The 72,089-nt window shown below is 38.2% G+C and overlaps 2 protein-coding genes across 2 annotated transcripts; one reads left to right on the forward strand and one right to left on the reverse strand.

Annotated features, from left to right (window-relative positions):
• Nucleotides 1-943: 943 nt before the first annotated feature.
• Nucleotides 944-24,850, reverse strand: LACTB2 (lactamase beta 2; the record flags this gene model as incomplete). Its single annotated transcript, XM_079722633.1, has 7 exons — nt 944-987; nt 1,654-1,735; nt 5,446-5,594; nt 7,523-7,701; nt 13,321-13,447; nt 18,454-18,617; nt 24,729-24,850. The coding sequence occupies 7 exons, from the start codon at nt 24,848-24,850 to the stop codon at nt 944-946; spliced, it is 867 nt and encodes a 288-aa protein (XP_079578759.1).
• Nucleotides 24,851-34,025: 9,175 nt separating this feature from the next.
• On the forward strand, nt 34,026-52,671 carry XKR9 (XK related 9; the record flags this gene model as incomplete). Its single annotated transcript, XM_079722334.1, has 3 exons — nt 34,026-34,297; nt 45,616-45,836; nt 52,043-52,671. The coding sequence occupies 3 exons, from the start codon at nt 34,026-34,028 to the stop codon at nt 52,669-52,671; spliced, it is 1,122 nt and encodes a 373-aa protein (XP_079578460.1).
• Nucleotides 52,672-72,089: the final 19,418 nt, after the last annotated feature.

Below are 72,089 nucleotides of genomic sequence, written 5' to 3' on the forward strand. Positions count from 1 at the left end.
GCTTTAGGCACGCGGGCTTCAGTAGTTGTGGCACATGGGCTCAGCAGTTGTGGCTCATGGGCTCTAAGAGTGCAGGCTCAGTAGTCATGGCGCACAGGCTTAGCTGCTCCGTGGCACGTAGGATCTTCCTGGACCAGAGCTCGAACTCATGTGCCCTGCACTGGCAGGTGGATTCTTAACCACTGAGCCACCAGGGAAGTCCCCTAACCACTATTTAAAAACACTTCTTATAAAAAATTGTCTTATAATATTCTAATTTTAAAAACTTTGGTATATAATTCATATATGTGTTGATGACTATATATGAAAACCTAAATTTGGAAAGTAAGTTGGTTGTACTAATGGATTACAGAAATAATTATTTATATACAATGACTTTAATTGGGAATTTAATATTTTTCTATTACCAGAAGTTGATTTACATGAATCATTTGTGGGATGCCACTATGAGAAAATATACATGATACAGAGGTATAGAACTGATATATAAACATGATATAATTGATAGAAACATGAAAACAAGCCTGTAATCTACAGATATAGACAAAGGTTGCAGAAAAGGAAGGATTACACTGAAATCTGTGCTGTTAATTGAAGCAGCTAGAAAAAACAGTATTACTGACCACTGGTAATAGATAAATAACCTCTAAGAATAATATCCAGTTTAAATGACATAAATTATTTTAAAAGAAACATTTTATGTATTGAAAATGGATAAACTGTTGGATTTTGAATTTTTGGTAAAATGTTATAAGACCTAGGTGAGACAAATAGCTAATATTATAGGTGTAAAATGTAATTTACATATTTTAGAATAAGTATGATGTTATTTTAAAGTATATTTTCAATGTTCCACATGCTATATTCTCTGTAAATAATTAATAGTTAACAAAACATACCATTCTCTAAAAACAGAACAACAAAATCTTTCTTTAAGCTGAAACTAAAGATGAGCTTTCCATTTCTTCTCAGGATCCATGTTGCTAACTGTGGAAAGAAAATTACAGAGTAAAAATTTAACAAAAGATGAGCAAATCACTGGATTTTAAGTTATCTTGTAACTAGAAAAAGCATTAACTCCTAAAATAATTTTGTTGCTCAATATAAGGTTGGGGTTTTTCTTGGGGGGGTACATATAAAGATGTTGCTGAAGCTTCTACACAAAGTCCAACTTCGCACCTCTTGCTTTTTAAGGCTCAAACTTCTAAGATTATTAACTTGACAAATTAACTTAACACTAGGGAACAATTATAGAGTTACTGCTTTAATATCTTCGAGTTTGCCACCTTTACTGCTGCTAGACCTTTGGATGTTCCAAAATCTTCTAATCGATACATGTAAAATTCTTCGTGGTCGTGTGGTCTGCGAGAGGAGAAGCTCTCTTCCTGCTACATGCCCGTGACTGTCATTCTGGTGGGTGAGGACTGGAACCCCCCATGCGAGATTCTCATTCCTGTGGAACCTTTTGTTCTAACTTGTGATCCCCTGGCCTTTTGCTACTGACCCTTCCTAGTGACTGTCTCTCCAACTTACAGTGACCTTCAAGGGAGAACTCTGGTGGGTGGTGTTTTTCCTCAAAGGAAACTAGTTCATTTGTTAACAAATATTTTAAGTGCTGGTAATAAAAGAACTCAAATTTGGAAGAATACTTACATATCTTTCCTTCCTTTTCTAATTTTTTCAAATGAACTACGATGTTATGTTCGGCCATTTTATGTAAATGCTCAGGAGTATCCTAAAAGAAAAATGAGAGTGAAAGTAAAGCATTTCTTTTTTAAAAAAGAACAGAGTTAATCTTTTTGAAACTTTTAAAGAAAAAAGGCAAAATAATACAGTCTTAATTCAAATACAGTTTTATAGAGTAATAACACTGTTTCATCTTATATATGTCTTGCTTTGAGTCACTATATTATTAGAAATATACTTATAGGCAAAACCGACTGTAAGCTCCATAAAGACAGTACAGTAGTAGCATCTGTTCACTACTGAATACCCAGTGCTTAGCAAAATGGCACATAGTGGGAACTCAGTATTTTATAAATGAATGAATAAATAAACATAAAAATCATTCTAGGTGGTTTTGATGATTCTACAGACAGTTGGCCCTATGGTCTATTTATTAGGTTACATGATAATGTCTTTGCACATTTTTATTAAAAGTATGTATGTTTCCACCTTAAAACTTACAATTTTACCTTTATTTTTGCCAAGCTAGTAATGTAATACTGACAACTATTATCTGAATGGTAAACAAAATAAATATTCCTTTTATTCTTTTTCTAAGTATATATTTTTAATTTTATTGGAGTTTACTTGATATACAATATTAATGTTAAGTACAATATGGTGCTTCACAGTTCTTAAAGGTTATATTCCATGTAGTTATTATAAAATATTGGCTTTATTCCCTGTGTTGTACAATATATTTATCTTCGTAGCTTATTTTATATGTAACAGTTTATACTCCCCTACCCTTTTATTGCTCCTCCCCCTTCCCTCTCCCCACCGGTAACCACTAATTTGTTCTCTATAGCTGTGAGTCTGTTTCTTTTTTTGTTATATTCACTAGTTTGTTGTATTTTTTAGATTCCACATTACAAATGGTAACATACAGTATTTGTCTCCTTATATTCTTTAAATAAGAATTTTCCTGAAGTCAAGCTTCTTTTTTCTCTCACTGTTGCGGCCTCTCCCGTTGCGGAGCACAGGCTCCAGACGCGCAGGCTCAGCGGCCATGGCTCACGGGCCCAGCCGCTCCGCGGCATGTGGGATCTTCCCGGACCGGGGCATGAACCCGCGTCCCCTGCATCGGCAGGCGGACTCTCAACCACTGCGCCACCAGGGAAGCCCCAAGCTTCTTGACTAAGTTTACTATCTCCATTTCTCAGCTCCCTGAAAATGTTTTGCAAAGATCATTGAATTATATTTTAATCAAAATTGAAGGAATTCTTTTCAGTCCTCATTTTACCTGAAATCAACTGGCTAGTCTCTCTGTTTGGAAGAACTCTTCTCTTTTCCCTTGGTTATTCTACCTCTTATGATTTCATCTTCATCCTGGATATTCTTCCCTGACTTCTCTTCAATACTGATGTTCATGATGAATTGTATCATTGACTCTCTTCTCTTTTTACTTGATCAACTTGTCACCGCAACATCATGTGTTAATGATTCCCAAGCAGAAACCTCCCACCCCAAACTCCCTGAAGCTCCAGTACCATATATTATATCCACCAGTGTGATTTTCTAGGTCTAATTATGTGACTCCCTGCCTAAGATCCTTGGGTGGTCATTCCCAGCTTATTGGCTGAAGCCCAAATTTTTTTAGCATGGCAACCAAGGGCTTCCCCTGACCTGCCATGCCTGCCTTTCTTGCCTCATTTCCTGGGACCCCCTCCCTGCCCATCTACAATATACATTCTGGGCTCCAGTCAGATGCGTTTCCTTTGTGGGTTTTCAAACACACACGATGCTTTTGTGACTCCCAGTGTTTGAACACATCTTTCCTTCTGTCTAGAATGACTTCTCTTCTCCTGTACTCTGGCCTTACTCCTTCTTCAAGATCCGATTCAATAATTAAGTTTCTGAAGCTTTTCTGGACAAGCCTCATCACCCTGCATCTTCACCAGGCAGAAACGACTCCTCTTTCCTTTATGCCCTGACGTACTATGCATGGGCCTTGCAGGAAGCTTGGTGTGATAGAAAAACACAAGATTTGAGTATCTGACTTCTGACATCTGAGTGTGTGACATCTGCTAGTTTTGTGCCCTTGGAGAACTTACTTAACTCACACTTTTTGAGTCTATTTTTAATCTGTTAAGTTGGAATAACAATATCTTTATGCAGTGAAAATTCAAGGTACTTGAAATTAAGTACTTCAAATTACAATTGTAAATGTGAAGCATTTAGAACACTGTCTAACACATAGTAATGTGCTCAAAAATGGGAGCTATTATGATACAGCCAGAATTACAAGAATCTGTTTAACATGTCTGTCTTTGCTAAACCACGAGTCCTTTGAGGGCAGGGATCTGTCGTCATCTCTGTGTCTCTGCACCTAGTCCAGTGTGTGGCACATGAAGGCATTCAGTAAACATGTGTGGAATGAATAAATGTCTCTGCAACACCTAATGCTGTTCTATATGTGACAGGTGCTTCACACATGTGTGCAGTGAACACATCTCTGAACACGTCTCTGAAAGCAGAACCAGCATTTCTGAGGCCTGCATAGTCACTGGATGACCCATCTGTGAGGGTTATCAGAGAGTTCTGCTGTCTGCACTTGGGTTAGAAAAAACCACCCATGTTTCAATGTATAGTCTGGAGCAGCTAAACTTTAGTATTATGAGGAAATGAACTCTTTTGCAGAATTTAAACATTTACATTATTACCCTTTTGCTCCTGGCACTTATTACTGTCAGCCCTTTTAATCATTCATTCCTCCCTTTTTTTTTTTTTTTTGTTTTTTTGCGGTACGCGGGCCTCTCACTGTTGCGGCCTCTCCCGTTGCGGAGCACAGGCTCCGGACGCGCAGGCCCAGCGGCCATGGCTCACGGGCCCAGCCCGCGGCATGTGGGATCTTCCCGGACCGGGGCACGAACCCGTGTCCCCTGCATCGGCAGGCGGACTCTCAACCACTGCGCCACCAGGGAAGCCCATTCCTCCCTTTTAAAACAAAGCACATTGAGATACCTGGTTTTTGATAAATTAGGCCCATGGGACATTATGGTCCTTTGTTAATTGAAACCAGGTTCCTTTTCAAGCTCATCTTTAGTTATACTCTCAGGTATCTTATGGCCATACAGGTTATGGTAGTGGGAGTTTTAAAACCCAGATAATCTTATTCCATTCTTAACCCCGAAGCAGGTTATCTAATAAACACTTGCTGAAAAACTGAATTATACTGACGGATTGCCACACAGCGCTGTCATACAGTGACGTGCTCAGAGGCCACTGAGTGAGGGGCCCTTTCTCTCTGTACTAAGTGACTCTACTCGTGCTCTTCTTCATGGCCTTTCTCCTTTTAATCTATTGTTAGCATTGCTGCTACTTCTCACTGCTATTATCCCAGCAGCTGTCTCTAGTAGGTCGCCCCTTACTTGCTGCCGGTCAGGACACCGGATCATCAAGATGGCTAGAATAATACACAAATCATAACCAAGATTAACCGCCAGGCTGTTGGCAATGGTCTCCCCAACAGAGTGGAGTATAAAAGGCTTAATAATGGCTCAGGATGGTTATTTCTGTTCTGTGGGCCAGTGTTTGTCTAACTTCTGTGTTCTAGAAAGTTGAGATTGATGGTCTCAAATCCATACAAGTGACATTACTTAAAAAATTAACAGACTCATTCTGCTCTGGGATGTGATGAGTTTACCACATCTATAGTCAACTGAATAGATTATTCTATTAAAATTGTGGCTTTGAACAAATAAGACAAATGAAAATTACCTTGTAAATAACTTTTACAAGATCCCTTGCTGTGAATGACTTTTCAAAGTTCTCATGAAATAATGTAAGAATTTGCTGTTCTCGGATATTCCTGTGAGAGATGTATTGTAGAATTTTAGCTTCGGCATTATGGATTACTGGGCCATGTCCTGCATCAGAATAATTACAAAAATTATTTTGTAAAAAATAAGATAAAAAATTTTAAGTACAACTGAAGTTAATTTACTCTATTTAAAAATATTTCATATAGTATATTGAAAAGGCATACTAAATACACGACAAATAAGAATTATCTGGAAAACTATACAGGTAATAAGAGATTTAAAAGTTACATATAATGCCAAAAAACATTAGAGAATTATATCAAAATCTATATATTATTGTGTTCATTAAAAGTTAGAAAATAAAAATTTAACAATAAAAATACAGCAATAAAAACAGTAACCACAACAGTATCAATAGGTAATATTTACAGAGTGTTCATTATTTGCCAGACATTGCTCTAAATGCTTAATATACATTATTCTTACAAGAATCCCATGAAGTAGGGACTGATACTTTAATTATCCTCTTTGTACAGCAGAAACTGAGGCATAGGGAGGGTAAATAATCTGCCTACAGTTACACAGCTAAGAAGGGGTGGAGATGGGATTCTGATTCAGGAGCTTTTAACCACTCTGTGCTCTTAACCACTATGCTATCAAAGACTGAAAAGGGGAATGTAAAAGGTAGCTTCATGTAAGTGACCAAGAGCTATTAAAAATTCACAAGAACCACAGGAGAACTTTAAGAATCTTATGTATAGGCCAGCAATTCAGAAAAGTTGATAACCTGGAAAAGTTATATTGGAATTTACTCACTCTTTAAGGCAGTGAAAATGAATATATTACACAAATCTGCAAGAGGGTTGAGAACAAAATACCAGAAGCAGACAAACCTGTTAGGTAAAGAGCATGGGCTTTAGGATACCAACTATCATTTACTAGCTGTGTGGCTGGGATAGTCTATGAATCTCCGAGTTTATTTCTTCAGCTACCTGCTTCTCTGGGTTTTTGTGAGGACAGCTCTGTGAAGGTCTGTGCACAGTACCTGGAGGGTAGGGTAGCAGGCTTTAATATATGGTAGCTATGGCTATAGGCCGTCATTGACATATGAGCTCCTGCTGTGCCAATAAGCCAGTTCACTGGATTTACTGAAGCCAACACTCCAAGAACCTGCACCGGGCAGGCTCTCATTAGCTTTGCTCCAATGTGGGTGCATCAAATGTCTACTGTCTTCTCTTTCAAAATAGCTGTCATCCTCCACTCCTTTTATGTCACAATATTAATCCAAATGCCCAGCCTCACTGTATGTTTCCTATCCCCTCAGCAGTGGGAACTCATGAGAGAATATGAAGGTACTGAAGACACTGTATTTACAGATCTTTCCATGGTTCTTTGGTTAGGAACAAGTTGGAAAGACTTAAAAAATTAAGTAATTGAGTCTCTTTTTCCTTCTGGGGGCCTCTTGTTAGGTACTGTATCTTTCTTAGCTTTCAGGATGGAGGAGAGATTCGTATTGTAAAGCAGGGCAGTGATAGCTAATATACTAACAACACGTTTCTTTTTCTGGAGAACGGAAATAAATACACAATTTTACAGTTGATATAGAAGCTATTGATATTTCCATACAGTGAGTTAAAAAACTAAAGCTCAGACATCAAATGTTACCCAAGGTTGGTTACATGGCTAAAATGTAGTCCACAACAGAAATCAAGTTAACAAAACTAAAGATAGCTTACGGAATGAAAAAAATGTTCTTGTTCCAGTAAGTTTATTTCATTTGTTTAATAGTTCTATTAATAGCTGTGCAGATGTTAAAAAATAACCCTCATATCTTTTAAAAAAGTTATTAATACAACTCTCAGTCTTCTTTTTAATTGTATTTCTAGACAAGACTTAGGGGTGTAATTTAGAAAGAAGCAATTTATATGTATCTCTTCAAGGCTGAAACCACAAAGAACACACACAGACAAACCAAAATGAATCTTCCTCATCATTTGACACAAATGGTTTGCTAGATTAATAATATTACCCACCTGGATATATAACTTTAGCTTTGATTTTTAATAACTCTTTTAGGGAGCTCATATAATCATAGAGGTCTTCAAATATGGTTGTTCCTTCCCCTAGGATGCAATCTCCAGAAAAGAGAGCATTTTCCTCTTCTAGAAGTAGGGCCATATGATCATCAGTGTGGCCAGGTGTGTATATAACTCTGGTTGAAAGGAGAAAGAATAGTAACAATTATGAACTCTTAGGCTTAGAAGAAATTTTGAGAAGTAAATTGTTTTCTGTCTTTATCTCTAGACAAGACACGAATAAATGATGTCAGTAAGTTTTTTAAATGGCTCCTTTTTCTCTTGTGGTCCACTGCAAATTATCATCAGAAAATTCTCTTTTAGCTAAATCAAATTTCTCACTCTGAAGTGCAAATTTAATACTTTTGCCACATCTTCTTTCTTATTTTCTAAGTAATAAGTACTGATTATTATTATTACTGATTACAACAAATTTGGAAAACAGAAAAGGAAAGTACTTGAAGGAGATAAAAATCACCAATCATTCTACTACTCAGATAGTGCTCTTATTATTTAAGAACACATTTTTTTTCAAATTGATATATGTATGTATATATGTGTATATACATACACACACACTTTATGGTAAGACTATGAGAAGAAAGTGCTTTCATATGTTGCTGGTGGGAGTGAAAAAATGGTATAGCCCATATGGAGGGCAATCTGGCATTTTCTAGCAAAATTACATATGCATTAATCCTTTGACCGATCAATCCCACTGCTAAAAGTTACCCTGAAAAATACACCTTTACAAATACAAAAAAATGCATACAACTTATTCATTACATTATTTGTAATGACAAAATATTAGGAACAACACAGATGTCCACGCATAGGGCACTATGGATAAAGTATGGTACATCCACACAATGGAATACTATGCAGCCATCAAAGAGAATGAAAAGATCTCTATGCATTGAGAAGAAGTAATTTGCAGGATATACTGCACCAGACATTGCACCTTCAGATCTCCATTAATTTCAGTCTTTATAAAATTCTCTTAATGGAAAAAAATTTCAATTCCCTGGAAGACTATAAACGGCACCTGGTACAGTTCTTTGCTCAAAAAAATAAAAAGTTTTGGGAAGATGGAATTATGAAGTTGCCTGAAAAGTGGCAGAAGGTAGTAGAACAAAATGGTGAATACGTTGGTCAATAAAGTTCTTGGTGAGGGGAGAAGGAACTGGAGGAAAGTAGTCAAAAGGTGCAAATTTCCGATTATAATGTAAGTACCAGGCATATAATGCACAACAAGATGACTATAATGAACACTGCTGTATGATATGTAAAAAAGTTAAGAGATTAAATCCTAAGAGTTCTCATCACAAGGAGAAAATTTTTCTTTTCTTCTTCTTTCTTTTTATTGTATCTATATGAGATGACAGATATTAGCTGAATCATATTACATGTAAATCAAACCATCATGGAAAAAAATATGTAGGTGTGGGTGTGTATCCTATCTTATAGCCAATCCTATGAACAATCATACATAGAATGCATTTATGGGCGGAACCCAATCTTTTTCAGGGTCTGCAAATTGCCTTATCCGTCAGTGTGCCCGCAACGCCTCCTTTATTATTCCCCTCCCACTCTCCACGCCGGAGCTCAGTTATGGCTTTCTTTGATATTTTCCAGGCTGAAGGCAATTAAGATTTCTTAAATCAGGGGATCAGAAATTCCAGTTCTTCAGTCACCTGCGTGGCTAATGCTTTAACTTGCATAAAAAAACTGTGTTAAAATTCTCTTCACATAGGCAGGAGGGGAAAAGGAACTGACATCAGAGGTGCTTTAGGAAAGATCCGAGGAACTGCAGCGGTGACCTTCCCATGCATCAGGTAGAGCACGGATCTAGCTCTGCCACTTCTGTGACAGACAGACTTTGTAACGATGGCTGCCTTAGAAGATTTAGAACAGTCAACAAAAGCTGTTGGACTGATTGTTCTCTGAGAAATTAAACTTAGTTCACTAGAAAATTCCTGAAAGTTACATCCAGAATCAAATCCTTACTGAAAAACCTTGCTAACTTTCTACTAGTTACTAAAGGGTTCTTGGTGGATATTATCTCTCTGTTGTATTTTTTTTTTTTTCAAAATTGGCAAGCAGAAAAGATCAACTGGTCATCGACTACTTGGAGACTTAGTAAATTTTAACCTTCTTCTTATAGAACTTTTGCTTAACAATGAGTCTTCTTGTTAATATTTAAAATAATTGGGTTTTACTGACTTGATAAAAATGGAAATTGGAAGCCACGGTCATCAGTAAATTAAATGTTTTATTCAGATTTTAGCGTAATTAGAATTCATATTTTGGGGCCTCCCTGGTAGCGCAGTGGTTGAGAGTCCGCCTGCCGATGCAGGGGACACGGGTTCGTGCCCCGCTCCGGGAAGATCCCACATGCCGTGGAGCGGCTGGGCCCGTGAGCCATGGCCGCTGGGCCTGCGCATCCGGAGCCTGTGCTCCACAACGGGAGAGGCCACAACAGTGAGAGGCCCGCATACCACCCCCCCAAAAAAAAAGAATTCGTATTTTGGGAAAATATTATTTACAAAGTCTTCTTAAAAAAGTGAGTTTACTTTTTTTATTCTCTGTATTAGTTTTCCTCTCAAATCTTAAAATAGATAGGTTCTCATACTTTATCTTCATCACAATGCAGTAAAACAAAACTTAAATAGAATTCAGATAATATGGAGCTCCTTGGCATCAATTCACTCCATGAATGTGAGACAGTATTCCACTGAGAGGGGGTGGTGACAGGAAGCAAGATGTGGGAGGCTTTGGGGCACTGATACTGTTTCCTACTTTTTTTTAGGTTAAGAAAAATCTTTTTTTTCTTTAATTGAGGTAACACTGATTTATAACATTACATATGTTTCATGTGTACAACATTATATTTCTACTTCAATATACCCTACAATACGCTCACCACCGACAATTTGTTTTCCATCGTCACGGTACAGTTGATCCCCTTTACCCAGTTCACCCCCCCACTTCCCCTCTGGTAACCACTACTCTGTTCTCTGTATCTACACCATATTGTTGTTTCTTGATCTGCGTGCTGCTCATACGGTTTGTTCAGTTTGTAGCAACTCACCGTTGCACACGGATGATAGGTACGCTTTTCTGTTTGAATACTCTAATAAAAAGCTTAAAGTATGTGGTCTGTTCATGGCAGATGGGTGGCAGTAACTTCCAAGGACTGAATATTCTCTTTTTTTTTCTTTTTGCGGTACGCAGGCCTCTCACTGTTGTGGCCTCTCCCGTGGCGGAGCACAGGCTCCGGACGCGCAGGCCCAGCTGCTCTGCGGCATGTGGGATCTTCCCGGACCAGGGCATGAACCCGTGTTCCCTGCATCGGCAGGTGGACTCTCAACCGCTGCGCCATCAGGGAAGCCCAGGACTGAATATTCTCAATCTGCAATTAGGTATAGATCTAATATCCATAATTCTGTGATAACCGATAAACCAGTACTGTGATACCCACGCCTGTGAGACAGAAGACTCAAGGAACCACCTACTGTCTCGACCCCTTTCATTTTCACTAGGGCTGGTGTGTGATGGGAGAAATTCTGTATTGTCCGAGAATACCAAATACTTTTTGAAGTAGCAGCTATATGATGTTTGTTTTCCTTTGGTACCATGAGCAAATTATACGAGATACTATCATATTTTCAACAAGAGCATTTAAAGAACATTCCCAGAAATTAGTTGGTTTATAAATTAAATTCTGTTAAAATCACTGCATACTGAGAAAAAGGGAACGCTGGTTTGAAAGGTGGCATGGATACCCATGACTTCATTTTCTCTTTCTCATTCTTCTGTTCATTTACTCCCCTCTTTGGAGCTAGTAAATTTACTATGTGTAGGATAAATACCCATTACCTCCTAAGTGTCAGGGACTGAGGATCTTAAGATGAATCTGGGACCTGCCTGTGTCAGAGTGGCTAGCTTGTCATCAAACCTATTCCCTCTTTTTCCTGGGCACGAAGTTAAGCTCTATTTCCCTGTCTCTGCACAGTCAGGAGTGGCGTGTGACTGAACTTATAGCCAATGCAAGAGATGGCCGGGTCTGTGAAAACCTTCCAGGTAAGATCCCTTTCATGCTCTTTCTCCACCCGCTGGGTTGATGGAGGTGAGCACGGCGACCTCAGAAGCCAAGGAGTGATGTTAATGGAATCACAAGATGCACGGAGCCTGAAACCTCACTTACAGGAGGGTCACTCACTAGTCAGCACCCCGTTTTGGTCTTTATGTGACTGAGAAGTAAACTTCTTTCACGTTTGAGCCATTATGCATTTCTGGGTTGGTTGACCGTAGCGACTAGAATTAACTAATATTGTGAAGCTAAGGAGTTGATTACCTTTGCAGGTACTTACATACAAAAAAACTTACAATACAGTTTAATACAAAGTAATAAAGGTTATAGGAAAGTTAGTGGAGGGAATAGTGAGTTATGCCTGGAAAGGGTTCTTGAAGTAAGTAACATGTGGGTTAGGTCTGAAGCATGAACAGATAAGAGTCTGTCAGGGAGACGAGTTGCAGGGAAGGGGCAATGCCTAGTACAGGGGAAGGCACGAGCAAAGGCACGGCCGCACAGAGTGTCCTTGCTAACTGTGCCTGTGAGGGGAGTGATGAGAGTGAAGACCAGAGAAGTCTGGGGCCAGATTGTGACACGGTGAGGAGAACAAACATTACCTTGTGTGCAGGGAGGGTTGTTCCAGGTTTCAACTGACACGGGGAACGAAGGTCAGATTGGAAAGCGGGGAGCCTGCAGACAGGAAGACTGAGCAAGAAGTAGTGGTCGTGGACGTGGAGAAAGAGAGGCGACATTGCCAAATATTTCTGAGGTGAAGAACTAACCTGATTAGACGGGGAGGGCCGCGGGGAGGGACGCAGGGGAGTACGTGGGTGAAGAGGAGTCAGCTTCTATCTTAGAAGGAAAAAAACATCTTAAGTACTGAGAGAGTAGATGTTCTGAAGTCAAAAAACAAGTACAGATTGTGGGGGAGAGAGAACCAGAATTAGTTCAGCTTCAAAGCTGATGAGTTTGAAACATCCTTTTGAATCCCTCAGATAGGTCACGGGGCCTTATGGGTCTGGCCGGCAACGTGCTGACTTTAGGGATGGGTCACCTCCTCGAAGTGAGAGCACGAGAGAACCCTGAACTTGACTGATGGGCAGAAACCTCTAAATCACCCGAGCAGGAAATGCTCATCTATATTTTTTAATTTGAATTTTATTTATTAAAAGAAGGTAATCAACTAATTCAAACAATTTTAAAAAGGCAGATAGGGCTTCCCTGGTGGCGCAGTGGTTGAGAGTCCGCCTGCTGATGCAGGGGACACGGGTTCCTGCCCCGGTCCGGGAAGATCCCACGTGCCGTGGAGCGGCTGGGCCCGTGAGCCATGGCCGCTGAGCCTGCAAGTCCGGAGCCTGTGCTCCGCAACGGGAGAGGCCACAACAGTGAGAGGCCCTCGTAACGCAAAAAAAAAAAAAAATAAAATAAAATAAAATAAATAATAAAAAAAATAATAAAAAGGCAGATAGAGTGAAAACTCCTTCTCTTTTCCCCTGTTTCTCAAGCAACCCAATTTCTCTTCCCAGAGAAACCAATGTTAGCAGACCTTCTGGATCTGCTGAGGTATTTCCCTGAGGTATTTTCACTCAGACAAGCAAGTATGTCTTGTCTTTTTACAACACGTATACACAGACCCCGCCCCCCCAGCCCCGCCTTCCCTGTCTCAAGCACGTTCACATACCTTAGCGTGGCACCTTCAGTCTTAATCACATCTCCGTCTTTCACATAAACATACTGTTGCTCTCCATCTCCTACAGTTTCTTTTCTCTCGGGATTCCGTGGGAGTTTTTTAATGCAGTATGTACTGTCTAGTCACAAAACATGTAAAATATATTAAGTCACACTTTAAATGATAATTTAGCCTTTTACGAGATCAACTTCCAGAGAGCGAACACTTGAGATTGGCTGCAAAAAATCTTAACGGTAAGAGGCAACAAAAAATGGGATGAATTGTAGCAGCATATCTCTGGGACGGTAACTATTTCCTCCACCTTAACAAAAGAGTTTTTTATTCTCTCATGTCCTTCCAGGTCTACATAAAAGCCTTTGTTTTTTTCTAGTCACTCCTCTTTTATATAAAAATTTGGAAGTAGCACTTCACAGTCTCAGCTAGGTTTGAGATCAAGATGGGTGTTGAATACTGTATAGCACTGGGAACTTTACTCAATACTCTATAATAACCTATATAGGAAAAGAATCTGAAAAAGAATAGATACACGTGCATCTATAAGTGAATTACTTTGCTGTACACCTGAAACTAATACAACATTGTAAATCAACTAGACTCCAATAAAAAATAAAGATTAAAAAAAAAAAAGATGGGTGTTGAAGAGGCAGTGATACCAAAACTGGGAACTTTTCCCTATCTAGGTGCCTAACATAGAATAAAAGAGGTTATGGCATCATGGCAGTACTTAATAATAAAAGGCTAATAGTATAAAGTTCTTTCTGTGAAAGCTGAAAGGAAGCCCCAAACCCGGGGCTAAGATATGAAACCATTAAAATAAATGTAACCCATAGTACTCTCACTGACACAAAGAAAATCAATTACTTAACCAATCAATAGCTGAGTGGCAATCATCTAACCAGTATACTATGTACAGTGAATACAAGGACCATGACACCAAAATGCTTAAAAACTGTCATAGTTGGGGGAAATAAAACACAAACAGGCAATAATTAGAGAACTATACTCAGTCCCACTTAAGGGATACTAAATGGACAATTCAGCTAATAAAAGCAGCAGGTGTTTATAGAGAAAGGAGAAACAATTAGAAAGGGATTCATAGATATGATAGAACTTGAGGTGTGACTTACAGGATGAGTAGGATGGCAAAAGGTTCAGAGAAAGACCTGTAGGTAAGGGAAACAGCGTTAGTAAAGGCCCAGAAAGGAGGATGAGCGTGGCATAGGTGCCAAACAGTGCTACCAACCTGCCTAGAGCAAAACCCTGGCTGGAAAGAGTGGAACAGTAAGGTGAGCTCAGATCATGGAGGGCCTTGAAGTGCCTTGCAGAGAACAGGGGGATTTAAACTTTACAGTATGTGGCTACCATACACTCTTTAGTAAGAAACTGAAATAGTGTTAATAGGTGGATTAGTATGGCAGCTGTAGGTGGGGAGACTGGAGAGGGAGAGATCAGAAAGACCGGGACGGGGTGACTGCACTAACCCTGCTGGAAGGTAATGAGCATCAGGGCTACAGTGGTATCAATGGAAATGCGGAGGGAGAAAAAGACATGCAAAGGAAAACTGACAAGATATAGAAATCTGGCTAGTAGGAAGGATCAAGGATAGAAATATCGCAAATATAATAAAAATAAAACAACAGCAACTAGACCTTCCCTCTCCAGCGCCAAATTCCATTGCTTTGCATCTTGAGAGGCTGAAGCAAAAAATAATATGCTATTCTGGGAACTGACGTTACACAGTAAGGCTGTCTTCATTTTAGAGTGAGATAGCAACGTGTTTTTGTTTGTTTTTATTTGTAATCTGCATAATTTTGTTTTTCAGTAAAGAAGTGGAGATACTGCAACTCTAGTTGTGAGGCAGATGATCCTTCCAAAAAACTCACAACTATCTCAAAATTACAAAACAAATGTCACACTATAAAATAACTCCGTGCCAGTTTTTTAAATTATGTGCAAATTTGAAAACACATATCTTATTCACAATAGCAATCTACACAGGCAAGATGGAGAAGGGCATGCTGAAATCAATCATATGATAGTAATTATTATTTTAAATAAAAGCTTATTGAGATGTAATTCACATACTATAAAATTCACCCTTTTGAAATGTACAATTCACTGTTGTTGTTGGTTTTTTTTTTAGTGTATTCGAAGAATTGTACAACCATAACCACTATAAAATTTTAGAACATTCCGAAACCCTATACCCAGTGGTACTCACTCCCTATTCTCTCCTTCACCCAGCCCTTGGCAACCACTTATCTGCTTTCTGTCTCTATCATGTAATTATTTTAACAGGAGGAAACCCTCAGTCATTTGTTAAGGTTTAAGGATTATAATATCATTGCCAATGCTAATTATTTAAGCTGATACAAACGTGATATTGCTCATGTATAATACTTTCTAACATTCTAATTGAATAGCAAGAAGCAAACATCTGACTCCTAGGACTCGGATGTTAAATACATGGCAAATGCCCAACTTCAGCTGCAAAGTAATAATTATTAGATAACAAAATATATTTTACAAGATTTACCCAAAACCAAGCCAAAACAAAAAACTTGAGCACCCTGGGGCTATACAGTTCTCATGTCTGGTAAAATTCTGGCTCCCCATAAGCCACTGGGAGTTCCCAAATCACACACTGATCATATTTTTAATTTCTGCAGGCAGATTACTTCAGAGCTACCATAACTTCCCATAGAAATCTTATAAATGGCATTCATAATTTTGGTGTGGCCTGTAAAAACACAGGAAGTCAGCATTGTAAAGTACTTGAAAAATTATGCCATACTAATAGTTAAACAAAATTATAAAAAATTTAGGGCTTCCCTGGTGGCGCAGTGGTTGAGAGTCCGCCTGACGATGCAGGGGACACGGGTTCGTGCCCCGGTCCGGGAAGATCCCACATGCTGCGGAGCAGCTGGCCCGTGAGCCATGGCCACTGAGCCTGCACATCCAGAGCCTGTGCTCTGCAACGGGAGAGGCCACAACAGTGAGAGGCCCACGTACCGCAAAAAAAAAAAAAAAAAAAAAAAATTAAACTATTAAAATATGGAATACAAAGAAATTATAAAGCAAAATGGAACAAGAATGCTAGTGATTAAGGATTTAGAGAATGAAGAAATACATGGAACTTTTGGGGGGAGATCCTAAAAGGTCCCCCTGAACAATTTCAGTGCTGAGGAACTCAAGGTCTACATGTAGCTGGTCTAGCTTCAATAAAGTTCAGAACGAAACACAACAAGCCACTTCTCAAACAAGTATTAAAGTTTTCATGGCTATAAAGCAGTGTCAAATTTCTTTCTGATTTTCTTTAAATCAACACAATAGGTAATCTATCATATAAATATTCATTATTTGTAGGGAACCCCAAACTATTTTAATTTTTAAAGAAAGTGGGTCAGATGGCCAGTAACAGGTGAATGGATACACAAATGGTGGTATATTCCTACCATGGATGACTACCTGGCAACAAGGAACAAGCTACTGATGATGAAACGGGTGAATCTCAAAAACAAGATGCTAACGTGCAAGAAGCCAAAGAGTGATGCCGTATCCTTCCATTCTAGGAAACTTTAGGACACAGGCAAGACTAATCTACGGTGATATAAAGCAGATGAGTAGTTGCTGGAGCTGGAGGGGGAATCACTGCAGAGTGGCACGAGGGGACCTCTTTTTGGGGCAGTGGGAGCGTTATCTTGTCTGGAGTGGTCACATAGGTGTTTGCCAAACTATACATTTTATGGGTACATTTTATGTATGTAAATTCAAGCTCAATAAAGCTGACTTATGAAGGAGAGAAAGGGGGCCATAAACATTCCAGTTTTTCAAGCTGACCTGCATGCTAAAAGAGCTGCCCAAAGCTAATTAAGGATCCTCGGCATAGTTTTTTAATTCACAAAATTTAATGATGGACAAGAGAAAGAAAGTGAGGACAGGTCAGACTAAGACAGAATGACTTCCTGCAGAGGGCAGTCCCTTCGGATTGGAAGAAAGGAGGTTAGAGGGTAAGAGAGTGAGGGGAGACAGGTCTTTACAGTGGGCCGCCTGGTGATACTGGGGGCTGTGCCTGAGAATATCTTGGTGTCCCAATTATAGTCTCAAGGCCTAAAAAGATAATTACAAACATTAAAAAATACGAGTCGAATGTCTACACGCATCCCTTTTGTGAATGAATGTTCTTGACCTCCTTGTCTTTCCTGTGCCTTGGACACACACAAAGTCCCACTCCAGTGCCTCTGCCCCGGCAATGCCCTCTGCTGGGTGTGCCCTCCTCTCAGACACCGTATAGCTCACCCCCTCTCTCTCCACCCCAGACACTACTGCTACCACCCTCCTCTGCTTTACTCTCTCCCCTCTTGCCTTCATGTAGCTTCATTTTTCTTCATAGCACCTGTCACCACCTGACCTAAGATTCATTTACCATTTACCTTCCCAACTAGAACGAAGCTCCATGAAGGCGGTCTTTGTTTTGCTCACTGCTAGGTCCCATGTGCCAAGAATGGCACCTGGATTTAGCAGTGCCTCCAGTATTCACTAAAGGAAAGGACGGATGGATGGATGGATGGATGGATGAATCTATGTGTGTGACGGTGGGATGAGGGAATAAAGGAGATGGTAAGGTGTCAGTACTGAATAGGTTTCAGAGAATTATCAATACAATGATCTTTCCCCAGTATTTCAGTTTACTGTGGTAACTGCCTTATGTTATGGAAGACATGAGGTCCCATTTAGAATGTGGACAAGAACATACCACCTCACAGTACTCAGGCCAAATGTCAGCACAGTGCCTGGCACACAGTAAATGCTCAACAGTAGTTAGTTATTATTAAATCTGAAATAGTAATTGTCATACAAACTAAATTAAAACTGATCTTCATCACTGGGCAAAGGGGAAAAATAAGAGGGAAAAGAGATCTGAAATAGAAAATAGGACCTTTCCTTTCCTCCTCTGTTAAAACTGGGGATAGTGTTCAAGTTACAGTAATTTCTGAAAGTACCAGTTAAATATGTAAGTAAGCTAGTAAATGGTTTACTAGCTTACTTAGCTCTGTTAACCGAAGTAAATTATTCCGAAGACGCAGTTTTCTTCAATGAGCTTAATGAATGTTTTCTGTTTACCATTATTGATGTTTTTACAAATATCTCCTATGCCTCCAGTATGATCACGGTGCCAGTGGGTCACTATGATTTCCTGGATTGCTGTGTTAAATTCTGTCAGAGCCTGCTTTAAACAGGTGATATATTCTGGAATTGCTGGTTCTCCAGTGTCAATGAGGATTCTCCTGAAAATTAAATGGAAGATAATCATACAGTCAGAACACAGAGTCTGTATCAGCATATTTCTCACACAGATGATTTACATTACATTTAAGAAACTGCACAAATTGCCTTTCTTCCAACGTGCCTTGAAAACCAGCTGTATGTTATTTCAGCTTAACTATAATCATCTCACCTTCAGAAAGTTCTTTGAAAAAAACTTATAGATACATGTGAGTCTGAACAAGGAATAAGAGCAATGGTATTCAACACTTACACAGCACTTAAAAGAAATAGGGCACTGTTCCAAGGACCTGACATATTTTAACAATTGTATTTCTCGTAACACCACTTTGAAGTAGGCATTTCATTATTATATCCAGAAATCAAGTAACTTGCCCAAGGTTACTCTGCAAAGACAGGGCAGAAGCAGCATTTGCACCCAGGTATTCTGGCGCCAGAAGACGTGCTTTTTATCCACGCGGCCTTTGAGATCTTTTACAACATCCTCAAATGTCTCGGATATATGAAAGCATCTGATTCGATGGTATCCCTAAGGAAACCTAGTCTTCTGCACTATACACAAAACGGATCACCGAAGTTTTACATGTTATGTGAAAGTGCAGGCAGCAGGGAAGTGTCGGGGAGTGTCTGAGCTGCTTCCTTTCTCTACTCAGACCACCTCATTAGTTATCTTTTTCTGCTTGTGGTTCTGAACCCACCTTCCACTTTGTTTGCCCTTTCTCACTATTTTATGGGATGATGGTCTTTCTCTCTGAAGTTTCTGGAAGAAATCAGGGTGACATTTTCCTCCTCCAGAACCAATTCACTGACTTCTTAAATTCACGCTGTTTCACAGGAATCCCTCCCGAATTCAGGCTGGCGGGGAGATGATTCATCTTGATGCAAAGTTTCAGTCATTCTATTTGTGTATTAATTCATCAATAACTGTTTACGAATGATCTGCTATGTGCCATGCCTTTCTTGCAAGACAAAAGCCCATCTTGCCCTGGAGAAACTACCTGACTTTGTATGTTAACGATGACATCTGTAACAGCAATTTTAGTCATCTGACTCTGGTGGATGAATATTTAGGCAGCACAGGACTGAGGGCAGAGAGGGACAAGAAAGGGAATAAAGTTTTGGATAGAGAGATTAGTCATAAACTCGGCAAGGAAACGTGGCTTTAGGGGGACTCGGTTTCACAGTCACTTGTCCATTCAAGATACACTGTGCGTCTCTGGAGGAAGTGGACTACATGGGAAGCACCTAGAATCATTCTTCATGTGGCATAAGTGCAACCTCAGCTGTAAACTGGAAAAAAAGGTTGTTCCCTCCTTAACAAACAGCAAGTCTATCAACGATGTCTGTGAAGAGTTAGTGCAGAGGACCGGACACTGTCATCTCCAGGTGGGCTGTGTCCTTCACAGCCCAGACAATACCCCGTCTTAGGATGTCATTTTGCAAATGCGAGTTATGCTAATCCAGGGGACAAGAGAAGAGTGCAGAAGAATCTGTACAGGTCTGTGACCAATTTAGTCACCAGAGCACAGGGCCTGGCATGCAGTAACAATCTGCTACGTGAACGGAGAAAAAAATTCTTCAACTAATGGGAGTTAGTGGCATCAACTTCCTCAATTAGGTATTTTCTATCAACACTGAGATAGCTATTAAATGGTCTCTGTCAATCTGCTGTCCCTCTTACAAAATCATTAAGTACTTTCTGAGCACCTACTATAAACCCAGTATTGTCTGGATGCTATAAGGGAGGAAAAAGTGAGTAAAGTAATAGCTGACGTGCTTTCCCCGTGCTAGAATTTAAGTACTTTAGATATGAATCTTCACTTAAATTTCACTGAATCCTCATAACATCCGTCTGAGGTGGGTACGATACAACTCTCACTGTATAGATAAGGAATCTGACGCTTAGCGAATCAACTGTCTTGTCCACAGCCATGAGCCAGGTACTGGGACCTGATAATCAGAGCCCAGCGTCTTCACCCCAACGAGTTCACTAGACTGCCTTTTCCTATTAAGAAGAAATAGTATACTCACCCTCAAGGTATTTACAATTTTAATAGTAAAGATTAAAACTCCATCTTTTAGAGGTTCTAGGCAGAGGAGGAATGTGGAAATACTCTTTGGAAGATCTGGCTATTATTGGTCCATTCAAATGTTTACTGAATCCCTCTGTACTGGGCATCACAGTAAGTCTGAGAGCTTTAGGGAAATTCATTTGGCGTCTATGGGCTGATCAGAAAGAGGAAGGAAGACTGGTTAAAACTGCAGTTATCCAGCAGTAATAGAATCCTAACAGAGCAAATGAAGGGAAAGAGAGAATGCTCATTCATTCAGCAAATATTTACTGTACTATGTACAAGGCTCTGTGCTAGGTGCCAGAGATATAGTAATAAATAAGCCTTCACTGAATTTATAGTCTAGTGGGGAGTGGAGTTGGGGAAATACATTAAGCTTCTTCCTACACACAAAAAATCATTTTATTATTGACATAAGGGCCATGACAAGTATGGAATGCTAAGGCAGTGTATTACATTAACCTAACACAGTGTGAGGCGTCAGGGAAGGCTTTATTGAGGAAATGTTATTTTACCAGAGCTCTAAAGGATGCGTGAGGTTGGCTGGGTGAAGAGAAGGATAAGTGGGAGACAGAGAGGAAAGTAGGCATGAAAGCTCTGAGGCCGGGTGGGTAGAACCCATGCGGCCGGATGGGAGAGAAGCTTGACTCAGGGTGATGACAGATCGGAGATCAGAATAGCACAAGGCCTTCTAGTTTCCATTTTCCAAAAAATCCAACTCTGTTATCTTGGTGAATCACAAAGTTTTCAGTGCAGCCAGACACATCTCCTCTGTGACTTCTGATGTCAACTGAATTGCCACACCCTTACGAAACCTCTCGACAGGGACTAGATTAAAATCTTTAATTATACGGTTCCAGAACTCTAGACTTACTCTTCATCAGCCTCGTCAAATGGTAAATTATATATCCATTTTGGGGGCTATATGTTTTTTGTTTTTTGGGGATTTTTTTTGGGCACACTGAGGCTAGTGGGATCTTAGTTCCCCAACCAGGGATTGAACCCAGACCCTCGGCAGTGAGAGCATGGAGTCCTAACCACTGGACCACCAGGGAATTCCCTGGGGGCTATGTGATTTATGGTATCTACAATTCGCCAAGCCAAGTGAAAGCAAAACTATTGTTAAGTGTGTATTTTTTCTACCAAGTCCATAGGAGACTCCTAGTATATTGCCTGAGACACAGTAGGCACTTAGAAATGTTTCTACTATGAATGAAGGCTTTCTTTTTTTTTTTTTTATCAAATAACATTTAAAAGAGTCAGTACGAAATATTATGTCTCCAAAAACTTTAAAAAAATACCAGAGGTGTTTTATTAAAGGGCAACTTAAGATAAGACCAAGTCGTATTACTACTTTACAAACAGACCTCATTTTAAGCATACTGCAAGGAAAAAAAAGTTTCACGTTTCACCTACGTGTAATAATGTCCCTTGAAATGTCACTTTGAAGCTCCTCCCATCAAGGATGGCAGTCTGTTTCCTCATCCTCTGAGTGTGGACTTACACTGGGTTTTCCTACTGAAAACAGACTGACATGAAAGTGATGGCTTGCCATTCGTAAGCCTCAGCCTCCAGGTCTTTCCGTGCTTCCTCTCACTCCACTGGAACCCTGAAACTAGCCAGTGAATAAGCTAGGCTACCCTGTTGCAGGATAAGAGACCAGAACACAAAAAACAAGAACCCCACAATACTCCTTTGGCTACGTGGGGGAGAATGGATTGAACAGGGACAAAAGTAGATGCAGAGAAGCCTATTTCAAAAGCCTAAGCAAGAGTTGTACTGGCTTGGACTGGGTGACAGCAGTGAAAATGCTGAGATCTTCTTAATGGCTTGGATATGTGTATGCAGGAAGCAAAGAAAAATGTCAAGGAGGGTACGTAAGTATTTGCCTTGATCAAACGTGGGGATGGGTCTCTTTACCAAGATTTGGATGACTGGAAGAAGACCAGTAGGAAACAATGAGTTTCAAGTGGCTGTGAGGCTCCAACTAGAGATTTAAGAAACCAGTTGGCTATCCTAATCTGAAGATGAAGCTTGGATTTGTCTACACTGGAGCTATAAATTTGGGAGTTATTAATGAATAAAACAGGTGAAGCCAAGGAAGTAGACAAGATCCCCTAGGTAAAGAACATAACAATGGGAACAGAAGAAAGAGTAGGATTGCCTTGTGAAGGGCTCAAACACTTAAAATACTTGGTAGAGAGCATGATTCTATAAAGGAAATTGTATAAGAGTAGCTAGAGAGGTGAGAGGAAACCAGGAGAATGCGGTGTCAAGCAAATCAAGGAGGGAGTGGTTAACAGCATCAAAAGATATTGAAGTTCAAATAAGATGGTAATGGAAAAATGCCATTGGGTTTAGTGATACAGGAGGCACCTGTGATCTTAGTGGAACAGATGGATACCATTATCAGAACCACTTACTTGGACCCAACTAATATTCATTTCTAGCCACCTAACATCTACTTTATACAGCAGAGCAGCAGCATCTGTACATTAACTTATTCTAGTTCAACTACATGGGTTCATCATCACCCCTCTCTCATCTATGAGTGATTCCACTGGCCGTTCCACTCCCTAAGCTTATGTGGGTAGTAGTCTAAGCAGTGTAAGATGGAAGGCTGTGAATCTGCTCTTCCCTCAATCAGTTTCAGGTTCCTCATGTCTTTTAGCACCAGCACCTTGCCACGCAGTGTGTGATTCTAGTGTTTAAAGACACAGTATGGATTTTTCATACAACATGGCGCCTAAACCTAAGCCGACTTCTTCATCTGGTTTTCAAACAGAACCCGCCATCTGTTTCACCACTGGAAGAAAAGCAGGCTGTGTTGAACTTACTGAGAGAGTACACTGATCTCCAATATAGTGTTTTCCTGAGAGACTTTCTAGGGTAATTTTGACTACATGCAATTTTCATATTAGGTACTGTCTTTTAGAGCTCATTTAAGATGACACACTGAAAAATGAAGAGCATACCTATGGATTTCCTAGGGTGAGGGAGTCTCAGCTAACCCAGACTCTACGTCAGATATCAGGTATTTTTTCTGCTTAATTTTCTGTTCTCCTCGATTCCGGAGGCAGCTTAAAGCTCTGACCCTGCCTTGTTTACCCTGGACTCAACTTGTTGCTTTCTGCTTAATGTGCAGTACTTCCAGACCCTCCATCCTGCTGCTTCTAAAACTGTGATTTACTGGAAAAAGGCAAATACAGTGGATACTTCAAATGAAAGCCCAATACACTATACTTATTAAACCGTTTTTAGTAATCAACTATATTTTACTAATTGTAACACGTCCGGACTGAACAATTAAATTCTGGGCTCAAGCGGAACTATATCTTATTTTCATTTTCTATTATCTAGAGTACACTAAAGACTAAGTACTACACAAAAATTGCCCAATGCACTTATGGTGCAGTAAACCACATGTTCCCATTTCTGCATAATTCCACTAAAACAGAGTGCATCGGAACAAGAGAAAAATCTTAGAAATACAGAGAGGTTATTCCCTCCGCGAAGTAATTTAAATAAGGCCACACAACAGCAACAAAAACAAAGTTAGTCAGCTTCTCTTTCCCAAGAGCTACGGGGCTCTTCAACAGACTCGAGCAATTTGAAGCAAGAAAATCCTGCCCTCTGCTGCTGAGTTAAGAAAAAGGCCTCAGCACAACGAATCGCTTTTGCGAACCGAAGTTAAACTCCGGGCCAAACACCAGCGAAAGTCAGGTGTGGAAAGTAAACGCTTTGCAGGATTAACTCCAGGCGATTTTAGTTTCTCAACAGCTTAAACACGCGCATCCTGGCATTCAATATCATGCAAAGTAAATTAGGTCTCAAAACCACGAAGTGGTTTTTTTCATTAGCCAGCTGTAAGCTAGAGGGTTGACCACCCAGGGTGGTCGTGATCTGGGGGTGGCGGGACACCGTGGTGCCGGCTGCGGGCGCACAGCCTCTCCGCCCGCGGCGAGCAGCCCTCGCAACCCCAGCTCCGGGCGTCCCGCGGGTCGGTGTGTAGGATGCGGGGTGCGGGGGGGAAACGTTTACCTGGGGCCGGTCCCCACCAGGTAGGTGTTGGTGCCCTGCAAGGTCATGGGGCCCGGGTTACAGCCCAAGACGCGAATCACCCGACTGGACAGCCGTTCGACGCGCTGCAGGGCGGCTGCCATCTCCACCTCTGCCGCTCGCCCGCGCTCAGCGAGAAGAGCCGCCGGAGCGCGGAACAAGCAACCAGGCCGGGGGTGGGGGGCGGGGGGGCAGCTGTCACGTGACGCCGCGCGTGCGGAGCGGGCTGTGGCTCGGCTACTGGGCCAGGGGCAGTGGTCACGTGAGGCGCAAGGAAGGGCAGGGGAAATCAGCCGCTGTGCCGCGGGCGGGGCCCGCGGGCACGTGACGACGCGCGAGCGGCGCGGGAAGGGAGGGGAGTCGGTTGCTGCGCGAGGGGCGGGGCCAGCAGTCACGTGACGCTGCCCGGGTTTCGCGGGCTGCAGCGCGAGGGAGTTCGCGGGCGTGTGGTGTGAGGCGGCCCGAGGCCAGGCTGGGTTCCCGGCCTTCGGGCGCTGCCGCCTGTCATAGAAAGTGGTGCCTTCGCAGTAGTTTGTGTCCAGGCAGGCGAGTTCATTCAAGTGCACGAGAGAGCTTTTAACCGGGGAAGTCTTGTGATGGAGCGAGGGGTTTGGGGTTAGTTACTGAGGACGAAATCCCCGGAAGGATCGCTCGTCGGGTTCTCAGGCGAGGGTGAGGTGTGTGTGTGTGTGTGTGTGTGTATGTGTGTGTCCCGTGTGTGTCGTGTGCCCTGTGTGTGTGTGTCCTGTGTGTGTCGTGTGTCCGTCCTGTGTCGTGTGTCCTGTGTGTGCCCTGTGTCCTGTGTGCCCTGTGTCCTGTGTGTGCTGTGTCCTGTGTCTTGTGTGTCCTGTGTGTCGTGTGTCCTGTGTGTCCTGTGGCGTGTGTGTGTGTCCTGTGTGTCCTGTGTGTGCCCTGTGTCCTATGTGTGTCCTGTGTCCTGTGTGTGTCCTGTGTGTCCTGTGTGGTGTGTGTGTGTGTCCTGTGTGTGTGTGTCCTGTCTGTCCTGTGTATCGTGTGTGTGTTTGTGTCCTTTTACAATAAACAGCAGTAACGAAGGTTTATTTAGCGCTTACTGCTGTGCTGAGTGCCGCTCTCTCATTTAAGCTTCCCAACGTGAAGAGGAAGGCACTATTTTTATGCCCACTTTACAAACGCAAGACGGAGACTTGGGGGCTTGCCCAGGTGAGCGTTCTGGGAGCCCAGCCCTGCGTCTGAAGCCTTGTTGTCCCGCTGCCTTGCGCCAGCACCTGCTCCGTGCCCGCGGGTTCAGGGAGCTCCTCTCCCGCCTCGTGCCGCTCGCCTGCCCAGAGAAGCAGGGCGGCCTGCGTGTTGGGGGCTTGGGTCCAGGACGTGAAGGAGGCCTTTTCTCATCCGCTGAGCGTTAACTACCCCAGTGTTAACTAACCCTCCCCATTAAAAAAAAAATCGAGTTACAGTGTACTTAAAAGGAAATGCACGGATCCCATGATCACTTGTATCCAGTTACAGCAATTATGTAACCGGCACCCCAGACCCCTTTTTCAAAACAAGTGAGAACTTGACACATGAGATGCCTGTGGTTCTACAATTTGGACGTGCATTTTTAAAAAATATACAAAGATTAATTTTCTTTTTATTTACTAGCAATAAACATGGACATGCATTTTTAACATCTTTTTTTTGTCAGGAATTCCTGAAGAAAGGACTCTTGCTATTTATACAGTATTTATTTTACAAATCATCAGTTTAATACTCCAGATTTCTTGAAAACACACCTGGATTATGTGTGACAGATTTCTTTTTTTTTTTTTTTTTTTTTTGCGGTACGCGGGCCTCTCACTGTTGTGGCCTCTCCCGTTGCGGAGCACAGGCTCCGGATGCGCAGGCTCAGCAGCCATGGCTCACGGGCCCAGCCGCTCCGCGGCATATGGGATCCTCCCAGACCGGGGCACGAACCCGTATCCCCTGCATCGGCAGGCGGACTCTCAACCACTGCGCCACCAGGGAGGCCCCATGACAGATTTCTTTGCCTATGTCTCAAAGGTCTATTCTTCATGTGTTTCAAAAACCTTCATTGAAATAATCACGTAAATTATCCCCTTTGCAATGGGAAGGCAAGCAGTAAGTCCTTTAAAAATTGCTTGGAATAACCATCAAAATTCCCGACATCAGGTATTTTCAGTTTACCAATATTTATTTATTTGTCTGTTAACAGTTAATAGCTCTTCAGGCAAGAAGCTATTTTCCCTTTCTAAAAATTCTCTGCTGGAAAGTCAGCAAACCTTTGAAAAGAGGGTGGAACTAATTACATGGGCAGCTCCATTCTCTTGTCCCTTAGCTTTTTTTTTTTTTTAATTAAAATTTCCCTTGTGCCTTCCATCAAGATTTCATTGAATTCGTTGTCAAGCTCCTCGCTGGATAGATGAAGAAATGGGCCCAACAAATAATTTAAAAGTTAAGTGACTTGAGTAGAGTCATAGAAGGAGAGATTAGACACTAGCAGAAGAGGAGCAACAGAGGGTAGGTAATGAACTTGGTTTAGACTAGTTTAAATTGAGGTGATTGTGGGATATCCCCGTAAAGAAATCTACAGACAGATATATGGGTTGAGCTCAGAAGAAAGATACAGGCTACAGAGAGAAAATTGAGTCTTTGTGAATATGTTTAGCAATGAGACTTGAAGTTTAAGTTCCTCCCCAAGAAATAAGACCAATGATTTTTACATTCTGTTCAGTTACATTTACAATAATTTATCCTCTACCTATAACATGTAAAGTACTGTTGTGGATGTGTGGGTGTGTGTTAAAATGAATAAGATAGCTTTCTAGAGGTGTATTTCCAGGAAGGAGATGTATATGATCTTATTTTAAAGCATATGTAGGTAAATCCTAGAGAAGTATAGCTGAAGTGATGGGATTGCAAGGAGGAAGGAGAGAATCAAATTGATTGGGAAGATCTCGGAAAACTTAGAGGGGGTGGGTTTTGAGCTGATTCTTAAAGACTGATAGAACTTCAGGAAGATGGAGGGAGAAGTAAATAGTAAATAACCTTGAGCAAAGGCTTGGAAATAGAAAAACTGTAGTGTTTATTTTCAAAATAGAAACCAACAATCATATGTTCTTGGGGCATAGGGTTTGAGAAGGTATATACAGTTTGAAGAAATAGGTAGGCTCTGTTAATGATAAGTTCTTTGAGTATTTCAGATTCAAAAATCTCTCTCTCCCTTTCAAACATGAATTGTCCATTTAGATATACTGTGAGGCAAATTGTATCTTCTTAAAACTTAATTGATAATACAGTAAAGGCTTGTAACCTAGTCAACCTGTAAAAGGAGCCATGTAATTCCTTCCCCCAAGGTGATGGTTAAAAAGGAGTGTACTGTGGTCACAATGATACAGACTCTGTTATCACTGGATTAGAAAATCCCACATATGACTACCAGGTGATTTCAGTTTCATTTTAGTTTCGATGTTCAAGGTTTACACACCCCTTAATTATGCTTATTTTCAGTGAAGAAGAAATGAAAGATTCCCAGGATGAAGATTTTCCAGAAGGGACTTTGAGTTAAAGAAGACTTCTTATATGTAACAAGTAAGTCCGTATTTTACGTGTTAAGTTTGATTGATAAACGAAAGTTTGCTTGTTTGTATTTCTTTCAGGTATCTTCTTTATTGTGAAGAGATCATCTACAGTGGGCAAAGGTTATGTATTTTGGCTGGCAGCCAGATAGCCACACAGCTAGGTTGACCTCTGAATCAAATTGTATTGAAACTGTGCTATTACGTCAGTAAGTGTCCTGAATTCTCTAAGTGAAGTCAAATTTTGTAGGTGGCATTATTTCTGCTAAGGTGGTATTGGGACAGTGATCAAGTGTAGGGATAAAGGTGAACTATCCTTCATACAAGTTATACAACTATGTGGTTACTGAAGGAGCTGCAGGCCCTTTTTTAAGAGAGCTGCTATGTTTATTACGTACTTTGCTGTGTAGTTTTCTTTCTAGTTGGCGTTATGTTCTGTTTCACTAAATTAGGAATTTAGAAGTTGCCAGATCAAATTAGTTTATTGAGTCTGATGTTCTGCCAGTAATGCAATTTCTAAGTTTCTTAGAAATTATTTTATCCCATCTTGTAAATCTTGTCTCAAAATGGCTAGTGTTTTCCTTATCCATGCCAGGTAAAGGAAGCTCTCTTTGTGGGGAGAGTGATTAAGAAATGCACACATGGAGGTCTACCTCGTTTTATTGCACTTTGCTTTATTGTGTTTCTCAGATATTGTGGTTACAAATTGGAGATTTTGGGAACCCTGCATTGAGCAAGTCGACCAGCACCATTTTTACAGCAGCATTTGCTCCCTTTGTGTCACTGTCACATTTTGGTAATTCCCACAATATTTCAAACTTTTTCATTATTGTTATATTTGTTATATATTGTTATGGTGTTCTGTGATTAGTGATCTTTTACTCTTTTTTTTTTTTTTTTTTGTGGTATGTGGGCCTCTCACTGTTGTGGCCTTTCCCGTTGCGGAGCACAGGCTCCGGAAGCGCAGACTCAGCGGCCATGGCTCACGGGCCTAACCGCTCCGCGGCATGTGGGATCTTCCCAGACCAGGGCTCGAACCCGTGTCCCCTGCATCGGCAGGCGGACTCTCAACCACTGCGCCACCATACTCTTTTTTTAAAAAATATTTATTTATTTATTTATTTGGCTGCGCTGGGTCTTAGTTGCGGCACGTGGGATCTTTTAGTCGCAGCATGCAAACTCTTAGTTGTGGCATGTGGGATCCAGTTCCCCGACCAGGGATCGAACCCAGGCCCCTGCATTGGGAGCATGGGGTTTCACCCACTGGACCACCAGGGAAGTCCCAGTGATCTTTTACTTTTGCAAAAAGATTTTGACTTGCTGAAGGCTCAGATCATGGTTACCATTTTTTATCAATAAAGTCTTTTTTAATTAATGTATATACATTTTTTAGACACAGTGCACACTTAATGCACAGGCTTTTAGACAGAATTGCACACTTAATAGACTACAGTATAGTGTAAACATAACTTTTATATGCAACCAAAAAATGTGTGTGACTCACTTCTTGCGATATTTGCTATATTGTGGTGGTCTGGAATCAAACCCGCAATATCTCCGAGGTGTGCCTGTATATTGAAATCAGTTTACTCATTAGAGATAACTCACCTAAATACCAACATCTCTAAGCCTCAGTTCCATGATCTGTAAAATGGGACCAATGATACCCTTCTTATAGAAATTTGTGAGAATTAAATAAAATAAAGTTTGTAAAACACTTCACACATAGTAAATACTCAGCAGTGGTAGCTACTATTCTTACTATCTATTCTTCCACTATATATGGCAATATTTTTTTTCCTAGATAGTAAAGCTTAGGAAAGTACATTTTTTTAAATGATGTTAAAACAGGGCTTGGGTACACATTAAACACATCCAATATAACCATGTTAAGGCATCTGCCAATATTCTGTGGAATTTTGTTCCACATGCTTAAAATCTAGTACATTAGACTTCCGAACTCACTATTCCTTCCACCTGGCAATCTTTTTCACATGACAGCCACATGGCTAATTTCATTACTCCAATGCCACCTTCTTAGTGAGGCCTGCTCTGACCGTTCTAATTAAAATTGCAACCTGTGGTGCACCTGCCTCTACTTGAACTCCTGATTTCCCTTAACATTGCTCTGTTCTTTCTATAGTGCTTATCACCTTCTAATATGATACCTAATTCACTTATTATTTTTATCGTTGATTGACTCTCTTTCTTTGCTAGGATGTAAGTTCCATAATGGCAGGGATTTTTGTCTCTTTTGTCACATGATCTAGCTCAAGAGCTTAAAATAGCACATGGTAGGTTTAAGTAAATATTCAATTAAACAGAACCTTTTGATTAAATCTCATCCTCCTAAGCTCCATGCTTATACTGGGCATGATGTCTTTCATTTTGAGATTAGAAACTTATTGCAGGGGAATTTGTGGCCTGCTAGATTGGAAATACTCAGATTTTAAAATTATTTTTCCATCCTGTTTGGCCACAACATTCTTGACAGGAAAAGTAGTGATAATGAGCTTTTGTTTTTTTTCTGTAAGAAGAGTGAAATGTCTTTTAATATTATTCTGAAGACTTTTAAACAAAATACTTAAAAGTGCTAAAATGACAAGAACACTGTTAAGTATTAGGTTGTGTGTTTTTTTTTTTTTTTTTTTTTTTTTTTGCGGTACGCGGGCCTCTCACTGCTGTGGCCTCTCCCGTTGCGGAGCACAGGCTCCGGACGCGCAGGCTCAGCAGCCATGGCTCACGGGCCCAGCCGCTCCGCGGCATGTGGGATCTTCCCAGACCGGGGCACGAACTCATTTCCCCTGCATCGGCAGGCGGACTCGCAACCACTGCGCCACCAGGGAAGCCCAGGTTGTGTGTTTTTTTAAGTAACACTTTCTCCTCCTAATTTTTAAAGTAATAAATGTTCTTTATAGGACACAGGGTGTTAGTCTACTCAGGCTGCCTTAACAGAATACAACAGACTGGGTGGCTTAAATGACAGAAATTAATTTTTCTCACAGTTCTGGAGACTGGAAGTCCAACATCGAGGTGCCAGCAAGATTGGTTTCTGGTGAGGCCTCTTTCTTTGGGTTGCAGATGGCTCCTTTCTTGCTGTGTCCTTTCCTATAAGGACATCAGTCCTATTGGATTAGGGACCCATCCTTGTGACTTCTTTTAACCTTATTACCTCCGTAAAGACCTATCTCTAGATACCGTCACGTTGAGGGTTAGCACTTCAACATATGAGTTTTGGGGGGAAACTATTCAGCCCATAAATATAGAAAAGAATGAAGAAGAAAAAAATCATCTATAATACCATTAATTCCCCAGATAAAATCACTGCTAACATGTTTTGTATTTCTCCAGTCATATTTCCTTTGCATTTTCAAAGCTTTGAGATTATAACATAGTATTTTTTCACTTAACATTCCTTAAAATGAAGTCAAAGATTGCAAATGCAGATGCTTACAGATATCAGGCAGACAGGCAAGATAATAATGATAACTAACATTTATTAAGCCCTGACCATGCCAGGTACTTTTCTAGAGGTTTGTATGTATTATATATATTATCTTTCTTAACCTTCACAGTAACCCTCTGTGGTATATACCATTATTATCTCCATATTTCAGAGGAAGAAAATAAGACAAAGGGAGGTAAAGGAGCATATTTAAGGACACACAGCTATTAGGTAGGTGAATTGGCATTGAGACTCAGCTGTTGAAATGACTGAAGTGCGGTGGCTGGCTACTGTGGTGAACTTGAGAGAGCCTATGCCATTAGGGGGGTGCCCACTGCTCATGAAGGAATGATAGTCTACTGTAGCAGATCTTTGAGTTTTTCAGTAGCAGGGAAAAATCTAGATTTTTGTATGAAATGTTAGCAATTAATTAGGGACTTCCCTGGTGGTCCAGTGGTTAGGACTCTGCGATTCCACTGCAGGGGGCATGGGTTTGATCCCAGGCTGCACAGCATGGCCAAAAAAAAAAAAAAAAAAAATTAGGACAGTTAAAGAAACCACTGTTGAGTCAGACAGATCTCATCTGCAGATTGCTTTCAGCTTACGTTTATAAAATAGGGTTCATAATAGTAATATCTACCTCCTAAGTTTGATGTAAGAATTAAATGAGGACATTTTATGTACAGCATTTAGCTCAATGCCTGGCACGGAGTGGTAAGTAAATGTTAGCTATTATTAGTAGAATAAATACTTTCCCCAGTCATCAAAATTCTTTATAAATATCATTTACTATTGTTTTTATTTTAAGAAATTATATAATACATTAGTACATGTCTGTTGTAAAAAACTCAAACAATATGAAAGAATATTTAAAGGATTAAAATTGCATTTGCTTCCTACTCCCAACTCCTTTCTCCTCTCCATGTATAATTAGGAAGCATATATTGCAATATGCTATATTTATCTTTTTGGTACTTGCTTTTTTCACTTAATGTTCTTGAGATCTTCCAAAGTAGGTTATATAAAGCTACTTCATTCTTTTTATAGGTTGCATGGTGTATTCTTTAGTACGGATGTACCATAATTTATTGAATTAGGCCTCTCAATTGTCGTTTGGGTTGTTTTCAATTTTTTGCTGTTTTAAAAAAGGTTCTGCAAAGAGCATATATCTTTGTGCACATTTGTAAGCATTTCCCTATGCTTGATTCTTAGATGGAATTGCTGTATCAAAGCATATTAAGAATTTTCGGGACTTCCCTGGTGGCGCAGTGGTTAAGAATCCGCCTGCCAATGCAGGGGACACGGGTTCGAGCCCTGGTCCGGGAAGATCCCACATGCCACGGAGCAACTAAGCCCGTGTGCCACAACTACTGAGCCTGTGCCCTAGAGCCCGCACGCCACAACTACTGAGCCCGCGTGCCACAACTACTGAAGCCCATGTGCCTAGAGCCCGTGCTCCACAACAAGAGAAGCCACTGCAATGAGAAGCCCGCGCACTGCAACGAAGAGTAGCCCTCGCTCGCTGCAACTAGAGAAAGCTCGCATGCAGCAACGAAGACCCAACGCGGCCAAAACTAACTAACTAAATAAATAAATTTAAAAATGCTTTAAAAAAAGCATATTAAGAATTTTCACAGCTACTGTACCTTTGTTAAATATATTTTTAGTAGCTTTGTAATATTCCATTTTATGACTCTACCATTATTTATTAATTCCTTTTGTTGACACATTTAGATGATTTCCAGTTTTTTGCCACTATAAATGGTCCTGTGGTAAATGTCTTTGTGAGCAAGTTATGTGTTTTAAAAGTTAAGTAGTCTGAGAGGAAGTTGTCAACTATTAAGTATATCTCTGACACTTTACTTTCCCAAAGGTATATATTATAAAAAGTATATTTAGTGGTAATATATTATTTTTAGAAAAAGTAGGGCTTTGCTAAAGTCATGGCCTAGGGTTTTTAATACTATACTCAAGATTTTTAGAATCTTTTATGATGTTTCATTTTAGGTGTTGTCAGCTGTAATGAAGAACACTGTGAGACAGAAGATTGAATAAAGCCTTGTAACAACTGGATTAGAGGTTTAGAAAAGAAAGTTAAAATTAGTCACTTTGGTTTTAGTGTTCCAATTTCATAATATTTATTCTTTCTTTTAAATAGATTTAGGGAGTAGAAATTAAAATTCATTGCTACACGAAAGGATGCACTAATATTTGTTCTTTTTTTTTCTTTTTGTATGAGAGAAGGAGGTAGATAACCAAGAGATATAGTGATTCATAATGAAATATACTAAGTTAAATTTTATGATGTCGGTTCTTGGCTTTATAATCTATGTAACTGATTTAATTGTGGATATCTGGGTGTCTGTCAGGTTTTTCTATGAGGGACAGTATGTTTTCGGTATTTTAACAGTGAGCTTTCTGCTCTTTGGAACACTTGTGGTCCAGTGTTTTAGTTATTCTTGGTTCAAGGACGATTTAAAGGAATCAGGCCAAGAAAGTCAGCATTGTTTACTTCTACTTCATTGCTTGCAAGGAGGAGTTTTTACAAGGTGAGCATATACTTTTGATCATTAACACTATTATTCTTTTTTTCAGACAGAAGCTACCTTTGTGTATCTGGGTAGTCAAATGTACAAAGGTTCCCTATTTGCATGTAGCACAAGGGTTACTTGCTTCTCACTAGCAGTGCTTGTGTGAGTCATTGAACTGTCAGAATTTTCCAGGTTCATTAACATAATGTTTTAACTTACCTAATTGAGTTACTTTTTCTAATATGTTATCACTTTTTTATGAGAAGGAAAAGGACTCATTTCTATGTCTTGCGAATCTTTTCTCATCTATTTTATATTTTAAGACTGATTATGTAAATATAACCTTTCACTTGCAACTCTGATAGAGCACTTAATTTTTTAAGTTACTTGTACCATTGATTTAATGAAGTGAAATTTTTACTGCAATAACGCAGTAACCATGTGGTTAGCTTGGTACAGAATCATCCACAGAACTAAACACAACCTTAAGAATCATGTTGTTTAAAGCCTGTTTTCTGGTTAAAGAAAATAGAATCTAAATAAGCCCTGAGAATTCTGTGATTCTCCATATACCTAATTTCACATGACCTTTTCTTCATTATCTTAAGGGATTTAATTCTGTTCAAAGCAATATATATATTAAAGGTAAAGAGAAGAATTAAAGACAGATATAAAATCACTGTTTTTCATAGTAAATTTTATCTGTATAAACAGTTGAATTAAAGCCTAGCTGTTATGGCAACGTGGTAATTCAGCTTTTGAAAATGGACATTTACAATGTATAAATGTAAAATTGCAGCTTATAGCTGTTGTCACTTTTTAATGTGTTATAATTGACCTTGCATGGTGTGAAATAAAAGTTTAAACACTGGTGTTTAAAAAAAAAAGACATATTAAGAGGATAACGTACTATTTTGCTACAGTTAGGTTTTGAAGTTGGGCCATTTTAGTAGCCATCTTTCCTGAGAAAGATTTTAGTGGCAGTAGAATTCTAGATGAGTAGTTATTTTCTCTCTGTATATTATATTCTCTCATCTTTTTGTTTCCATTGTCACTATTGAAGAGTTAAATGTCAATCTTACTGTTGCTCTTTAAAAGTATTTTGTCTTCTTTTTTTCCCTCTGGCTGCTCTTATGATTTTTCTCTTTATCTTTGGGTTTCTAAAGTTTATGATATATCCAGGTATATATTTACTTTTATTTCTCCTGCTGGGGATTTGCTGGTTCTCTTGATACTATAGATTATTATCTTCCATGAATTCTGCACAATTCTCAGCCATTATCTTTTCTAACATTTTCTTTACCATATTTCTGTCTCTTTTCCTTCTGGGACTCCAAACAAATTTAAGGTAGACCTTCTTGCTGTATCTAAAATGACTGTTACATGTTAGATTGTTGATCTGAGATTTTTCTTGTTTCCTTAGGTAAGCTTGTATCACTATAAACTTCCCTCATAGAACTGCTTTTGCTGTGTTCCACAGATTGAGTATCATTGTGTTTTCATGTTCATTTGTCTCCAGGTATTTTTTGTTCCTCTTTGATTTTGTCAGTGATCCATTGATTGTTTAGTCGCACATTGTTTTTGTTTTTTGCATTCTTTTCTCGTAGTTGATTTCTAGTCTCATGCCATTGTGGTCAAAACAGATGCTTGATATAATTTCAATATTCTTAAATTTATTGAGACTTGTTTTATGGCTTGTCATGTGATCTATCCTGGAGAATGTTCCATGTGCACTTGAAAAGAATGTATATCTTGCTGCTTTTGGATGGCATGTTCTATATATAATCTGTTAAGTCCATCAGGTTTAATGTCATTTAAGCCCAGTGCTTCCTTACTCATTTTCTGTCTGGATCTTATGTCTCTCCACCGATGTAAGTGGGTTGTTAAAGTCTCCTACTATTGCTGTGTTACTGTCAATTTCTCTCTTTATGTTTGTTAATATTTGCTTTATGTATTTAGGTGCTCCTATGTTGGGTACATATGTATACCCATATTGTTATATCTTCTTCTTTGATTGATCCCCTATCATTATGTAAGTCCTTTTTTGTCTCTTGTTACAGTCTTTGTTTTAAAGTCTATCTTGTCTGATATAAGTATTGCTACCCCAGCTTTCTTATGATTTACATTTGCATGGAATACCTTTTCCTATACTCTCTCTTTCAGTCTGTATGTCTTTAGATCTGAAGTGAGTCTCGTGTAGGCAGCATATATACAGGTCTTGTTTTTGTGTCCTTTCAGCCACTCTATGTCTTTTGACTGGAGCATTCAGTCCATTTACATTTAAAGTAATTATTGTTAGATATGTCTTATTGCCATTTTGTTAACTGTTTTGGGGTTGTTTTGTAGTTCTTTTTGGCTTCTTTCTTCTTCTTTTGCTCTCTTCCCTTGTGATTTGATGACTATCTTTAGTGTTATGTTTGGGTTTCTTTCTCTTCTTTTGTGTTTGTATCTATTATAGATATTTGGTTAGTTATTACCATGAGGTTCATGTATAACAATCTGATCATTATACTGATATGTGATTATTTTAAGGTGATGATGGTTTAAGTTCAAACACTTTCTAACAACCATGCATTTTTGCTTCCTACCACCCATGTTTACTGTTTTGACATCATATTTTACATCCTTCTGTTTTGTGTATCCCTTAACTACTTATTGTGAATATAGATGATTTTACTACTTCTATCTTTTAACCTTCCTACTAGCTTTATGAGTGGTTGATCTACTACCTTTACTGTATATTTGCCTTTACCAATGAGATTTTTCCTTTCGTAATTTTCATATTTCTAGTTGTGGTCTCTTTTCCTTAGAGAAGTTCCTTTAACGTTTCTTGTAAAGCTGGTTTAGTGGTTCTGAACTCTTTTAGCTTTTGCTTGTCTGTAAAACTTTATATTTCTCCTTCAAATCTGAATGATATCCTTGCTGGGTAGAGTATTCTTGCTTGTAGGTTTTTTCCTTTCATCACTTTGACTGTATGGTGCCACTCCCTCTGGCCTGCAAAATTTCTATGGAAAAGTCAGCTGATAGTCTTATGGGAGTTCCCTTGTACATACAGAGATTCTTCATTCTTACTGATTTCTTTGCTTAGTAGTTAGGGATGTGGGGACAACTAGGTAGCCATCGGGAAAAAAAATATGTGAATTATAACTGGACCTTCACACAAAGTTCAGGGTTAGCCCATGCTCTAACATGGCACGTGATCTTGAAAAGAGTTTAGCCTGTTCTGTGGTGAAGGTGAAATCTTTAGAAGTATATTGATAGAAACATAGAGATGAGTACAGTATTGGGAGAGTTTTAAAACGTTGTAGTTTATGTCTTCAGCTTCCCAGTCTTTGATATGACAGAACATGTGCTCTAACTTCTCCTAACCAGAAGAAAATCTGAAAGGATAAACTGGCAGAGTTTTGTTTCTGGAGTAGCACTAGGCACCTCCCCCAACCCCCAACACTAAATCCCAAACCACAAGGACAAGAAAATAGTTTTTTCCCCTGTTTGCCATGCAAATGGACAGACCACAGATTGTAGAAATTGACCAGAATGGAAGTAAGAGGAAGCAATAGCCAGTATATGCAGCATAAGAACAGTAATGGTTTTGATTCACTTTAGAGTTGGGATAATTTCAGATTGCATGTTATGGATTATACATCTAGGTAAAATACCAGACACCAGGATAAATTTCAAATGAATCAAATATTTAATGTAAAAATATTTATATTATAAGAAAACATGGGAAAATTCCTTTATAGCCTTGAAATGGGGAAATCCTTTCTAACCATAACTTAAAATCCCTAAGCTATAAAAATTATAGATTTGAAAATAAAAAATACATGCCAATATGGGCTTCCCTGGTGGCGCATTGGTTGAGAGTCCGCCTGCCGATGCAGGGGACACGGGTTCGTGCCCCGGTCCGGGAAGATCCCACGTGCCGCGGAGCGGCTGGGCCCGTGAGCCATGGCCGCTGAGCCTGCACGTCCGGAGCCTGTGCTCTGCAACGGGAGAGGCCACAACAGTGAGAGGCCCGTGTACCGCAAAAAAAAAAAAAAGCATGCCAATAAACAAAAGCAAAAATCTCCCAAACAAACAAAAGCAAAGCAGAAAGGAAAACAGCTTTAACAGGAGAAAATATTTGCAATTTTGAATAGAAAAAGGGCTAGTCTTTTAGTATTTAAAGAGCTTCTGGGGCTTCCCTGGTGGCGCAGTGGTTGAGAGTCCGCCTGCCGATGCAGGGGACACGGGTTCGTGCCCCGGTCCGGGAGGATCCCACGTGCCGCGGAGCGGCTGGGCCCGTGGGCCATGGCCGCTGAGCCTGCGCGTCCGGAGCCTGTGCTCTGCAACGGGAGAGGCCACAACAGTGAGAGGCCCGTGTACCGCAAAAAAAAAAAAAAAAAAAAAAGAGCTTCTGAAGTCAAAAAGAAAAAGGTCATCCACCCAATTGAAACATGGGAAAACAGTGAGGATAGTTCAGAGGAGAGGAAATGCAAATGGCTCTTAAGTTGTCTGAAAGATGCTAAACCTTGTTCATAATTTAAAAATTGCCAATTAAAACTTCGCTGAGATATTCTTCACCTACCAGACTGGCAAAAATCCAAATGATAATACACTCTCTTGGTAAGGCATGGGAAAACAGGTAGTCTCATACTTTGTTGATGGGAGTATGGATTGGTTATGGGAGTATGGATTGCCCACCATCCCTGTGGAGGGCAGTTTGACCATATTTCAAATGCACATACCTTTAGGCCAGAGGTTCCTCTTCTGGGAATTTATCGTACTTGCAGACATGTAAAATGACATATGCACAGCTTTTCAATTGTAGTATTCTTCGTAACAGCAAAATATTAGAAACAATTGAAATGTCTGTTGGTAGAGTTTATGGTATACCTATGCAATGGCACACTACATAGCTATTACAAAGAATGATAAAGTACTTTATGTACTGAAATGGAAAGATCTCCAATATGTACTTTTAAGTGAAAAGACAAGGTGCAGACAGCAGATATGATATGCTACAGTCTGTGTAAAACAAAGTGGTGAAAAAGCATATATACTTATGCTTGCTTGTATATGCATAAAGAAACTCTAGAAGGGTACACATGAAAGTAGTAACCGTGAATTCTTATGGTCATAGGGGAGGGTGAAAACTGGGTAGTTAGGTCATAGGAGTGGCATGGAGTTTTCTCAGTGAATAACTTAAAAAAATTTTTTTGAATTATTTGAATATTTTGCCTATTCAAACAAAAAAAGAAAAGGAAAAATTGAATTAGGTTTGCTATTAGTGATAAACAGATACTTGATAAACAGACACTTCCCTCCTTTTGTTTTTCTTTTTCTTTGTATTTTCTTAGTGCAGGAAGTGGCAGAATACTGAGATGAATAGTGAGAAATAAGCAAAAATTAAAACATAATTAATTTAAAACATAAGTTCATAAAAATGGGCAAATTATCCAAGGGTCTGTCTAAACTAAGTAAGGAAAAACGTGAGATTTACTGAACTACAGATTCATTTCCCTACAGAATAGATAAATTGAGTTTGTGTTGGTAGATGAAAGACAAGGAATGTCAACATGAATTATTTATTAGGTGTAAGTGCCTGTTGCTACTAAGTATGTTCTCATTGCTCAGGGGTCTGTGGAGTAGAACATTTCATTTTCCAGAATATAAATTAGATGACACTTCTGTATTTCCATTTTATGTACTATTTGTGATAAAACCTTTCTCCTTGCCAAAGGAGACTTTTCCTTTGATGGGTATATGAAAGGCATTTGTATTGTTTAAAATATGGAAGTTATTTTTGCTCTTTTAAAATAACTGGTAGAAAAAGTTCAAATCATGTGAAAGAAAGTACAATGGAGATGAGTCTCCTTCCTTCCGCAGGTCCCTAGGCCCTTCTTTATGGAGTTTCTTAAATGGGCATTAAATAGTTGAACATTTTTTCTTACCTATTCTTCTATTTAAAATACTTCAGAGAGAGGTCATCTGGTAATGTTCAAATTTCCTAGGGTGCAATATTTATGAAACTTGAGGATCTGGGCCCTTTACTTAAATCTCTAAATATTTGAGGATTTTCCTAGGTATCTTATTGTTGTTGATTTCTCATTAAATATTGTTTTGATCAGACAACATAATTTGTGTGATTATAGTCTTTTTACATTTATTGACTTGTTTTATGGCCCAACATATAGTCTAACTTGGTGAATATTCCATGTGCATTTGAAAAGAATTTGTAAATTGCTGTTGTTAAGTGTAGTGTTCTATAAATGTATAAATTAGGGCAATATGTTGATAATGTTATTAAAATCTGCTATATTCTTACTGATTTTTTTTCTTTTGGCCTACCTTTTTCAATTACTGAGAGATGAGTGTTAAAACACTCTAATATTGTGGACTTATCTTTTTCTCCTTGTACTTTGACAATTTTTGCTTCGTGTATCTTCAAACTCTATTATTAGGTACATTCAGATGTCTTCTTGAAAAATTGATTCTTATATCATTATGACATGACTCTCTTTATCTGTGTTAATACTTCTTGATTTGAAATCTATTTTGTCTGGGATACTAATATAGCCATACTAACTATTTTTTTGTGATTTCCTTTCAAACTATTGTGTCTTTTTTTTTTAATTTAATTTTATTATTTATTTTTGGCTGCGTTGGGTCTTCATTGCTGTGCGCAGGCTTTCTCTAGTTGCGGTGAGCGGGGGCTACTCTTTGTTGCGTGCATGGGCTCCTCATTGCTGTGGCTTGTCTTTGTTGTGGAGCATGGGCTGTAGGTGCGTGGGCTTCAGTAGTTGTGGCATGTGGGCTCAGTAGTTGCAGCTTGTGGGCTCTAAAGTGTAGTCTCAGTAGTTGTGGCACATGGGCTTTGTTGCTCCGCGGCATGTGGGATCTTCCCCTACCAGGCCTTGAACCTGTGGCCCTTGCATTGTCAGGCGGGTTCTTAACTACTGCGCCACCAGGGAAGTCCCTCAAACTATCCGTGTCTTTATGTTTAAAGAGAGTCTCTTCCAAATCATATAGAGTTGAATCTTGATTTTTTTATCCAGTTTGACAATCTTTTATTGAAACGTTTAATCCATTTACATTTCATATATTACTGTAATTATTGATATAGTTGTCTTCTGGGCCTACATATTGTTTTGTTTTATTTTTTCTGTTTGGGTTCGTTGAGCTTTATGTTGTTGTTTTTGATCAAATTTGGAAAATATTTTTCGTCAGTATGTTGTCAAGTTTTTTTTTTTTCCTGCCCCATTCTCTCTCTGTTTCTTTTGGGACTTCAATTACACTTTTGTTATTGAGGTTCTGTTAATTTTTTTCCCTAATTTTTTTCTCTCTGTGTTTTGTTTGCTAATTTCAATATCTGGGTCATCTGTGGGTATGTTCCTATTAACTGATATGTTTCTATGAACTGATTATGCTCTTTAGCATAAGTTACATTTTCCTCTTAATTTGCATATCATTTAATTTTTTATTGTGTAGTGGACATTGTGATTGATACCTTGTAGAGACTCTGGTTTCTGTTATCTTCCACTGAAGAGAAAGCAGATAGTTAAATTATTGGCAAATTACCCTGACGTGATACAGAGGCTTGGTTTAGGCTTTGCTAGGGAAGGTCTATTTTGCTTTTGTCCTTAGTCCTAGGGGAAGTCTTACAGACGTGAAGTATGGTCTTTACTCCTAAAGCATCACCCTTTTGGCGTTTCAAGGGGATGCTTGAAGTATTTACCAAGCCCCTCCAGTTTGGTGGAACTTAAACTCCAAACTCTTCCCTGTGGTAGACAGCTGCCAAAATCTCTGCTCATTCTTGCCATTTTTCCTCAGTTCCTTGGAACCTCACCCTAGATATACATAGTAAGGGGTTGGCCAAGGATTTAAGGAGGGTATATGCAGATTTGGGAGTTTTTTTACTCTGTGGCTCCCTCTTTTCTAGGATCACTCTTAATTTCTAACCACTCTGGCAGATTCAACCTTAGTCCTCTCACTCTTTGAGCCAGTAATAATTCGACTTTCTGCTTGAGCTGTATCTACTTTTTGCCATTTGGACTGTGGGATGCTGGTAGAGGAAAAGCCAGATAAATGCATCTCATGCAGTGTGGTTCCCTTCCTTCAAGGGTTAAGTGCCCTCATCCTTCTTCCTACTTTTGGTTGCTCTTTAGTGCCTTGTTTTCTTTAATATTTTGTCTGTAATTTATCATTGTCATCAGTAGGAAGGTGAGCTTGATACAAGGGAATCCATCATTACTGGAAGCTGTTTCCTCTTTATCTCAAATAAAAGAATACATTGTGATAAAATATGCTAAGAAAGCTCCTTCTGTGTCTTTTTCTTTGGCCTCTTCATCATTTCTCCCATAAAACTGAAACAATATCCTATTGATTAAAAAATTATATTCATACTCCCCTTCTCATGAAATTATCCTCAGATAAGCAGAACTTTGTATAGGTTTGCTATTAATTGCAAATTAAGAGAGGAAAATATTCCTCTCTAAAGTCACTGGAAATATTAATGTGCACCTCTGTAAACAGCTCCATCTTTTTTTTGTTGTTGTTGTTTGTTTAACAGGCACTGATATACCACTTAACACGTGCCAGTTACTGGTCTAAGCATTTTACATGTATTAACTCCTTTAATCCTCATATCAACCCAATGAGGTAGATATGATGATTACCCCCGTTTTCAGATGAGGAAACTGAGGCATCACTAGGAAGTGATGGAGCAAGGATTTGAATCCAGGCATCCTGGCTTTTTTAGAGTCTGTACACTTATCACTGTACTCTGCTGGCTTTCCCACTCTATGCTGTCTGTACTGATTTTGTTCTAGGTATGTACTTGTTAATGTTTGTGAATTTTTCAAGTTTTTCAATTAGCAGTATCTATCCTCCTGCTTTAAAAGGATAGATACCTTTAAGAACATACTGTATTACATATTAGTCTTACATAATATACATACAGGAACTCCCTGTTGTGCCAAATACCCAGAAAAGACTCAAACATAAATTCACTTATAAATCTCACCTATAAATCCTAGACAGTGTTAATCATTTTTTTCCCTATACTTTTACAACATAGTATTTACATTTCTGTTGAGTGGTTATTTCTTCTGCCTTGTATTGCAGCTAGCAGTTTATAGGCTTGACCTTCCGATTAGGTTGTAAGGTCATTGAAAGTAGAGGTCATGTCTTCATCATTTTTGTAGACATTCTACCCTGGCATCTAGTCCACATTGAATATAATGGACCATGTTATTCTAAAACTGTGATGGTAAAAAAATACTTTTATTTGCTAGGTGAAGAATCTTTGCATATCCATGTATGTATACATCTTGTTTAAAATAAGAATATCTTATATTTGTGTTTTACTTTCAACTTTTCAAAGTCCTTTCACATCTACTGTCTCTTTATCTTTATGGAAAGATTATCATGAGCTCTCATTTATTCATTCATTCAGTAAATATTTTCTGAGAGCAGCTATGTACCAGGTACTATTTTAGTTTCTCAGGATATAGCAGTGAACAAAACAAAGTCCCTGCTTTCATGCAGATTTCATTCTTGTGAGAAGGTACAGATAAGCAAAAATAATGTGTCAAGTGATGATAAAGAAAATGATGTAGGATAAAGAGATAGAATGCGACGGATGGTGTGATCTGGAAAGACCTCTGTGAGGAACTGGTACTTGAATAGAGACCTGAATGAAGTTAAGGAGTAAACTTGCAAAATCTCTGGGGTTTAGGAGAGTTCCAGGAAGAGGGAGTAGCAAAGACAAAGGCCTTTAACTTGGGAAAAACAGTAAGAAAAGTACACTGAAATCGTGGGAGAAATGAGAGGGAAAGGCACATTATGGAGGGCCTTGTAAGATGGGGTAAAGACTTTGTGTTTTATTCTAAGTATGATGGAAATCATTGGAACATTTCGAGTGGAGGGATAACATCTAAATTATGGTTAACAGGTTCAATTTAGATGCTGTGTAGAGAAGAGGATGTATAGGAAGCAGGAGTAGAATCAGAGAGACCAGTTATGAGGCTATCAAAGTAATCCAGGCCAGAGGTGTTGGCTGCTGAAACTAGGATGGAGGCAGTGGTGAGTGATAAGATGTGTTTAGATCTGGATATATTTGAAGTTAGAGCTAAGAACCAACAGAACCCGCTGAGGAATTTTTATAGGGTATGAGAAAAAGAAAGAAGTTGGAAATTATTCCCACATTTTTGGTCTGAGCAACATGGTGCACGTTAGTGCCATTTACTGAAATGGGAAACATTGACAGAAGGAGCAAGTTGAAACAGGATATACATCACTGCCCTCATTTTATATATGGGGAAACTGAGGTGTAGATAAAGAGTTTTGTTAAGCTTTGGGCTAGAATCCTGGTTGTCTTATTGCTAGCCTCAGATATTTTTGAAATAAGTGTTTCAGTTATTTTTGTTATTAATTTTACTTGGATGATGATAAGTCATGTTCATTAAAAAATTCTTTGTAAAGAAGAGCCTGAGCAAGGATGTTTTAGGAGTCTTTGAAATTTTATGTTTTCCAGGGTGGTAATGGTCACAGAGCCTAGCACCTTGTAGATTATGGAGTACAGTTGACCCTTGAACAACATGGGTTTGAGCTGTGTGGGTCCACTTATATGCAGATTTTTTTCAGTAGTAAAGACCACAGTACTACACGATCTGAGGTTGGTTGAATCCACGGATGTGGAACTGAGTATACAAAGGGCCAGCTATCAATTATGCGTGGATTTTTTGACTGCACAGAGGGTTGGCATCCCTAACTCCATGTGTTCAAGGGTCAACAGTAATTATTTGCTAGATTAAATTGAAAGAAGATTCAATCTCATCTTCAACCTTGACATTATCATAAGGGCATGTATTTATCTTTTAGTTAAGATAAATTGCATGAAGTGGAAATTGCAGATTGTCTTTCAGAAAATAGTGGTTAAGACTAGGAATGATAAGATATAGGTTTGGACTCTAGGTCTGCCCCTTACTCTCTGCATAACTTTCAGCAAATCACTCTACTGTTCTCAGTCTGACTTTTCCTATCTGTGATTTGGGAATAATACCTCCTCATCTCTCATAATAACTGTGAAGATGAAAGAAGATCATGTATGCTTCACAGTGCTAGCACACACTGGCACATCAGACATGCAATAAAAATTGTCACGTCTTGAACCTGGATAAAGCTACCATGAAACATTTACGAAGTTGAGAGAAATTTGTAGTAGAGAAAGTTTGTGGGAAAATTCTATTCTTAAACACATGTTGCTTTTTTTTTCAAAATTATTATGTAAATTAACACACATGTTATAAAGAATCTATTACTGAAGATAAACCTTCATGTTTACTTTACAGGTATTGGTTTGCCTTGAAAAAGGGTTATCATGTGGCTTTCAAGTACACCAGCAAAACGGATAACTTCGTGGAAGAACAAATCGATCCTCATAAAGAAGTTATAGATAGGGTGACAGATTTGAGCATGCTCAGGCTATTTGAGACCTACCTGGAAGGCTGCCCACAACTTGCTCTTCAGCTCTACATCCTTCTGGAACATGGTCAAGGAAACTTCACTCAGTGTAGGTCTTTCTTAATAGGCTGTGTTAGATGGATGCCACTGGTATTTTATGTCAACTGTGTAACTCTTTGGCAGGTTTTAGAATTATTTTTATTGTTTTTCTTTTTAGAATTATTTATTTTTTTTGGAAAAGAAGTACATGGTTCAAAGGTACTTTGAGGTATATAAAGGTATATAAAGGTATACTGTCTTCCTCTCCCTTCCCTTCTCTGCCCAGAAAACAAACTATTTTTTTTGAACATTTTATTTATTTTGATTTTCTTAATAGATCTTTATTGGAGTATAGTTGCTTCACAACACTGTGTTAGTTTCTGTTGCACAACAAAGCGAATCAGTCATATGCATACACATGTCCCCATATCCCCTCCCTCTTGAGCCTCCCTCCCATCCTCCCTATCCCACCCCCGTAGGTCATCGCAAAGCACCCAGCCGATCTCCCTGTGCTACGCTGCTGCTTCCCACCAGCCAACTATTTTACATTCAGTAGTAAAGCAAACTATTATTGTCAGCTTTTTGATGATTCTTTCAGAAAAAAAAATTTTTAAGCCTATCTTTCTCTTTCCTTCTCTCTCTCTCTTTTTCTTTTTATAGAAATGGTAACAAAAACCATCTTTGTTTTTTGCACTTAACATATTTTGGAGATCTAAACATATCAGTACAGGTAGAGCACCCTCATTTATTTTTCTTATCTGCATAGTATTACAAATTATGGATGTATCATGAATTATTTAACAGGCTCCTTCTTTATGTTAATTTAGGTTGTTTCTAATATTTTACTATTGCAAAAAAACTGCAGTGAATAGTCTTATGTATGTATTCTTTTGCATGTGTGAAGTTTAGCCATAGGGTAAATTCCCAGAATCACAATCATTGGGTGAAAGTGCAAGTGCTACAAAACTAATGAAAGTTTTGCAAATTGGCCGATGTGTTGCTCTTTTATAGCATATATCCTCATTAGGGTTAAATGTACATTTTTAGAGGACAATTTGGTATTTCCATTAAGAAAATCTTTTAATAGGTGTTTAATTTGAGATGTTAAAAAAACTATTTATTTGCTAAAAATAGTCCCAGTTTTCATTAGAGACTAGGATTCCATGCAGACTTGGATTCACCTCAGAGTAGCAGATTGTCCTTTCCCCTGGAGTTCCCTCTATGCTAGACTCACCTGTGAGAACACTTCATTTCCCCAAACAGTCTTCTTGTTCCCAGTTTCCCATAAACCTCTAGATTGTAGTCCCTTCTAATATTTTTACCTTTACTTTGATTGTTAGTGCACCACTGAAATGAACCTACTGTGTATGAGACCTCTTTTTCCTTCTGATGCAAAGAATTTGTGGGTTGGGATTAATTAGTCCCTGAAGCTAAAGTTCAGCATATAGAGCTTACAACCTGTATTACGGTCGATCTGCTGATGTTAACTGTGGCTGCTTCTGTGTGGTGGAATTGTGAATGATTTTATCTATTTCATCTTCCTTAGACTTTTCTGAACTTCCAAATTTTCTACAGCAACCATGTATTGTTTTGATAATCAGGAAGAATAATTCAAAATGTAAAAATCAGTTTATATATAGAACTACTTCAGAAGACTGAACAAATTCTTTTATCTTTGTTCCTTCTGAAATCATGCTAAAGAGGAGAGTAACAAGGAAAAACAGTATAAACCCATAAGGACAAAGAGAATGCAGAGTAGAATAGCAGATTAGAAATGTCAACAAATATTTAGAAGATGGAAAACAGATAGAAAACTTGGGTTATTCAAATCAGTTCCACCACCACTAAAAGGCTAGATTATTTGAATCAACTCTCCCCCTGAAATTATCTAAAACAGTTGGTTAAGTATTTTCAAAAGTCTTCATAAAAGCTTAAAACAATCTGATACAACAGGCCAAAATATGCATGAAAGTGGGAATGCAGCAGGATTGAGTAGGACTGTGAAGGCTTTATACCCTGAGGGTTTTTACTGAACCTTATAAACAAGCAGATTCAGTTTTGATGGCTTCCCAGGGTGTGGAGGACTAGAGAGAAAACTCAGGGTCTTCACAAGGAAGGGACATCTGGTAGAAAATCCTAATCCATAAAACTGGCACTCCAAAAGTCACCCTCCTCAGGGTAAAAGTGAAGTTACCTACCTCTAAATGAAACTTGACTGCATAAACAAAAATAATACTATATGGCTAAGAAAAAGATAGGATGAAGACAAGCAGTAGCATGCAAGTCAGGTGGAAGATGGATGGAGTTAAACTGTTTTAAATTCTTTGTATAGTTTAGGAGAAAGGTAAAGCAAAAGTGGATCTGCGGTTTTTTGAGGTATAAAACAAAAACAATTAGAGAGACCCTATTTTTGAAAAGAAGAATGTAATATTAGGAAAATAGAATTATGTTAGTCTGCTTGGGCTGCCGTAACAGAATACTATAGACTGGGCAGCTTAATCAACAGAAATATATTTTCTTACAGTACTGGAGACTGGAAATCCAAAATCAAGGTGCCAGTAGGGTTGGTTTCTGGTGAGGACTCTCTTTGGGTTACAGATGACCACCTTCTTGCTGTGTCCTCACATGTCTTTCCTCTGTGTATGGAGAGAAAGATCTCTGGTATCTCTTTCTATTCTTACAAGGATACCAGTCCTATTAGATTTGGGCTCCACCTTTACGAACTTGCTTAACCTTAATTATCTCCCTAAAGGCCCTGTCTCAAAGTATAGTCACATTGGGTGTTAGGGCTTTAACGTATGAATTTTGAAAGAATACAGTTCAATTCATAAAAGACATGAAAGTAAGCATTTTTTTTAAATAAAATAAAGAACAGTAAATTACAGGGAGAAGAAAGCTGACCAATACCACAAATTTCACAAGAGAAAGAAAAGTAATATATTTTTATTATTTTAATACTCTTTTATCTAATTTTTTTGGCTGTGTACTCTGATTGGCTTTTGATTTGTTAATGATTTTATGATATAATTTCCACAGAGAGAAAAGAAAAATTCAATCTTTTTTTCTAGCATAGTTAATAGAAATTAGTTTTTTGTTTATTTTTAATTTAGAGAAGTTTCAACTTAACAAAGTATTGATAATATTTTAAGTATATTTTTTGATTGTCACATTTGGGGAAAACTCTACCAGTGTCTTCAATAATGTGGTATAAGATCAGAGTATATCAAGATTTTTTTTTGATGAAGTAACTAATTTTAAATACTGTTTGAATTGACAACACTTGTTTATTGTCAATGTCTCCTTTAGTGAATAGTGGGAGTCTTTTGTTTTCTTTACTGGTGTCAATAATGTCAAATCAGAAGAAATTAATAAGAATCTGTATAGATGTGATTGGGCAAGGTCATTTCATATCTGGAGAAATGCATAAGCAAGGGCGTGGTTTGGCAAAGACAAGGAATTCCGTTTGGATAGAGTGTAATGTACAGATTAGATTAGCAAAATGAGCAGAAAAAATGTATTGGAAACAGGTAGGTAAGTGGGAAATGGGAAATAATGTCAAACTAATAGTGCCAACTGGATGAGGATAGACCATCATGCCTTAATATTAAGGAATCAAAAGCCTGTTGACAGCAAGATAGTGAAGTGTTAAGATCAGGCAAACTGCTTGAGAATCCTAGATCTGTTACTTACGAATCATAATTATTCAAGCAAATCTTGTAAACATATCCCCCTAAACCTAAACTATTCTCAACTCAATTTCCCTTTAGCCATATCCCCAAAATGACCACAGCTTGCTTCAATACACCTAGGGAAAATGTGAGAGAGGAAAAGTAGGAGACAGGGAATTTTAGCAACTGCAATGAAAATACCTTATTTTTCCAAATTTTATAAAATATATATGACAAAGTGAACACATTGCCAGGGCTTTACCAGGCTTGGAGTGAGTCTGGGCAAGTGTGGGTCCCTGAAATTTAGGCTTCACTACCTTCATGTTAAATCTACTTGTGAGGTAAAAATACTGATTAACTTTAAACTTTGATATGTTTAATATGCATGTTGTGATTTCTAGGGAAGCCATCAAAGAATAAAAACAGCATATCTCTGAAGGATGTGGGTTACTAGATTGAAAGGTTGATAAAAATGGCCCATACCAAGCCCATCATTATAACATTTCAGAGACACAAAGATGAAGATAAGATTCTAGAAGATTTGAGAGAAAATAAAGATCATTTAAGGATAGGGAAATTGAATGGCTTTGAAATTCTTAACCATGACACATGAGATTAGAATTTAATAGGTCAATGACTTCAAAGTTTCAATGGAAAACATTTTTAAACTTTGAATTCTATTTCTGTTGAAACTGTGTATCAAACATGAGGGTAGAATAAAGACATTTTGAGACGTACATGGTCTCAAAAGTTTAGCTTAGGTACACCTTTTCTCAGGAATGTCTGGAGAATGCTTGATCAAACCATGAGAACGAAGCAAGAAGGAAATATTGGAACAGGAAACAGGAAGTCAGCACTGAAGAGAGGTGAAGGGAAGTTCTGGGAAGACAGGAAGCAAACCTTGACAGCAACCACCTTTGAGCAGAAGGATCATATTCTTAAAAAACCAAAAACAAAAAAAAACCCTAATAGATGTATATAGGGGAGTTTAATTAATTAATTTGAAGAATTTGCTGAGAAATACTGATAAGAGTCATGAAAAGCTAAGCAAAGTAAGTAACAATGAAAAGTTTTAAAAGAAAGGAAATATCAGAATGTAGTGCTTGGCTGAGCAGTCAAAGAGGCTGTACTTATGTAGTCATAATAAGGTAAACACTGAACATTGATTTTACCAAAAATTGTGATGTTACTCTTTTGGGTAGAAGGAAGGAGAGGAAAATGGAAGGAGGGTGTGTATATATGTGTGCATGTGCAAAAATTTCCCCTTCCCATGTAGGAAATTAATAATCAGTGTCTAAAGTAGATAAATTAAGAAATAGCACGGTATGTGTTTTATTTAGAAATACGGCAATACATGTCAGAAGTAAAGGTAGAAGTGTTGACAGTGATTTTTTCTGAGGGTCATGGCTAAGAGGTGAGAAGGGGGAGAGCCATCTACTGCTATTTTCTTATAAGTTCTTTAGCACTTACCAACTTTTAAAAACGATGTATATGTACTGGTTTGGTAGAAATGAAAACCAATTATAAAAAAGGTATCACAGGGAAATTTAGGGGAAAGTGATGTTTTAATTCAAATATTTTTGAATTAAAGAAGAAAGAAAAGAAGCCCAACTAATTGTGCAGTTCAGAGTGGTATGTGCTAAAACCAGGAGAGTGGACCAAGACATTTATAATCGTCTTCACTAGAGGATCTATCTTAAGTCTGCCTTCCTAACCTAATATATAGCCCTCCAGTGAGGCTAAATGGGAATGATGAGCATTCTCTATTTTACTCTAAATTATTTCCTTCTAATTCTCTAATATCTTTGCTTTCAGTTTTATAAGTCCCCAGCTTTGAGTTCACGTCCTTCTACTCTACCATCTTGAGCTAATCTCAGTCTCCAGCTTTGAGAGTGGGGCTAATGACATGCCTTTCCAAAGTAGTAATGAACTTACTTTTCTATTATTTGTTGGGGAAAAAAATGGGATAAAGATGCCAAGCCTACAGAAATTTGTAAGTTTTAGATCGTGTTTGTTCATTTGATCCATCATCTTAAAGATATGGGAAATTGAGCTGTTGATACCTCATACTTATGTTAAATTTTCTGTTTAACCTCTCTCCCTCCCTTTCTTCGTGCCCGCTTCTCTCTCGTGATGTCATTTCTTAGTGAATTAGGTATATGCCCAAGGTCAAAGCCAAAAAGACTGGAAAAGCTAGGACTATAACTCTAGTCTCTTAGAGAACCTCCAGAGTATGCAGTTTCCATTGTACCAGTTGCTCAATAAAATTTGTCCAGTGAATTTATTCACAATCTTATAAAGCAGTCTAATGTAGTGTTTAAGCACACCAACTTTGGAATCAGGCAGATTTCAGTTCAAATCTCATCTCTCTGAAACTTGCTGGCTGTGTGACTTGGGCCAAGAAATGTATATATATTCTCTAAGCATTAATTCCCTCATATGTAATAAAGGAATATTAATATCTATTTCAAAGGATTAAATGAGATGAGTATATAAAGTACCTGACGTGTTTATGGGTGTGTATATACAGATGAAGCATGTATGGCATATAGTAATTTAATATTGCTATTATTATTCCTATATCTTAAAAAATTTTTTTGTTTTGTAGATGCAGCCATCATGGTCTCTTGCTGTGCTATTTCTTGGTCGACTGTTGACTATCAAGTAGCTTTAAGAAAATCCTTACCTGATAAAAACCTCCTTAATGGACCCTGTCCTAAACTCGTATATCTCTTTTACAAGTTGTTTACATTATTATCTTGGATGTTAAGTGTTGTGCTTCTTTTATTCTTAAATATTAAGATTGCTTTACTCCTGTTGTTATTTCTTTGGTTTTTAGGTATATTGTGGGCATTTAAAGAACAAACTGATTTTTGTGCCTCCATAAGTATGGAATTCATATACAGGATTGTTGTTGGATTCATTCTTGTGTTTACATTTTTTAATATTAAGGGACAGAATACCAAATGTCCAATGTCTTGTTATTATATTGTAAGGGTATTGGCCACATTGGGGATATTGATTGTGTTCTGGTTTTACCCACTCTCTATTTTTAATTCAGACTATTTTATACCTGTCAGCATCACTATAGCTCTTACTCTTCTCCTTGGAATTATTTTTCTTATTGTTTATTACGGGACTTTGCACCCAAACAGAAGTGAAGAAACAAAACTGGATGAAGTTGATGGAAAACCAGTTCAAAGAGATTGTAGATTGAAGTATTTCCTAATGGAATAAGTTATTCACTTAAGAGATATGTTTTCTTATTTTTTGTTTCATTGGTTAGTAAAGAAAAAGTTTGTATATATGTGTGTTATGTCTTATTTTTGCCTTCTTTAATTTGAGGGCAGTTCTAGTACATTAATTATGACTGTTAGAGAGTATAATAATGTTTTTACTATCTAAGTTAATTTCTCACTTGGTTTTGAAGATCTTGGGTACTTAGATATATTTGCCTATGGCCTGGTAGAGTTGCCATCTTGAGCCTGAACTGAAAGAAATGGTCTCATTCCCATAATTAGAAGGCTGGAATTGAACTTCCCTCCAACTTTTCCCTCATTGTTTCTGAGTTAAAACTGATGTACTCGTAGTGGGGAAATAAAAGGAAGAGAAGAGCAGGATACTCATTCTTCTTTCCTCTATTTTCTTGATTCAGTGAATATATTTTGAGTTGGGGACAGGTTGAGTAGAGGAAAAGGGAAAGGAGGGAAGAAGAAGAAAAAACAAAATTGACCGTTTTAACCCATCTTAACCATTTTTAAGTATACAGTTTGGAAGTGTTAACTATATTCACTTCATTGTGCTGCTCTATTAACATTTTTATCTTGCAAAACTGAGACTCTGTTCCCATTGAACAATTCCCCATTCCTTTCTTTCTCCAGCCTCTGGCAACCCCAACTCTATTTTCTATTTCTATAAAGTTGGCTACTGTAGATACTGCATATAAGTTTAATCATACAGTCTTTTTGTGACTGGCTTATTTCACCTAGCATAATGTCCTCACAGGTCATCTATGTTGTAGCATGTGACAGGATTTCCTTCTTTTTAAAGGATGGATAATATTCCATTGTGTATATATATGCCACATTTTCTTTATTTATCCATCATTGGGTTGCTTCCACCTCTTGGCTTTTGTGAATAATGCTATAATGAACATGGATTTGCAAATGTTTCTCCAACAACCTGCATTCAACTCTTTGGGATATATACCCAGAAGTGGGATTGGTGGATCATATGGTTTTCCTATTTTTAATCCTTTGAGGAATATCCATACAGTTTTAGTATAATGCCTGCACCATTTTACAATCCCACTAACAGTGCACAAAGATGACAATTTCTCCACATCTCACCATCACTTATTTTCTGTTGTTGTATTTTTTTTTTTGTGTGGCAATAGTGGCTATCCTAATGGGTATGAGGTGATACCTCATTGTAGTTTTGAATTGCATTTCTCTAATTATTAATGATGTTGAGCAACTTTTCATATACCTGTTAGCCATTTGTGTATCTTCCTTGGGGAAATGTCTATATTTGATAAGGGGTTAATATCCAGAATATAGAAATAACTACAACTCAACAACAAAACACCCAAAAACTTGACTAAAAAATGGGGAAACCACTTGAAGTAACCAAATCATATTTAAATAGTTTTCTGCATTATTCCTTCTAGTAAGAACTAAATTTTGGTCCTAGGGGTAATACGTAAGACAGTTGGGTTAAGTTGAACTCCTGGAAATAATGGCACATTTTCCATCAAATTATCCTTTCTTTTTCAGTTCTTTACCCTTTCTTTTCCTTGGGTCAGCTCTTAATGAGTGAGTCCCCAAACAATAGCCTTCTCTATCACCAAGATAAAAAAATGTCCGTTTCTATATTTAGTCTTGTAACTTAATATAAAATTGCTGTATAGCTTTTGGGAAGGAGGGTTCAACTACCAAAGCTATTAGAAAATAATAAGTATGTTAAGCATTAACTCTGTGCCTAGGATTCTGTTAGGTACTGTTGTGGATACAAAACAAGTGTAGAGTAGAGATACGTTCCTTGAGAAGGTTACGTACTGAGCATTTATAGAAACTGACTTTCTGAATGTTTACTGTTTGCAATTTTGATTTTATAGTAAATGAAACAAATAAATACTGAATAACAGAAGTGGTTATATTTATATACCTACATAGAGTATATAAAACTCAATCAGATGTCCCCTGCACTACTCTTTGAGAAAGTTAGGCAATGTGGAAGAACCATTTATTCTTGCAGGAGCTAGAGAATCTAGAGTTTACTTTGGGCACATGATCTTTGTATGTGTGAACCCCACTTACTGTATTTCTCCCTCTGCATGTTTTAGTGTGTATGTATACATGCATATTTGAGAGAGTGAAGATGGGAAAAGTTAGGCTCATTTAGCAGCACTTGAGTCAGAACCTTTGAGTCATAAAAGACCAAAAGACTTTGAGTCATAAAATGAAAGTGCTCTTTATTCCTTCCTAAAGATTTAGATGTCCATGTGTTATTTCCCTTCAGCCACGAGAAATTCTTTTAGCAGTTTCTGTTTAGGTTTGTTGATGATGAATTCTTTTTTCTTTTTCCTTTATCTGAACATGTCTTTATTTCTCCTTCATTCTTACAGGATTATTTTTGCTGGATATAGGGTTCTGGGTTGACAGTATTTTTTTCATTTAAGCATTTTTAAAAATACATTTATTTATTTTATTTATTTTTGGCTGTGTTGGGTCTTTGTTGCTGCACACAGGCTTTCTCTGGTTGCAGTGAGCGGGGGCTACTCTTTGTTGTGCTGTGCGGACTTCTCATTGCAGTGGCTTCTCTTGTTGTGGAGCACGGGCTCTAGGCACACAGGCTTCAGTAGTTGTGGCACGCAGGCTCAGTAGTTGTGGCTCGTGGGCTCTAGAGCGCAGGCTCAGTAATTGTGGCACACGGGATTAGTTGCTCCACAGCGTGTGGGATCTTCCCGGACCAGGGCTCAAACCTGTGTCCCCTGCATTGGCAGGTGGATTCTTAACCACTGTGCCACCAGGGAAGCCCCTTTTCCTTTAAGCATTTTAAAGATAATTCAACTAATTTCTAGTATCCATTGTTTTTGTTGAGAAGTTAGTAATAATTCAAATCATTGTTGCTCGATATGTAATTTGTTATTTTTCTCTGGCTGTTTTGAGATTTTACCTTTAGTTTTTGGTTTGCAGTAGTTTCACTACTATGTTTATGGGTATAGCTTGTATTTATCCTACTTGGGGTTCTCTGAGATTCTTGAAGCTGTACATTTTGCCATATTTAAAGTTTCTGGTATTCTTCACATATTCTTTCTATCACTTTATCTCTCTTCTTGGACTTAACTAACACGTGGTAGACCTACTGATATTATCCCATAGACCCCGAAGGCTCTGTTCATTTTTTTCCAGTTTATTTTCTCCGTCCTTCATATTAGATTTGTCTTCAAGTTCACTGACTTTTTCATTCATTCATTTAATCTGTTAAGCTCATCCAATGAATTTTTTTAAAAAAATTCAGATATTTTTATGTTCTAGAATTTTCATTTGGTTCTTTTTTATGGCTTCTATTTCTCTGCTAAGATTTTATATTTTTCCTCATTAAGAGCATGTTTTCCTTTATATCTTTGATAATACTTATAATAGGTGCTTAAAATCCCCGTGTGTTGATTCCAATATCTGGGTAATCTCAGGATTGGTCTCCATTAATCACCTTTTCTCTTGAGTATGGGTTACATTTTCCTGTTCCCTCATATGTCCACTAATTTTGAATTGTGTCCTGGATACTATGAGTGATGTACTTTAAATCCTCTTGATTTTTTGTTTTCTAGAGGAGTATTTTTTTTTTTTTAGCAGGCATTTAACTTGAACTTTAAACTCTGAACTCTAAACAACCTTTATTTGTTTAACCTTCAGTGTACTACTTGGAGCCTACTCCTCATGTATATATAATTCAGAGTCAGTCAGAGATTGGGGAAGAGTTAATATATGGAATGAGGCTGTCTCTGTGTTAGCTGTCTCCTTTCTAGGATTTTCACCATCACTTTTCAGTTAATGTGGTCACTCCATACTCTGTTCTCTGGGACTTTAAACCATTAAGACTGCAGCTTTTCTATCTGGGTTTGTGTACGCAGTGTACTGACTGGGGTCTATCTTCACTCAGTGCCATTCCTTCTCCCCAGTGTTGACTGCTTTCCAATGTCTGCCTGCTTTTCTGCTGTCAAGTGTTTTCAGGTAGTTTTTTTCATATTTTTTCCAGAGTTTACAGTGGTTGTTTGTGAGAGAGTTTAAACAGTGGGAGTTATACCCATCTTTTTTATTAATCAGTAACATTTTCAGCAATCTTTGTGTAATGTTTGTATTATTTCTGTGATATTTGCTTAAAATGATGTGTAAATTCCTTTTATTTAACATTTAATCCTCTCATATCCTTACTTATTTGACCCTCACAAAAAAACTGGGCAATATAGTTATTATTATTATCACTACCCTTTAGCTGGGAAATGCAAGCCTCAAAGAATTTAAGTAACTCACCAAAGTTCACACAGATCAAATCTCATACTTTTGACGTTGTCTAGTTTACTTTCATTCTGTTCTTTATTTGATAAATAGATGAACTGACCATCAGCAGCCTAGAGCTGTACTAAATTAAACATGATTTTAAAACTATTATTAAATTACTTATTTGCCCACAAAACAATTTTTTAAAAGTCTGGCCCCAATATCTTTTGGCCTTAGTTCAACATGGGGCTGAGGTTGTGTCACTGATAGTTTGAATAATTCAACTAACAATATATGTAATGGGAAGTAGCAATTCATGTAATGGAAAAATGGGTAGAAAATAATATACATCTACTAAAGAGTCTGAATATTAAATGCCCCATCCAAACCTGGATTGAATATTCATTCCATTCAACAAACATTTTTCCATTGATTTTTTTTTTTTTGTGGTACGTGGGCCTCTCACTGTTGTGGCCTCTCCCGTTGCGGAGCACAGGCTCCGGATGCACAGGCTCAGCGGCCATGGCTCACGGGCCCAGCCGCTCCGCGCCATATGGGATCCTCCCAGACCGGGGCATGAACCCACGTCCCCTGCATCGGCAGGCGGACTCTCAACCACTGCGCCACAAGGGAAGCCCTCCATTGATTTTTTATTTTATTTTATTTTATTTATTTATTTTTGGCGGTACGCGGGCCCCTCACTGTTGTGGCCTCTCCTGTCGCGGAGCACAGGCTCCGGACGCACAGTCAGCGGCCATGGCTCACGGGCCCAGCCGCTCCGCGGCATGTGGGATCCTCCCGGACCGGGGCACGAACCCGCGTCCCCCGCATCGGCAGGCGGACTCTCAACCACTGCGCCACCAGGGAAGCCCCCCCTCCATTGATTTTATATCAAAGAAACAAATGGGTGGATCCTGATCAGATGTTTTGGCTAGTTAGCAAGCTCTTAAAATGAACTTTTAATATCGAATTAATTTACCTTTATTCATTTTATCCTATTTTCTATATCATTCAGTCATAGATTTATAGCACTTTTAAATCCCCCGCCAACTAAGTGTCAGCTTTTTCTAGATTATTCTGCACATATGAAGGGCCTTTGAAAATTTAGAAAAAGCATAGGAATAATTATGAGCAATAGTCTCATAAAAGAGCACTCATATGCACTGTCCTAGTCAGGGGCACTGTCCTAGTCAGGGTTCTCCAGAGAAACAGAACCAATAGGATATATATGGATACCTGTAAGAGGGGATTTATTATAAGAAGTAGCTCACGTGGTTATGGAGGCTGAAAAGCCCCACCATCTGCTATCTGCAAGCTGGAGAACCATGAAAACCTGTGGTGTAATTCTGTCCAAGTCTGAAGGCCTAAGAATCATGGGGCTAATGATGTAAATAATGATCTGACTCCAAAAGCTTGAGAACCAGGAGCACCAATGTCTGAGGACAAGCGAAGATAGATGTTGTAGTTTGAGCAGAGAGAGCGAATTTGCCCTTCTTCTGACTTTTCGTTCTATTTAGGCCCTCAACAGATTGGATGACACCCACGCACACTGGGCAAGGCATTTGCTTTACTCAGTTCACCAAATCAAATGCTGATCTCTTCAAGAAACACCCTGACAGACACTCCCAGGAGCAATGTTTTACCATCTATCTGGGCATCCCTCAGCCCAGTCAAGTTAACCCATAAAATTAACCATTACATGCACCTATATACTTTCACATTTACTTCAAATACAAATAGAATGCTTCCCTTAGACTAGTGGTTCTCAAATGTTAGTGTGCATCAGAATCACATGGAGGGGCCATTAAAACAGGTTACTGTACACCACCCACCGAGCTTCTTTTCAGTAGGTCTTAGGTGGGGCTTGAACTTTGTTATGTCTAAGAAGTTCCTGGATGTTGCTAATGCTGCTGATCAGCCCGTCTGGCTTTGAGAACTGTTGCTGACTTTTGAAGGCAACAGTTATATATCACTGTTAATAACTAGTTCTAAAATAGCCACTAGAGGGCAATGGAACCACAGACAAATTGGATGTGCAGCTTAATAGGTTCCCTGGTTTATGCTATCAGTTACAGTATTGGCACAAGCCATAAGAAAACCGAAGCCAAACATTAATTTCCTGTACAATATCTTGAGGCTCATTCTCAACTGTAATATAAATCAAAGCTTGTCTTTATGATTGTGGGGGTCATAGAAGTATAATGCAGTTCTAACGCTGGCTGATGCCTGTTTTGTGATCACAATAAATTAAAAGTTGGACTTTTCCAAGTGGGTATTTGCATATATACCTAGTAGTTTGGGGGGTTAACATGAACAATTTGTGGTTTCCCAAAGAGACTACATTTTGATAATAGGTTTAGTTTGTTATGGAGATAATTCTATACTTAAGTGGTATTCATTGTTTTAAGACATGCACTTTTTATTGTGTGAAAATGAGACCTAAGTACTTTTTAAAAAATATTAAACCTAGTATACACTAACCTCAATTCACAGAACATAAAGATTCACAGAGTATAGGGAATTTGTAATTCTTTTCTCCTAGATACATTGTTTGATGGTACAAAAGGACTAGAGAAAAATCAAAAGATGTAGTTTGCACGGTGTTGTTATGTTTTCTTTTTCCTCTTTGCTTTGAAAGCCCAAAGACCTGAGTTTGATTCCGTGCCTTGACATTATTACCTGGATGACCTTGATGACTTAATCTCTCTAAGTCTCAGTCTCTATATATGTAGAACGAGAATTATATAATACAACTATCTCTCTGGGATGCTGTGAAAAATCAGTGAGATACTATATATGATAGTATTTTATAGATTGTAACTATCTCTGAAATTTTCTATTTTTGACATACTTCCACCAGCATGCAGTATATTTTGAACTTGGTTTTGATGCCATTATTATACCTTTGTAAAATTGCTTCCACACATATAAAATAGTAATACTCATATAAAAAGTTTGGAATTATATGGCAAAGAAGTTAAATTTTTTTGCATGTAACATCTTAGTTTTTCATTAGCTTTTTCTTGTGTGGTAAGTATTGTTCCTGATATGTAGAAAATATAATCTACAGGGACTGGTAAATACAACTAGTTAGTACTGAAATCAGGATGAAGCTTAAATTGCAAATCATTTTCTGGCCTTTGGAAGTATGCATGAATATGTGTGTGAGGGGTGTAGATGTGTGCATGCACTTAATGAATGGTAGGATTTCATTAACTATTTGTTGGTAAGTATTATTTCTCTTATTTTTCTGGACCACAGAACCTCTTAGTTATGGTTGCTTTAAGATTAAACATTAGTTTTACTTATAGTTTTTGTTATGTGTCTAACAGTATGCTTGCTAACTAGACTATAAGCTTGTATAGATCGGGGATTGTATTTCTGTGCCCCCTTGGAGGACTTTGCATAGAGTTTTCAGGAGTTTCCAATAGCAACAAAGTACTGTTACTTTTTGTGAACCCCTGGAAAAGTGAATATATCTCATTCCATAGACTACTAGGAAAGTCATCTTATTCCTCTTTGGAGCAATTAATCAATCCAGCAGTTTGTACTTCTGAGCACTGTCTGTGTATTCAGCACGGTGGTAGGATAAGGCGTAGTAAATACCTGTTTCTTAATTGATTGATCACCACTCCAGAGAGTGATTTGTGTGTTTTGGTGGTCTATGGATAAAAAGCACTTTTTTAAAAATTGTGGGAAAATTACTGTGGTAGTCTGTTCTTTTTTTTTTTTTAACAGCTTTATTGAGATATGTCACATACAACTCACCTACTTAAAGTGTACAATTCAGTGTTTTTTAGTATATTTACAGACATGTTCAACCATTACCACAGTCAATTTTAGAACATTTTCATCACCTCAAAAAGAACTTCAGTACCTTTATCACACCTGTGATGGTTAATTGGTATGTAGATTTGGCTGTGCCAGAGTACCCTGATATGTGGTCAAACATTATTTTGGGTTTTCTATGAAGATGTTTTTAGATAAGATTAACATTTAAATAGGTGGACTTTGAGTAAAGCAGATTGTTCTCCATAACATGGGTGGGCCTCATCCAACCAGTTGAAGGCCCGAATAGAGCAAAGGACTGACCTCTTCTGGAGCAAAAGGGAATTCCGGCCTTTGGACTTGAACTACAGCATGAGCTCATCTTGCTTCTCCAGCCTGTTGGCCACCCTTCAGATTTTGGACTTATCAGCTTCTATAATTGCATGAGTAAATCCCTTAAATCTTTTTCTATATATACACATCCTATTGGTTTCATTTCTCTGGAGAACACTAACTAATAACCCACCCTCCCCAATCCCAGCCTCCCCATCTTCCCTTCCACTGCTCCCAGCCCTAGGCAACCACTAATCTACTTTCTATAGATTTTCCTATTCTGGAATTCCATGTGAATGGAATCATATGTGGTCTTTTGTGATTGGCTTCTTTCATTTAACATAACATTTTCCAGGGTCATTTATGTTGTAGCATGTATCAGTGCTTCGTTCCTTTCTATGTATAATAATATTCCATTGTATGAATATACTACATTTTGTTTATCTGGTTGTCCGTTAATAGATGTTTAGACTGTTTCCACTATTTGGCTATTATGAATGCTTCTATAAACATTTGGTACAAGTTTCTGTGTAGATGTATGTTTTCATTTCTCTTGGGTATATACCTAGAAGTGGAATTGCTGGGTCATATGTTTAATTCTTTGAAGAACTGCCAGACTGTTTTTCAAAGCCGCTGCACCATTTTACATTCCTGTCAGTAGTGTATGAGAGTTCCAGTTCCTCCACGTCTTTGCCAACAGTTGTTATCTGACTTTTTGATTTTAGCTATCCTAGTGGGTAGAAATAGTATCTCATTGAGGTTTTGATTTGTATTTCCCGGAAGATGAATAATGTCAGGCATCTTTTCATAAAGGTATTATTGGCCATTTGTATATCTTTGGGGAAATGTCTATTCAGATCTTTGCTCAATCTTTAACTGGGTTATTTGTCCTTTTATTATTGAGGTGTGAGGTTTCTTTATATATTCTAGATTCAAATCTCTTATCAAATATATGATTTGAAAATATTTGCTCCCATTCCTTGATGGTGTCTTTTGCAGCACAAAAGTTTTGAATTTTGATAATGTGCAATTCATCAGTGTTTCCTTTTGCTACTCATATTTTTGGTGTCATACCTAAGAATCCTTGGCCAAATCCAAGGTCGTGAATATTTGCCATTATGTTTTCTCCTAAGAGTTTTATAGTTTTTGTTCTTACCTTTATGTCTTCAATCTATTTGAGTTATTTTTTGTGTATGGTGTGAAGTAAGAATCCAATGCCATTCTTTTGTATGTGGCTATCCATTTGTCTCAGCACCATTTATTGAGAAGACTAGTCTTTACCCATTGACTGGTCTTGGCACCCTTGTTGAAAATTAGTTGGCCAAAGAGGTATCAGATTATTTCTGGACTCTCAATTCTATTCTATTGGTCTGTATGTCTGTCCTTGTGCTAGTACCACACTGTTGTGATTACTGTTGCTTTGTAGTAAGTTTTAAAATTGGGAAATGTGAGTCCTTCTAGTTATTTCTTCTTTTTCAGGGTTGTTTTGGCTATTCTGGGTCCTTTGCAATTCCATATGAATTTTAGAATCAGCTTGTCAAAGAAGTCAGCTGGGATTCTGATAGGGATTGTGTTGAATCTATAGATTAGTTTGGGAACTATTGCCATCTTAACAATGTTAAATCTTCCAGTCCTTGAATGTAGGATGTTTTCCCACTTATTTAGATCTTTAATTTCTTTGAACAATTTTTTTATAGTTTTCAGAGTGTAAATTTTATGCATTTGTTAAATTTACTCCTAAGTATTTTATTCTTTTTGCTGCTATTGTGAATGGAATTGTTTTCTTGATTTCATTTTCAGATTGTTCATTGCCAATGTATGGAAATACAACTGATTTTTGTGTATTGATCTGGAATTCTGCAACCTTTTTAAACTCATTTCTTAGTTCTAATAGCTTTTTAGTGGTAGGATTTTTTAGGATTTTCTATATACAAGAGCATGTCAGCTACAAATAGAGATAGTTTTACTCCTTCCCTTCAAGTTTGGATGCCTTTTCTTTTTCATGCTTAATTCCCTTGGCTAGAACTTCCAGTACAGTGTTGAATAGAAATGATAAGAGCAGACATCCTTGTCTTGCTCCTCATTTTAGGGGGTAAGAGTTCAGTCTGTCAGCATTAATTATGATATTAGCTGTGGGTTTTTTGTAGATGCTCTTTATCAGTTTGAAGAAGTTCCCTTCTATGCCTGGTTTGTTTAATGTTTTTATCATGAAGGGGTGACGTATTTTTTTCAAATTCTTTTGAGATGATTATGTGGTTGAGATGATTATGTGATTTTTGTTTTTTGTTCTATTGATATGATGTACTACCTTAATTGATTTCAAATCCTAAACCAACCTTGAATCCTTGGAATAAATCCTACTTGGTCATGGATCTTCTTTCTCCTCTCCTTCTGGTACTGCCTGTATCTGTATGTTGGTGTGCTTAGTGGTTTCTCACATTTCTCTGAAGCTCTGTTTATTTTTCTTCCTTCTTTTTCCTCTCTGTTCTTTAGCTTACATAATCTCTATCAATATGTCTTCAAGTTTACCATTTTTTTCTTCTGGTAGTTCAAATCTATTGTTGATCCCTTCTAGCAAATTTTTTATTTCAGTTATTGTACTTTTAACTCCAGAATCCCATTTGGTTCTTTTTTAAAAAAAATTCTCTCTCTTTATTGGTATTCTCCATTTGGTACAACACTGTCAGTATTCTTTCCTTTATTTCTTTAAATATGGTTTCCTTTAGTTCTATGAACATATTTATAATAGTTACTTTGAAAAGTTTTTACATTGAATCAGGCATCTGGTTGCTCTCATAGGAAGTTTCTGTTGCCTTTTATCTTTTTTGGAGTAGGGGGTTATAATTTCTTGTTTCTTTGCATGCCTCATAATTTTTATTGGTAACTAGACATTTTAGATAATATGTTGTAGCAACTCTGGGCACTGGTCCCTTCATTCTGGGGCTTGTTATTGTTATTTGCTTGCTTATTTGTTTAGTGATTGGCTGGATTATTTTAGTGAAGTCTATCCTTCCCCCACCCTCCACCCGCAGTATTAAGCCTCTGATGCTGCTAGGCACAGCTTTGGTTTGCCCACAGTCACCTTGGGATGACTGCAGCACTCGTAGGGGTCTTTTCCACTCTGTCCCTGGCCACACTCAGCTGTTAAAACTCTACTAATTGTTGGCTGGTTGCTCTATCTACTTTTTACAAAAATGCCCTGGAGCATAAATTGTTCTACAAATGAATCCAATCAAATTATGGCTTTTTGGACAGAAAAGTTTCTGAGATCAGTGTTTGATATTTGCTCTGACCCCAGAAAGACTCCTCCTAGCTGTCTTATTCCCCAGTTCTCTCCTGCAAATTAGCCAGCCTACAGTCTAAGCTTTTTCTTTATTACACACAGAAATCTCCTCCCAGGCGCCTTTCATCACAGCCTCCACTGTTCTTGAGAGTGCTCTTAGGTTAATTTCTCCAAGCTCTGTTGCAAATGAAGTCAGTTTCTATGGGAAGAGATCAGGAGCTATCTGTTGATGACTGCTTCTCCCCCAGGTAAAATCTCTGAGCCAGGGCCCTGGAGCTGAGGGGGGAGGGACAATGGCAATCCCCTCTCTGTGTGATATCCCCACTGCCTCAGTTCCGTAAGTGGGAGTGGGGTGAAAGTAGGGAGACCCCACTTCTTGACTGCGCTTGCCTGAGACTTATCCCCAGCAACAGGCAGCTGGGTGCAAGATGAGGAACACTGAAGTCTTGCTAACTCTCAGGAAGAAAGAGCTAAGAGGGAGCCCTGTGCTCCTGGCTGCAGGAGTCTTGAGTGGAGTGTCTGCTTCATTGTACCGGGTGTGGAGTGGGGAGAGTGGTCTTGATTCAAATACCACAGATTCTCACCTTTCTTCTAGAAACTTTCTTAGGTTTTCTTGAATAGATGTTTATTCATTTGCTGTTTACACTTAGGACCACTTCCAGAGGCTTTAATTGCTTGCTTTTTAATAATTCTCACAGTTTCACTAGGAAGTGATTCGGTGGAGCTCTTCATGCCGACGTGCCACTATTCACAGCAGTGTGTTGTTCCTGACAGCTGTCCACTAGCCTGACATTATGAAGATTCATAAAACTCAAGCCAATAAGAGAGTCCCTTGATCCACTGTGGGAATTCAGGGCCCTTCAGGCACCCATTTAAAAGTAACTCTTCTTCATAATGGAGCTGCTCAGGTAATTTGAATCCAGGATGCTCTAGGTGACCCAGCTCCCACTTCGGTTCTTTCTATCTTTCTAAACACTTTTCTGTGATACAATGGTAACATTTTTTGTCTTTCACAAATAACAGCTGTATTTATACAGTGTCCTTTTTAAGTCAGTCTTGATGACATAATTTCTTGGGCGTAAGATTAGAGTAGTTCAACAGTTAGCATTTTAAGTTGTCGCTCACCCTCTTGTTTATATTATCAGCAATAGCCAAGCCAGCAGGCTTGGGCAGTGCAGTTAGAGTAACAGCAGAGTACTGCATGTGTGGCCTTACCCTACTGGCACTTCACATGGAGCTGCCTGGCTAGTCAAGAGGCAAATCCCTGATGTTCTTGCCTGTGGTACTTGTGATTGTTAGGGATGAATTATGTAGAGGTCTGTCTAGCAGTTTGTGACAGGCAGAGATCTCTGAGTTTCCACTGCTAAATAGTGATGTGTAAACAAAAAGGGCAGAAGCCCTTTTTAACTGTGTTGTATAGGGGAACATAAAATTTCTATTTCCGTCACGGAATATACTCAAATATCTTAAATCATATGTATCATTCTCTCTATAAAGGAAAAGATACTTTGCCTACCTAGAAAGCAAAACTGAGTCAGTTAAGGACTTATATAACAAGGAAAGATTTAAAATAGTTAGAGATAGTTTTAACAAATTTGGCAGTATTGGTAAGAGACAGAATTCTTAGGTTTATGCTAATCACTCAGGTCTGATTTTTCTACATCGTTCACTGGGATTTGAAAATCAAACGTCAAGAAAATTTCCCACTCTTGGTTATAATATGCAAATGCCTGCTTTCATTAACTACTTCATCCCCTCCCTTTTCATGATTAGTACATTTGGGCTATATAGGGACTTCCAAAAGTCTTTAGAGTTAAAAGTCTTTCCAATTTTCAGTTGAAATGGGTTTGTTGTTCTGCCAGAATTGTCTTGCCAACTGTTTTCTTTTTTGGTAATGAAGAATATAAGCTTTTATCACGGAATTTTTCATCCAGCTCAGGTCCATGCAATATACAGCTGAATGTGTATTGGCCCAGGTACACTAAGCGTTGTTAACAGGACTCACTTCTTCAGGAAATAACAGCTATTTTAAAAGGGGGAGCGAAGGACGAGGAAGGGAAGGAAAAAAAGAAAAAGGAATCACTTTTCTAAGGACATAATTCAGTCATGGGGTATATGCAGATGAGATTTTTTTCCCTTTTTATTGTGAGGAATGTTTGAAAATCATCTGTCTGACAGATCGTACATCATTCTTAACCTTGTCCTTTTAATCCAACAGTAAATAGAAAACAAATGTTTTTTCCCCCCTGGAAGGTATGATCATGACATCTTTCAACTTACATTTTTAGTAAGTTAAATTAAAGATAATAAGCTATTTTTCCTTCTCTCATTGTGTAGGAGCGGGACAACATTCCAAGGAGTTGTTTTAATTACCCTATTGGTATGTACTGTGACATCTGGTGGCATTGGTGAGCTTACCTGATGGACCACAAAGAACCCTGATTTATGAACCCATAATTGGGTTTCCAATAAACATTTGTCAAAATAATGTATTAGTTCAAACCAAAGCCTTCTCTATTTATTCATATAAAAGAGCACTTAACTTTCAACAAAGAATTGCCTATCATCAAAAACACTCTATAAAGGAATCAGATTTATGAAGACACGATTCTAGAGGGTGACTGCTCAAAGAATACAGCTTATTTTAACTCTTTAGAGGACTTAGTGTTCTAACTTGCTTGTTCTCACCATACTCCTTCATATTTTTAAGTTCAAATAAAGTAGATTTTAGTATTCACTTGTTAAGGTACTTGTTACAAAATGAATCTAGTGACTTAAAAATACTTATTCAGTTATGAATCTTTAGCAGGTAGCATAGCTGTTTCAAATTCTGTTATGACAACATATATCCATTCTTATTCAATTTACTTCTAAGTAAGAGCAAAACATACACTGCCCACATACTAGTTTGTAAATTGCTAAGACTTCTGATAAGGGAATCATCATTGATCTTTATTTTAAATTTTACTTGTTTACTTTTTAACAGGTTAGTCCTTGTTCCTGTTGGAGTTTCACATCAATAAGTAAGATATGTTATTTACACAGCATGTATGCCTTGGAGCCTTCACTTTGTACATTATTATAAAGCACCTTATGAAGCATTATTCTAGTATTTAAAAGTTATTATCCTCTTTTTTGTTATGGTATACATAACATAAAATTTACCATTGTAACCAGTTTTGAGTATACAATTCAGTGGCATTAAGTACTTCACAATGTTGTGCAACCATCATCACTCTCTATTTCCAGAACTTTCTCATCATCTCAAACAGAAAGCCTGTACCCATTAAACAGTAATTCTTCATTCCTCCCTCACCCTGCCCTGGTAACCTCTATTCTATTTTCTTTATGAATTTGACCATTCTAGGTATCTCATGTAGTTGAATCATACAATATTTGTTCTCTTGTATCTGGCTTCACTTGTAATGTTTTCAAGGTTCATCCATATTGTAGCATACATCAGAATTTTATTTCTTTTTATGGCTGAATAATATCCCATCATATATATAGACCACATTTTGTTTATCCATTCGTCTGTCAATGGACACTTGGGTTGTTTCCACCTTTTGACTATTGTGAATAATGCTACTATGAACATTCATGTACAAGTATCTGTTCGAGTCCCTGCCTTCAACTTTTTTGGAGTGGAATTCCTGGATCATATGATAATTCTGTGTTTAACTTTTTGAGGAACCTCACTATCCCCTTTAAAAATTTATTAAAAGTGTCATTCCTTATGCTAAGTATTGGAGTCATCATAAGTCATGATATTATTTGAAAAAGTTAATTTATAAACAGGTTGAGTTCAGCTGTTCACATCAATAAGTATTTAAAGAACATTGATCATGTTCCAAGTAGAGTTATAGCCATTGAGGTCACAAAAATAAATAAGATAAGGTCCCTGATCTTAAGGGGACCTTATAGTCCCCGAGTCTTAGGAAATTCAGTCACTAGTAATATTCTCAAGTCTGCTGTACTTTATTTATTTGAGTTACGAACCAGAAATAAGTTTTTCATGTCCTTGTTATCCTTTTAAGAAAAAATACAGAGTCACTACTGAAATTATGAACCACATGTGGTGGATTTTGGGTAAAGAAAGGTTGATTCTGAATAATCTTGTGATCAGATCCAGAATAATTTTGTGATTGGAGGATGTAAAAAGGGATTTACATGAAGGAATCTCAGCTTGGGGTCTGGGAGAAAAAGATTAGAGAGGGAAAACTGTGGGATGTAAGGTAAATGAAGGGATTCCCACTGGTATATTCTCTACCTATAATTTGGGGGAAAGCTTAATACATGTAGAGGTGGAATATGGTTCACCACTGCTTCTGAAGAATGGTGATTAATTTTGAAAAATGTCCTGAGGCAGTGGTCTTGCTTACTTATACTTGGTCATGGGACCTTCTGGGCCTTTGTAGGATAGAGCAGGGATCATTCAGCTGAAGTTCTTTAAGAACCTGTGGGTATCCTGTCAGTGTGTGCTCTGCTACTTTTTAGCATTTCTAGAGATTTGGGTTTGAAGTCAGAATCCCCCTGTAGGCTTCACCTGAAATAGAATTTGAGAATTCATGGTTGGCTGCTCTGGCCCTTGGGAGGTCCCAGTAATGTCTTCCTTCTATTTATAATAAATAATTTTCATAAACAGTACATGCATTCAATTTATAGGTGTTTGAACTTTTTAGCCTACATGGAAATTTCAGATTAGAAATTAGGAAAAAAGCAGATCTAGAACTTATTGAAAAAAAATAAAAAGAAATTCTTTTTCTCCTGCCATCTTATAGTATCAATAAGTATAAGGCCAGTGAGCTGTCTCCGTCTCCTATTTGAAGCACAAATGCAAACAGTGGTGTTGCTTCCATTCAAATTAGTCTTCAAGTGTGTTGGAGGAGGGGAACTTATGCCCTAGTCTTGTGTTGATCTTGAGTATACATTGGCTGATAACTGGTGAGCTGGATTTAGTGGACTCCATTTCTGGATAATATATTGGCATTTGCTTCCGAAGTCTGCAGTGGATCCAACTCCTGTAAATTTAGGCTCAGCTTTGTCAGGACCTGTTGGATCATCCTAGCAGTCATGGCTTTACCTTACCTCTCACTGATGCTGCCTTTGTTTCAAGTCTCTTGCCATGAACTGCAGAGAACACTGACTGCCTCCTTGAGCTGCTTCTGTGGGTCTCTTGGCTCCACAGCATAGAAAGCCCCATCATAACTGCTATCCTGTTAACTTCTTCTTTCCTCAGGCGCATGTGGAAATCTTTGAGTTTACTCTGCTAAATGAGAGATTAGGAATGATAATTAGGCTTCTTTCTGCCTGACTATCCTTTTCTGCCTTCTTTACTGTGCTGGGGCTGTGCCGTGTCAGCGTAGTGTTGCCTTTGGCGCAGTGGTTTTGTTCCTGAGACCCAAAGGGCAAAGAACCCCTTTGCCTTCAACTTTCCCTTTATCTCACCTAAAGGTTCTTTTCCCCCCTCTGAGACTTCAGCTTGGAGAGGGTGGGTCAGGAGATACTTTTCTTTTGCTGCTTCCCTTCCCTCTGTCTTCCTTCCTCTTCCCAAAAGCCACTTGCGAAAGAAGGAATAGGCTTTCACACTTCTTGCTGTCTTATCTGGACTTCTGTTATGTAAAAACCTCTGATCAAGTCTGCCAGATCTGCCTCTTCACCCGTAAAAGAACCTTAAAAATCCTTTTCTCTCATACAAAGCCTGACTTGCCAGATTATTTCCTATCTCTGTTGACTTGAAAATTCTATTTGGTGGCCCAAGTGATTACAAACTTTTATTTCTCTTTATATTAATGCTGCAATAATTCTGATCTCCTCACCTCACTTCTCAAGGAAGATGGATACTTCAGGTTGTCTAAGTGGTACGTAAAAGAAGAAAGCCTGGTAATATATTTCAAAAAATATTATGTGTGCTATCTATGGATCAAGTGACTGTTTTAGTTCATCTGTCTTGCATATGACATTAACCTGTAAGTAAAGATAGGGTTAGACTAGCTCGGAAGAAAATGTGGCCTGTACTGATTGATTCGTAGGCTGGTAGTACCTAAAATGTCCCTCAACTGTATCCACTAATGACAGCTTATACATTGATCTTCAGATGATCCATTCTCACTTGTCAAGCCCCGTTTCCTAAGATTTGGGTAAAGCAAATGGCCCAATCCTGCTGTAGAATGAATCTTCTAGGACCTGGCAAAAAGAGAATTTTGAATATTGACAAATCTTTGCAAGATAACTTTTTAAAAATAAATAAAAATTGGCTTATGAAAAAAAAAAACCTAAGAAAATACTCTAAGGTTTTAAATAAACAAAATAAAATATACAAAATAAAAATGTTTTGCTTCCCATGTGTAATGTTGAGCACTTTTTTTTGGAAGGAATTTTAATTTTATTTTTTAGAAGTTATTAGTATATTATGTAAGAGGTGAGAATGACATTTTAAAAGTCTTTATTCTTGTTGGGATTGAACTTCCGTTATTTTAGGCCTTATGACTTCTCAAAATTTGAACAGTTTGCCTATAGCAGGTATTTCTTTTGTAAATCTCTTGGATAATAAGGTTCTTCCTACAGGAGAATAAAGAAATTCCAAGTTCTCCAAATATGTATATGTATATGAGAATATGGAAACTGTATAAGATAATGATGATTTTGTCAGAACTACCTTCAGTATGCATCCAATTATGTTTTTTTAAATTTTATTTTATTTATTTTTTTACACAGTAGGTTGTTATTAGTTATCCATTTTATACATATTAGTGTATACATGTCAATCCCAATCTCCCAATTCATCCCACCACCACCCCCTCCCCCGCCACTTTCCCCCCTTGGATCTAGAGACTGTCATACAGAGTGAAGTAAGTCAGAAAGAGAAAAACAAATATCGTATATTAACGCATATATGTGGAACCTAGAAAAATGGTACAGATGAACCGCTTTGCAGGGCAGAAATAGAGACACAGATGTAGAGAACAAACGTATGGACACCAGTGTTGAACACTTTTATAGTTAGACTTTATTTAAGATGATCCAGCCAAGCACCAAACTTATATTATACATGGCAAGTTAATGCCATAATCATGAGAATACCTCTTTCTTTGCATCATTACAGTATGTTTTCTCTACCAGACTATAAGCAACTTGAGACCAAGACTGTGTCTTATTCACTTTTGTAATCCCAGACTCTAAGGTGATAACTGGAACAATGTAAATATTAACACGTATTTGCTGTCTGTTTAGATCTTTGCTGATCTCTAAACAAAAGGCATGTGAAAGAGAACTGAAAGAAAATGATGTATATCTCTTTTTAATGTTGTATGCTTGGGACAATACTCCACGACAAAGGAACCTAATAATTTGAGTTTTAACTTGTGTTGACCCCAAAATGAATTTGAATGGCCCAACTTAATAATAGGCAGGGCTTTGGGTGGAAAACAGATTTCTTGGCAATCTAATCTAGTTTATAACAGCATGAAATGCCTTGGTTATCACAGTCTTCGCAAGCTAACAAAGCCAGGAGTTCTATAACGTTTATGATACTGATAGGAGTGTAAAAATGTATAAGGTTTCATTTGATGTACTACAAGTACTCTGGATTGTGATATCTCCTGGTCATAACATCATACTGAAATACCATGGCAACTTAAAAAAAATATACAAATGTTGAAAAAATAAAATTAAAAAAACCTTTTGAGATGAACAGCAAAACAGTCCTTTGATTTTTAATTTATGAGTTGCAAGTCTTTGCTTTTTAGGACTTGAAAATGTTTCAGATT

Source organism: Hyperoodon ampullatus, assembly GCF_949752795.1.
Source record: "Hyperoodon ampullatus genome assembly, chromosome: 17".
In the NCBI taxonomy this organism is placed as follows: Eukaryota; Metazoa; Chordata; class Mammalia; order Artiodactyla; family Ziphiidae; genus Hyperoodon; species Hyperoodon ampullatus.